Source organism: Cinclus cinclus, unplaced genomic scaffold (assembly GCF_963662255.1).
Source record: "Cinclus cinclus unplaced genomic scaffold, bCinCin1.1 SCAFFOLD_32, whole genome shotgun sequence".
Classification (NCBI taxonomy): Eukaryota; Metazoa; Chordata; class Aves; order Passeriformes; family Cinclidae; genus Cinclus; species Cinclus cinclus.
In genome coordinates this window covers 3,676,196-3,746,549 of record NW_026912098.1, presented here as the reverse complement: position 1 = coordinate 3,746,549, position 70,354 = coordinate 3,676,196, and the positions used below count along the sequence as shown (strand labels likewise).

Below are 70,354 nucleotides of genomic sequence, written 5' to 3'. Positions count from 1 at the left end.
TACGGCTTTGAGTTCAGCAAGTTGACTTGATCCACCTTCTCCTTCAGTAGCTTGTGCAACCTGTCGTGTGGGGCTCCATACGGCTGCTTTCCACTTGCGGTTCATCCCCACGATGCAACAGGAACCGTCAGTGAAAAGAGCGTAGCGAGTTTCATCTGCTGGCAGTTGGTTGTATGGCGGGGCTTCATCAGCCCGGGTCACTTGTTCTTGCTCCTCTTCATCGGCAAGACCAAAATTTTCACCTTCTGGCCAGTTTGTAATTATTTCCAAAATCCCAGGGCGATTTGGGTTTCCGATATGGGTGCGCTGTGTGATGAGGGCGATCCACTTGCTCCATGTGGCATCGGTGGTGTGGTGGGTAGAGGGGACCTTCCCTTTAAACATCCACCCCAGCACTGGTAGTCGGGGTGCCAGGAGGAGCTGTGCTTCTGTGCCAATCACCTCTGAGGCAGCTTGAACTCCTTCAGAAGCAGCCAAGATCTCCTTCTCTGTTGGGGTGTAGTTGGCCTCAGACCCTCTGGAACTTCGGCTCTGGAATCCCAGAGGGTGGCCTCGGGTCTCACCAGGTGGCTTCTGCCAAAGGCTCCAGGACAAGCCCTTGTTCCCGGCTGCAGAGTAGAGCACATTCTTCACCTCTGGTCCCGTCCTGACTGGGCCGAGGGCTACAGCATGAGCGATCTCCTGCTTGATCTGGGCAAAGGCTTGCTGCTGCTCAGGGCCCCAGTGGAATTCGTTCTTCTTCCAGGTGACCAGGTAGAGAGGGCTGACAATCTGGCTGTACTCAGGAATGTGCATTCTCCAAAAGCCTATGGCACCTAGGAAAGCTTGTGTTTCCTTCTTGTTGGTTGGTGGAGACATCGCGGTGATCTTATTGATGACCTCAGTGGGGATTTGGCACCGCCCGTCTTGCCACTTTACTCCCAGGAACTGGATCTCTCGGGCAGGACCTTTGACTTTGCTCCTCTTGATGGCAAAACCGGCTCCCAGCAGAATCTGGATGATCTTTTCTCCTTTCTCAAATACTTCCATTGCCATGTTCCCCCACAAAATGATGTCACCGATGTATTGCAGATGTTCTGCAGCTTCACCCTTTTCCAGTGCAGCCTGGATCAGTCCATGGCAGATGGTGGGGCTGTGTTTCCACCCCTGGGGCAGTCGGTTCCAGGTGTACTGCACGCCCCTCCAGGTGAAAGCAAACTGAGGCCTGCACTCTGCTGCCAGAGGAATGGAGAAAAATGCATTGGCAATGTCAATGGTGGCGTACCACTTTGCTGCCTTGGACTCCAGCTCGTACTGGAGTTCCAGCATGTCCAGCACGGCAGCGCTCAGCGGTGGAGTCACTTCATTCAATGCACGATAGTCCACAGTCAATCTCCATTCTCCATCAGACTTGCGCACAGGCCAGATGGGGCTGTTGAAGGGTGAGTGGGTTTTACTGACCACCCCTTGGCCCTCCAGCTCACGGATCATCTTGTGGAAGGGGATCATGGCATCTCCATTTGTCCTGTACTGCCGGTGGTGCACTGTGGAGGTGGCAATTGGCACTTGCTGCTCCTTCACCTTCAGGAGTCCCACTGCAGATGGGCTCTCTGACAGTCCAAGCAAGGTGTTCAATTGTTGAATGTTTTCTGCCTCTACAGCAGCTATTCCAAAAGCCCACCTGAGTCCCTTTTGGGTCTTTGTAATAGCCATTCCTGAGGAAGTCTATGCCTAGAATACACGGTGCCTCTGGGCCAGTCACAATTGGATGCTTCTGCCACTCCTTCCCAGTCAGGCTCACCTCAGCCTCCAGCAAAGTCAATTCCTGTGATCCCCCTGTCACCCCAGCAATAGAAACAGGCTCTTCTCCCACATGTTCTGATGGTATTAGGGTGCACTGTGAACCAGTGTCAGCTAATGCCCTATGTTTTTGTGGCTGTGATGTGCCAGGCCATCGGATCCACACCGTCCAAAAGACCTTTTTTTCCCGTGCCTCTCCCTGGCTAGAGGCAGGGCCCCTCTAGCACTGGTTATTATTTCCTTCCTGGGCATACATGTTGGAGGTTCCCTCAAGGGGATCGGACAAATCATCCTCCCTTTTGTAATACCCTGCATCTTGGTTATGGGAAGTTGAGGCTACCTTCACTTTAGTGGAGCTCCCTTGGTTAGTGTTTCCCTCCCTGAGTTGACGCACCCGCGCTGCCAGGGCAGAAGTGGGTTTCCCATCCCACCTCCTCATGTCTTCCCCATGGTCACGCAGAAAGAACCACAGGTCAGCTCGTGGGGTGTATCCTCTCTCCCTAGCTGGGGGACGTTGGGCTTTAACTCTGGGATCTGTGACTCGCACTGGTGCTGCATTGACCTTCCTCATCTCCCCCCTCACCCCTCTTATCTCCTCCTTGAACTCCTCTCTGAGTCCCCTAATCACGGCAGAGACCTGAGCCTGCATTGGGCCATTCATTATACTCTCAAAATTTCTGAGCTTATCGGCAACAGAACCCACTGTCTCGTGGTTGGTGTCAGCATTAATGGCTGCAATGAATGTGGTGTATTGAGATGGCCCCAGGTGTGCCAGATTCCACAACATCTGCCCTGTGCACCTGACCTTGTTGGGGTCATTGTCATGTTGTCCACCCCTCCCAAAGAGTACTTCCAGTATTGCTACTTCTCTCAGCTGTTGGATCCCCTCCTCAGCGGTCTTCCAGCGCATTCTATGGTGGTGCTCCTGCATTCTCTTTCTATGGACAAACCTCTCTCTTACACTCATTAAAAGCCGCTCCCAGAGGGAAAGGGGGCCTGGTTCCCTTACGAATACGTGATCCACACCTGAGTCCTGGGTCAGGGATCGCAAATTCCTTGCCTCAGTACCATCCAGCTGTACACCTGTACCCATAAGGTCCCAGACCCGCAGGAACCACGTTGTAAAAGCCTCACGGCCCCTTCGTACAACATCTTTATGCAGATTATGGAGACTCTCGTATGACAGGGACTCCATGACGATCTCAACCTCTGGCTCCCCTGCTGGTTGTGAGGGCCCTGCTTTCTGATCATTATTATCTAGGTGCTTTGTTTTCACCTTAGACTTTCTAGTTTATACGGGGGCAACTGCTGCTGGCTGTGAGTGCCCTTGCAGTTCAGCTGGAACCTGGTGAGATGTAACATCTGTGGGTTCCACTGCTGCACCATCAGGTTCTCCCTCTTTAAGGCAGAGGGAGAGTTTCTCAAGAGCTGGGGAAAGGTACTCCTTCAGCATTTGGCCCATCTCCTTCACTAGAAACCCTACCCACTCTGGATGGTTCCTTTCTGAGGTGAGCTCTGGGGCAGAGTCAGGCTCAGGGGCAACATCCTTAGTCTCTGGGGCAGGGGCAGGGTCAGGGTCAGGCTCTGGGGTAGAATCCCTATTTCTTGGGGGACGTATCAGGGTTGTCATCCAAGTCAATCTCCCCTCATCTCGGAATGTTAAATAGAACAGGTTTACAAGGCCTATTAGCAATGTCAGCCACTGTATGATATCATTACTGCTTAGAAGAGATTTGAACCCCTCAAAAGCTGGTGGAGCAGACACAAAAAACTGTGTAAGGGGTTGGGACAAAATTTTTCCTGCTGTCATATCCTCACAGTATGTGCCATTATTAAAGTAACCCCAAAAACATACAATTAGAGTGTGCTAGCCCTGAATCCATGTGCCCACCTTCCAGAGGAAGTTAAAAATCCATTAATTTCTCACGTTATCAGCCCACAAAAGGAACTGGATAATAGTTACAGCAGCCTGAGTTATAGGACCCATGTTCAGGTAAGGGATTGCAAATGGGAGAGATAAAGCTGTGGCCACATGAAGCCTAACCACAGTAAGCTGGACAACATGATGCCACCTAACACAAAACTGAGGTAACTCAAGAACTGTTATTCCTTTTTCACCCTTTCCTCTCAATGCCCTCGGGCCCCACGTTGGGTGGCCAAAATCTGTCCTGGTTTGAAAGACAGGTGTTTGCCAAGGAAAGCAGAAGCTTCCCTTTGGAATGAAAAAAAAAATGTGATCCTTCCTTCCTTGTGATTATTATAATTTTGGAATTAAGAGAGCTCTCAGGCAAAGATATGGGGGTAGGAATAACAGTTCTTTACTAGTATATTTAGCAAGACAAACAAGAACAACAACAGCTATGAAATTACCCACAAACAGAACAGTAACTCAGTCCCAGTGTTTTTTGGCTGCAGGCACCTTTTCCCTGAGCTGCAGTTCCCGGTGCTGGGGGCGGGCAGGTCCCGCAGAGCCGCAGGAGGGCTGGGGGTGATGGCAGCGCTGTCCCAGGGGGAGAGAGAGATGGAGAGAGCCCTCCGCTCATGGTGTGGGTCCTGGTGCTCAGCAGAGTGCTGGATGGTGGCAGGTTACAGCGAGAAGGCAGAAGGGCAGGGTCCGACAGCAGTGAGGATGGCTCCTGGCGCTGGGATGGCAGCAATGAGTCTGAGGTGGCGATCGTCCTTCTTGTTGGAACTCCACGGGGGAAATGGGCCGAGCCAGAGCCTTCTGTTTCCTCTTCTGGCTGTTTGAATATCGAGGGGTTTCCCTCTTCCCTCCCCATCCCCCCTTCCTCCTGTCATTAGGGTCTGGTCAACAGGTAACTTAGCATGACAATGGGGAAACTTCCACAGAGGGAAAAGGGAAAGAACCAACCCCCAACATGTATCTTTTTTCAGCATCTTTAAAGCCAAGGGAATACAAACTAACAGGCCTTGTAGGACCACCAGGGCCTCATTGCCAATGGATGTGTACTGACAGCCCCGAGATGGAGAACCCCCATTCTGCCTGAAAAGGATCTGTAGAGTAAATAGGGCCCAGAGCTTGATAAGCTGTTACTTCAGATATCAGCAATTGCAGTGCTTCCTCCTGAGAAAGAGCCCAATCCCATTTCACCCCTTCCCCTCAGCAAGTCATGAAGAGGCCTGGCAGTTACTGAAAAATCAGGAATGGGTTTTCTCCAGAACACTAATAATGTCCAAATTTTATGGCTGCTGGCAGGAAAATGTGACTGTGAACCTGGTGTCTGCTGAGAAGGGGTTGTATAGGGAGGAAAGGGAATGGGCCCAAGGTCAGTGGAACTGTGTTGGTCGCTTGGGTTCTCAAGAACTCTGTCTACTGTGTCTACAGGGGTTATAGCTGCAATGGTGTTTTGAAGGAGAATTGCTGTAGATTAATTGACTCTGGAAGACCACAAATCAAGGGGGTCATAATTTCAGGCATTACAGGTAATTGCATAGGTGATTCATAGACAACAGTTAATTTTCTTTCATGTATCATTTGCAAGCAGGCAGCTTTGTGAATGTCTGCTAAAAGTTGGTTGGGAGTTCCAGTTAAAGGACAGGATTTCCCCTTTCCAAGGGGTTAAATCCCCCTGCCCAACAGGATGCGTGCTGGGTTAGGGACCATGGGTTACATCTGTGTCCTGTTGTAAAGAAAACCCCATGTCCCCAGTAGCCACCAGCTTCTTGTTCTGATAATTTAATCTGATCTCCCCCAGTGAGTGACGCTCAGAATACATATTAAGTGTCAGATTGATGGGAGAACATATTCAATCAATCACATTTTCTAAATTATACCAATTATTTTGTTCCCCTTCTTCCTCTCCTTGAGGGGAGTCTGGCACTTTATATAGCTAATAAAGAAAAAAATGCAGCTTTATTTGTTGCACTGGAATTTTCAGTCATTTTTTCAAGGGGCAAGTAAAAACCATTACAGGGAGGTATATCACTTAAGTTACACTCACACACACACACAGAGCTTTTCTCTGTGTTCTCCTTCACTTCCCTGTGTGGGCGAGGAGACCAAAGCTGCTTGGGAGGCACTACCTTCAGTACAAATCTCTGGTGGTCTCTTCACTACACCAAGCAGTCAAAAACACAATAAAAACAACAGAACAGTCCTGTCTTTCCACCAAGAGATCTTCAGTGAAATTCTGCAGACAGAGCCCTCAAACGAGTGTGGGGGTGTTTTTCACCTAGGCGTGTGCAGTTTGTGGGAAATCTGAACTTGCCCCCCTTGCTTTCTAGACAAGCTCACCCCTTTGGAGGTGGCCAGCTAGGTATGGCTGGAGCAAGACGTCCTTCCCCTATTACAGACTGCACACAACCTGCCCCCCTTCTGTCTGTCAGAATCCTGTCCGTGATGCCAATTTAATATCGTGATCTGCCAGTACCGGTGGGGGATCGTGATGGCTCGTTTTGATCTCGAGGTATAAAAGACACAGCGGGGGGACAATAGTATGTTCCAATATAGCATTTTATTTGATGCTAACAATTCAGTTATCTGATAGAGGGGAGAGTTTAAGGAAACAAAGAGATAGAGAAAAGAGGGGAAATGAGAAGAAGGGAAATAGCTACCAACGATGGGACGGCGTCCTCGTGGTTTTCAGGCAATAGATGGGTCTTCCTTCCGTGGGGAGATCTCAAGAGGCTTCTCCAAAGAGTCACCTTTTTATAGTCTTTTCTCAAAGCGAGTGATGTCTGGCCAAGAGGGAGGCAGATTTATGGACCATTGTGTGCTCAGAGAAGCAGGTGCCGACATGTCTGGGCTATTGTCTGCTGGAGAGCGCTGTACCATGATGGATCAGCACAGCATGCACAGCACACCTGCAAACAGTTATTTGGTAAACATCTACCTTGGCCGGGCCAGAAGTCCTGTTCAAAGCCAACCAGGCCAGAAAACTCCTGTGTGGAGCGACTGGGGTTCACTGGGGTGTTCTTGTGACTGTCGTGAGGCAAATGAGGGAAAATTCGGACTGTCTCTTCCAGGAGTGTGTCTGTTTGCAGTGGGGAAAGTTAGGAGTTTTAGAGTACTTAAAAAAAAGGAAAAGGCAGACTGGAGCCTCCTCCAACTGACCGGTGGTTTCTGCTTTCTCTGTCCAGAGTGCCAAGATCTGATCAGATGGTGCTTATCCATGCTCCACATGGAAAGGCCCTCGTCAGAAGACCTGTTTTGTGCCCCTTGGATGCAGCAAATTCACCTGCCATAGAAGAAGGGAGAGAGCCACAGGCACACTTGGATGCAGGGCTCTGGTAAGTTCCAGTTGCACACAGGCCTTGGCAATCAGAAGCAAAGAAGCCCAGACTTTTTTGTCCTGCCTGTGTCACTGCACAGGGGTCATCAGGTGGGAACACACAGACCTTGAGCTGCTCTGCCCAGCACTGCTGGCCACCATCTGAGCTGCTTTGGCTTGTCCTGGTTCACTGACAGCTGGGCCCTGGGCAGAACACTGAGAGCCTGGTCTCACCCCAGGGAAGGAGAAGGAGCCCCTGGAGAAGCTGTAGCAGGTGGGGCTGCTGCTGCTGGAGACAGTGAGGATGACATCAAGGATGACAACCTCTTCCTCCACCTGGCCACTGGCAAGCTGAAGATGGACTTGGATTCTGGCACCTTCTTCAAAGCCAGGCTCCACGGCGAATTTACAGATGAGTCCAGACCCAGGGGGATGCTCCCAGATTTGGGCATTGCACAGCCTGGACAGGAAGCAAAGGTTCCCCCTTTGCTGGGGAGGATAAAACTGATTCTTCTGTCATCTGCCAAGCTGCTTTTTGGCAGGGCCAGGAGGATGGGCTGGGGTGGGTACGAAATGGGAGTCAGCTCCTGGCCCTGCCAACAGCCCCCAGCACCCACCGTGCCCCGGGCTGGGGCAGCCAGCACGACACAAACAAAGCCCCATGGTGGGAGTGAGGTGGGACTCCAGAACTGGGCATGGCTGCTTTCCTTGGCAGGCAAGGAAGGGCTTGTGCTGCTCCACTGCCCTTGCTTGCTTTGGGATCACCATGACTTTTGGGGCCAGTGCAGGGGAAAAGGGAGAAAGCATGGGCTTCTCTCACCCGTGGGTGGCTTTTTCCCTGGCATCTAGGGTTGGGCCTTCCTCAAGCCCCTGACAGAGATTAGATATTTTGAACATTTTTCTTTTCTCCCCTTCTGGACTGTAATCTATTTTCATTAATTTGTTGATTCTTTCTCTAAAGGAAGTGTTCCAGGTGGGCTCCAGTGTGGATCAGGAAGTGCTCGGGACCAGCTGTGGCGTGGATGGGCCGTGCCCTTGGAGAAGGCTGAGGACATCCCTTGGGACCAGCTTTTCTTCCAGCAGCGATGGCATGAGGTGGATTCCCATCTTCTTGTCACGGTGGGATGAGAGCTTTTGGGAGATGGCAGCGAGCACAGGAGCATCCTGCTGTGGCAGCTGCTGAGGAGGTGGATGTGCCATGGCTGGCTGCAGGCTGGGCACATGTCCTGCCCTCCTGCTCTGCTGCCCAAGGCAGCAGTGATGGGCACTGCTCTGGGCACGGCCAGCATGGCCTGGGCACCGTGGCAGCTGGGACAAGGGGCACAGGAGCCTTCAGCTGACGGGCAATTTCTGGTTTCCCTCCTTGCAGCCGGGCCCTGTGGATGCTGAGGCTGCTCTGGGCTCTGCCAGGGCTCTGCTGCAGCTCAGCACCAGGCTGAGCCAAAGGAGAAATGGAGTGACCTGCAGCAGAGACTTGCTTGAGAATTTCGGCAACGCAGCTCAAGTTTGCAGAGTGTACACCTCCAAGGGAAAACATGACATCCTCCAAAAAGCAAATTTGTTCAATACCTTCTGAAATGAAATCAATCTGGGATGACCCCAAATGATATTTTTCAGCCTGCTCAAGCTCTAGCTCAGTCCTTCTCTGAACAGTTCTCTCCCCCACCTGCCTTTTACTTCACAGTCTTGGGGCAGAGAGTGGAACCAGGGCTGAGGTGCATGGGGAGCACCCAGAGCTGTGGCTTGCACTCAGTGTTTGCAAGTGTTGTGTTCTCATCTCGTGCAGCCTGTGGGGAAAACAGCCTGTGCTGCCAGGCCAGCACTGCCCCTCTGGGCAGGGACAAGGCTGAAGGGCTTTCCCATTCCAGAGGAGCCAGCACTGAGCCTTGGCAGGGCCTGGCAGGGCTGGACACAGGTCTGGCTCCTGTCCAGGACTCACTGCCCACCCACCCCCATTGTGCTCCCAGGGACAGAAGGGTCTGTCTGTGCCAGGGGCTCTGGGTTGTCTCTGTGTCCATGCACAGAATGGTCTGACTGTGCCAGGTGCTCTGGGATGTCTCTGTATCCATGGACAGAAGGGTCTGTCTGTGCCATGGGCTCTGGGATGTCTCTGTATCCATGGACAGAAGGGTCTGACTGTGCCAGGGGCTCTTGGATGTCTCTGTATCCATGGACAGAAGTGTCTGTCTGTGCCATGGGCTCTGGGATGTCTCTGTATCCCTGGACAGAAGGGTTACTCTGTGCCTGGGGTTCTGGGATGTCTCTGTATCCATGGACAGAAGGGTCTGTCTGTGCCAGGGGCTCTGGGATGTCTCTGTATCCATGCACAGAAGGGTCTGTCTGTGCCAGGGGCTCTGGGATGTCTCTGTATCCATGGACAGAAGAGTCTGTCTGTGCCAGGGGCTCTGGGATGTCTCTGTATCTATGCACAGAAGGGTCTGACTGCGCCAGGTGCTCTGGGATGTCTCTGTATCAATGGACAGAAGGGTCTGTCTGTGCCAGGGGCTCTGGGATGTCTCTGTACCCATGGACAGAAGGGTCTGACTGTTGCAGGGTTTCCATAATGCCTTTTTACCCATGGGTATGGAGTAAACACGGAGAGGGAAAAAGTCAGTCACGTTGCTTGCACACCCCTTCCTTTCGATACCAGACACATCCATGCACACCCCCTTGTATGGATATATTTAAAGGATAGGGATGGACAGAGATTTCTCACAGAGCTCTTACTTTGGCACAGCTCACCTTGTAAATCAGTGGCCAGGGGATTTTTTTCCCAGCTCTGCTTTGGGGACACAAGGTCCAAGGATCTGCAGTGTCAGAGTGAGAGTGTGGCTGGTCACAGGTGAATTCCCGTTTCATGACATCCCAGAGTGGCACAGGACAAAGATAAAAGCACCCACAACCTCACTGATGAAGTCTTTCTGATGCTGCACATCCTATAGGAAAAGCTGCTGTCACCCAATCCATTTGGAGTTATAACTTTAATTTTCAATACTTTAGGGTGAAGTTTCAAACTGCAAGGTTTTTTTACCCTCAAAACTCAATCATACACTATCCAAATTTCAATTTCCTGTTTCTTCAACCACAATTTAAAATGACTTAATATTAGAATCAAACCCCAAAATCTTTTAAAAAAGGATGCTGAGCTCAGTAATATGGATCCATGTCATCAGAACTTTTACCAAGCAAATAATCTAGTTGTCTTTTTAAGAAAGATCAGACACTAATTGCTCCAAAGTTACAGAAGACTTCTTACTACACATTGTGGTTTATTTTTTCTCTTCATTTTCACTTTGCTTTTTGTTCTTTTTTCCGTTTTTTTCTTTTTTTTTTAAACAAAGAGAACACATCCTAAGAAAGGAATGTACAGCAAAATGAGATGCATTTCTGATAAACAATGAAAATGTAGGCTCCTCCTCTGTTTACTTTTGTCTGGATACTCTGAAAAAAAAATGTAGCAGAGAGCAGCAGCAGATGCAGAGTGGTTGCTTTGGACTAAACTGGAGTTTAGCACTGGTGACATCCTGATCCAGTCACGAGTTGCAGAATCCTTGTGCAGATCTCAAGCCCTGTGTTTGCAGGCACAGCACCTGCAGCTCTGACACAGCAGTGCATGAGAACAGCTCTGCTATTCCCCCAGAGAATCGGGGCTCTGCCCAAGAACGAGGTGCTACAGTCCTTTGCTCCTGGTTCCCGTGTGGAGCAGCTCCTTCCCGCTGGCTGAGCTGCTCAGGCAGAGCCCGGCAGCTCCTGGCCCTGCAGGGCTGAGGCTTTTCCCCCTTGCTGGGCACAGACTGATGGAGCAGCACTGCTGAGCACGGGGACACAGCGAGGGACCAGGAGCAGCTGCCTTTGTCCACCTGCAGCTCCAAGGCCCAAGCTCTGAGCAGACAGGGCTGGAAGGGACTCGCAGGCTCCCTGTTTGCTGGGCTGCCCCCCTTGTGCCCGGCCCAGCTCTGTGTGGGGCAGAGGGAGAACAAGGGGCAGCTCCCTCCCAGCTCCCAGCCCCAGCCCAGGGACCCCTCTGGCCCCAGGGCTTGGGGCACTGTCAGCACCCTCTGCTCCAGCCACCGCTTCTGCTGGCACTGACAGCAACACCCAAACTGTGGCTGATCCCGAGGGAGCAGCAGCAGTGCCTGCATCTGATCCCTGACTCTGGGGCACGGCTGGACAAACGACACCCACAGCAGCAGCAGCAGCAGCAGCAGCACATGGACCTGACTTTGAGCACAGCCCCTGGCACTGTTCCCTCCCGTGTGCAGTGGTGTCACAGCAGCCTGGGGCATCTGGGAGCCCTCTGTGCCAGCAGGGACTGGAGATGGCAGCCCTGGGCTCCTGGAGGTTGTGCAGGGAACAGAGGCGGGGACTGCCTCTCCATGTGGAGCTTCCAGATGGAAAAGGCTGCTGTGAGCAGGCAGCTGCAAGGGCAGAGAAAGGAGGGGCTGGAGCCCTTGATTTGTCCCAGTTCCACAGTCCTGGGGAGCAGCCACTGAGCACAGGGGGAACAGAGGGCACAGCAAGAGGGACAAAACCAGTCAAGGTCAGAGACAGGAAAGAGCCAGAGCTGGGAGCAGGAACAGCTGCTTCATTGCACCCTTGGACAAAGTGCTTGGCTGAGCTTCCCAAGTGCTGAAGGGCATGAAGGGCAGAGAGGTGACAGAAAACCATGCTCCTGTTTGCACAGCCTCCCCTCTCAGTGTCCCAGAAGGATTTGGATGAACTGTATTCTTCTCTCTGAGCTGTCACATTCAGCATGAGCAGCTTAGCACCAGGAGCTAAAGCAGCTGAAGCTTTAGACCACAAGGGCTGACCAAGAGGGAACTTTTGGACCCCCAGGTTTAGGATGGCCAGCATTTGGGATGTGTCCCAAGGAGGCTGTGCCAGCTTCTCTGGAAGGCCCCGTGCCCTTCCAGCTACGGCTGTGTCAGCAGCCCTGGGGGCTCCTTCTGCTGCCCTGAGCCCGCAGAGCAGGGCAGTGTTTGCTGGTGGTTAGAGCTGCTCATAAACATCCTGTCAGGCTGCCTTAAACACTTGGGGCGAGGGATTCCTTCCAACCTGGGCCACTTTGGGTGGGCTGAGGGTGTCCCCAGGGCAGGTGACAGTGTGTGCAAGGGCCTTTGTGACACAGAGCAGCACGGTCACCATGGCATGGAATGGGACACGGTGTCAAAGGACCCTTTGTGACCTGTGCTGACATAGGAGCTGGCAGTGACACAGCCACACCACAGCGCTCGGAGCAGGCGATGGGACAGGACGCGCCGGAGCGGTGCTGTGAGGAGCCCCCACACAGCGCACTCGTTCGTGTCTGACCCGGAGCTTTTCTGAGGCGTTATTCCTGCAGGTGACCTCGTGGCAAGGCCGTGGGACTTGGTGGCCCGCGGCCTTCCCGAGGCTTCTCTTTTGCAGGTGCACTCGCGGCCGCACCGCGGGACTTGGTGACCAGAATTGCTTACGAGGAGTCTCCTGTCCTTGTGGCAGGAGCCCTCAAGAGCAGAGTGCAGGACTTGCTGTCCTGCAGCCTTCCTGAGGCAACTCTGTCGTCGGTGTCTTCAAGGCACAACTGCACGACTTGTTGCCTCACAGCTTTCCCAAGGCATCTCTCTAGAAGGTGCCCTTGAGGCCAGACTCTGACATGGCAGGCAGATTTCTCAGCCTGTTCAATGTTTGCAGAGGGAAAAAAGAGGAAGGCCCTGGAGTAACCCCAGAACAACCACCTGAGGAGCTGGAGCAGTTCCAGCCAATGCAGGATGGTGAGTGGCACAGCTGGGCCACAGGGCTAATGGCTGCTGCCAGCTGGGCTCCATCCCATCCCATCCCATCCCATCCCATCCCATCCCATCCCATCCCATCCCATCCCATCCCATCCCATCCCATCCCATCCCATCCCATCCCATCCCATCCCATCCCATCCCATCCCATCCACTGTGGACATGGCCAGGGACAGGACAGAAGAGGGGCTGGGCAGACACCCCGCAGCAGCCGTGCTCCATCCCCTGGGGCATCCCGGGGCTGTCCCTGTCAGGGGAGCACAGGGCTGGGCTGTGTTCTCTGGCCTCTCCCACAGCCCCTCTGCTCTGGCTGCACTCGCTCTTACCCAGGTGCAGCCACGGACCGGACACAAGAGCAGGAACCCACCCACGGCCGCTTCCGCACAACACTGAAGGTACCTGCAGCCATCCCCACCTGGGCTGGGCCTGCTGTCACTGCTCAGCCCAGCACAGCGCTTGGAGCATTGCATGGAACTTGCCTCTCTTCCCTGTCCTTTGTTCTCCTGCAGAGGTTCCAGAAGTTCCTACGCATTCGACGTAGGAAGACCAGAACCACAGCTACAGAGGGCACAGCTGAGCCTGACTCCAGGCTGACCGAGCTCCAGGCAGAGCCAGATGTCAGCCCAAATTCACCTGAGTGCTCAGAGGGCTCTGACACTGCAATGAATGATGGCAGGGCAAAGGCTGACATGGCAGAGACTGAGGACATGGGCGGCACTGCAGAGACTGAGGGCATCACAAATACTGACACCACTGCCACTCTGAGTCAGGAACTCATTGGGGACTATTTCAAGGAGCCCTGTGTTTCTTCCCAGCCAAACGTAAGCAGCCTGAGGCCAGGGCTTGAGGCCTCACAGGAGTGCATGCCCACTCACGCCATGGTCACTGGGCCCCCTCAGTCTTTGAGGCCAGCACAGTGTGGCGGGGAGGGAAGCACTTCTTAGGGGAAGCTGGGGAGTGTCTCCCATGGACAGTGCTCCAAGTCTTCCCCACCTCCTCCAGGTGCCAGCCATGGTGAAAAGCATCCACCAGAGTCTCGTGTCCCATGCCACTGTGGGTGTCAGGCTGCGCACTGACATTTGGAGGCTGGCTGGAGAACACCCTGCTGACGTGGTGCTGACCCTCCTGCGCTGTGCCCCAACGTGTGACAGGTACGGGGTCCACGTGCCTTGAGAGCTCAGGGCTCAACAGCCTTTAGGGCCCATGGCCCTGTACAGCCTGTCCAATGGTGTCTGCCAGACAGGCACAGAGCTCCAGGACCCTCAGGCCCCTCTGTTTCCTCAGCCTGCTGCCATGCTCCCTCCCTCCCCCTCAGGGCATTGGGGCTCTGTCACCTGGGCCCCACAGCTGTACAGGGCATGGTCCTGTGACTGAGACCCCCTGACACAGAGCTGTGATCCCACAGAGCTGCTGCAAGGATGTGGAGAGCCATAGGCTCGTCAGGACCAACAGTGGAGAAGGTGCTGCCCACACTGCTCTGTGTGATGGAGGATTGGCCTCTGCACAGCATGAGCACCTCTGATGGAGACAACAAAGACGTGTTTGCCCTGGCTGTGAGTTTCTGGAACTGGCCTCTGCTCGCTCTCCACTCGCCTCTCCAGCAGCTCCCCATCCTCCCTGTGCCTCAGGCACTGGGCTGAAACCTGGGCTAGGGACAGGCTCAGGGGGCACTGGGCCCGCTGCTCCCCCTGCATCTCCCCTCGGGCCCTGCCCCATGGACAGCTCAGCCCTGAGCGCTGTCTCGGGCTGCTTCTTTTGCAGGCTACTCTGGTGATCTGGCTAATTGTGCCTCAGTGCCAGAAGGCAATGATCCTTTATTCCTCTCGCCTGTTTGTGGCTCTGCTCTTCCACGTTGTCATCACCACACAGCAGATGCCAGAGGAAGTTGATAACTTCTGGACAGCGTGCCGGGAGGAACATCGCCTTCCCAGCCAGCCCAACAGGTCCCAGTCCCCCTGTCCTTCCCATGCCCTTGTGGCCAGCACCAGTGCTCCCAGTGTGACCTGGACTTTGCTCTGCACACAGGTTTGCGGTGCAGGCCATGAAGGCTCTGCTCTTCTGTCTGCACTATGACCCTGAGGTGATGGCCATGGAGCGCAAGCGTGGCTGGAACGCGCTGCTCTGTGCTGACACCCAGCACTATGCCGTGGGTCTGCTGGCCAGGTGAGACCCCCATTTCCCCTCTGTCCCCGACATTTGTGCTCTGTGCCCGGGGTGCCCCACACAGTCCCTGTGCTCATGGGCCAGAGGGATTTGTCACCAAGGGACAGCCAAGCCGACTGGAAAAGGCTGGGAGAGGAGGTGCCCAGAAGGAGCAGCCTCCCAAAATGCCCACATCTGCTCCAGGGATGCTTGGCAAAGACTGGATCTCTGTGAGTCAGTCCTGAGAGAGGTTTGCCTGCCCACCTCAGTGTCTTGGTGCCTTTTCCCCCATCAGGCAGATGCGCCGTGCCTCCCTCTCCGTGTGTTCTGGGATTGCACGCCGCCTGCTTGGCTGGCTCAGCAGGGAAGAGCCACGCTGGGATCTGCCTTTCCTGGCATTCCTTGTGGAGGTGAGCCCGATGGCCAGCGCTGCCTCTCTGAGCTGCCTCCCAGCTCTCTGTGGTCATCGCCACAGCTGCCTGGGACGGTGCCCGTGCCCTGTGCTGCTGTCTGGGCCCAGCCCTGTGCGGATCTGGGCTCCTGCTGGCTGGGTCCCCTGTCACTGCCCTGTGCCTTCCAGGTCCTGGACTGCTTGGATTTGACTCACCGTGCTGACAACATCCTTGAGATCATGTCAAGGCATGTGCAGAGCAAGTGCAGGGAGAGGCGTCGCCTGGCGCTCCGAGGCCTTGTGGTGCTCAGCAAGGATCCCTCGATGGTGAGAAGGGGACAGCGGCTGAAGCTGCGCTGGGGAAAGCAGCCCCTTGGGCTGGCTGGGCTTCAGGAGCTGAGGCAGATGCTCCCAGCTCTCCTGCCTCACCTCCCTGAGTTCTTTAGGACAGGCCTTTGGCCTCTGGGCCCTGCAGTTGGGGTTGCAGTGCCAGGGCAGTGTTGGTGGTGCTGTCGTTCGTGGCTTCACAGCACAACCTTGTGTTCCACACAGGCCCTAAAAATGTGTAGCCTGTCTCAAAGCCTTTTGGAGCTGCTGGCTGATGCAGATGGAGAGGTGGTTGGCATGAGCCTCCACGTGTTCACCAATGTGCTCCAGGACAAAGACATCCTGATATCCAGCACCACCGCCCTGAAGCTGGCCCAGGCACTCCTGGCCCTCTTTGACAACGTAAGGCTCAGTGTCCTCAGCCACGGGCACTGGCTGCTGCCCAGAAACTTGGTGCCCTGTGGATTATTTGGGCTGTTGTTCAGGGGCTGCAGTAGTTGGTGCTGAGGTTTTTTCCTTTCCTCCAGGACAACAGCCACGTGCAGCTGCTCTCCCTTGACCTCTTCTGCAAGGTGATGGAATTGGTAGTAGACGAGGGAAAAAAGCCCCTTAAGTCAACTGTGTGCCAGAGCCTACTCCCACTTTTATTCCACTGTCATGATGAAAATCGGCGTGTGGCCGAGGTGAGGACTCGTGGGCTTCTGGTGCATCCCTGGGAGGGGGCTCGGCTGCCTCCTGCCCTGGCACCTCCCGGGCTGCAGCCTCCTCCAGGCCTTGGCACAGGGACACGGGTCCTGTGCCCTGAACTGCGCTGCCATCTCCACATCTCTGCTGCTCTCCAGGCCTCTCGGGCAACGCTGCATTGTGCAAACAAATTCCTGAAGAGGAGGAATCTGGATCAGCTGCTGAAGAAGGAGCAGCTGTGGAAGTTGGCCGAGTGCCTGGTAAGGACGGCCTGGAAGCCCCAGGCTCAGGCTGGAGAAGCCCCCTGAGCGCGGTGCTCGCTGTGTGGGGCTGGCAGCTGTGGCCGTGCCCAGTGCTGCACCCAGGGGCCGCACGGGCTCTGCTCCGGGCTCCCGTGGCCCCGAGCCGGGTGCCGACGGAGCCCCGGCCCAGCGGGGCCGCGGGGCGGGTCGGCACCGCGGCTCCCCGGGCAGCACCCGGCCCTCTGCCCCTGCAGAGCCCGGCGCCAGCGGCTGCCGGCCGCGCCTCAGGGCTGGGCGGGCAGGGGAGGCCGGGGCCGGGCGCCTCAGGGCAGCGCCTGCCAAAGGGGCAGAGCCCGCCCCGACCCTTCCCTGCCTGCCGCCGCTCTCCCCAGCTGGCAGAGGACAGGAGCCGAGCGGCCCAGCACCTGCGCCAGGCCCTGCCGTACCTGCAGAGCCCCCAGGAGCCCCTGCGAGAGGCGGCCATCAGGTTCATCGGTGAGCCCGGGGTCCCTCCCCACCCACCACGGCTCGGCCCCGGCCCCGGCTGCTGCCCCGGCAGCGCCATCCGGGCCCGGCACCGTGGAGCCCCGGCTGCCCTCGGGGCTGCTGCCGCCCTCTCCCAGCCGTGCCCTTCCTTGGGTGTCAGGAGGTGGCGAGGGCCCGGGCTGAGCCCTGCCGGGCCAGGAGGGCCAGTGGCCACAGGGCTGGCAGCACCGCTGGCAGGGAGCTGTGCCGCTGGGGCAGTGACAGGCTCTGTGTTCCCAGGGCTCGCCAGGCGGAGCTTGAGGGGGCAGAAGGAAGAGCCCCAGGTGCTCAGGGAGGGTGAGTGAGGGCAGCGGGCTGTCAGCGGGGCTGGTGGGGGGAGCTGCAATCCCTGGGCAGGGAGCTGCAATCCCTGGCCCGGCTGTGGAAAGTTTCACTCCCTGTGTGGATGAACGGTGGTGTGGATGGAGCACACAGAGATTTCAGGGACATGGGTGGGGGTATTTGTGGCCAACACCTTGCAGCTGATCCCCTTGGCCCCTCCTCTGTATTGGCCATGGAATAAGCTAGGTGGGATGGCCCTAGCAGGAAGGTCACCTTGGATTCCCACAGATCTGGGCTCTGACCATGGCTCCTTTCCTCTGTCTTCCAGTCTTTCAAGCCCTGATGACAGACGACAGCCCTTCCCAAACAAACGTAGGAATTCAAGATGCACTCAATTGAAGAGCTGCAGAACCATGCTCATCTGCTGGCTCAGAAGAACCAGCATCCCTTTAAGCTCTCCAGATGCCATGGTAGATGAAGCAACCTTGAGACCAGAAGAGACCACCTGGAGCTCCAGGCACAGCTGAGCCTGTTGAAGTTCATGTGGCTTCAGCCCTCTCCCTGCTTGTACATAGCTCTCTCCCTCCAGCCTTCAGACACTGCCCATCCTCTCATCTTCCCTCCACTATCTCTCCCTTTTCACTGCTCCCTCCCTCCAGCCCTCACACTGTGCCCATCCCTTTTTTCTCTTATGTCTCATTCCACCCTTTTCACTGCCCCCTCCCTCCAGCCCTCATACTGTACCCATCCCTTTTGTCCCCTCCAGCTCCTCCCGTTGCTTCCCCCTCCATCAATAAAGAGTTTGGCTTCTTCACTTTGCCTGCATCTCTGTGGAGCTCAAGCGCCGCAAATCCGGAGCCCTGGGACACATGGGCTCTTCCTGCCATTCTCTTCCACGCTGTGTTTTGTGCAGAGATGCAGAGGAACAAGGACAGATCAGGCTGGAAATATCTCTGTGTTAAAGGTCCAGTTCCACAACACTGTGGAGTTAAAGGTCTTGCTGAGCACTCTTGGAGGCCCTGGGTTTTAGAAGAGCCACTCCACCTGAGTATGCTCTGAACCCAACTGGGACGGATTCCATGGCAAGCATCCACAGAGGGCAAAGGAGACTGGAATGTTGCAAGGTTTCAACACCAGCTTCCTGAAAGCACAGCAATGCTCCATCCCTGCCCAGGTCAGGAAGAGGGCAGAACCAGAGACCATCAGGGCTTCTCAGGGAGCGTTGGGTGTGCCAAAGGACAAATGAAGCAGCAGCACAGTGCCCGAGACTCGGACGCGTGACCGTGCCAGTGTCCAGAGCACTGTCAGGCAGTGCTGGGATCCTGAGTGCGGTTCTGGTCCCCACAAATGAGGAATCACAGCCCCTGCCCCAGACCCAGTCAGAAAGCCAAGCAAGTGAGACCAGAGGGAGGGCACCCTTCCAGTCTCTCTTGGGCATGGCTGCAAAACAGCCCCTGCTTCTTCTTCCTCCACCTGTGATTGGGGTGTGCTGATGGCAGAGCCAGCCAGGTTGTGCTCTGTGTGCCAAAGCCTGTTGAGAGCGGGAAGGTAAAGTGCTGCGTGCGGAGCAGAATCCTGTAAAGTGCTGGCAAGAGCATCCTGCAGGAGCAGGGTTCTGGTCTCTGGCCAGGAACAGCCTGGTTTTGCTGCCATGAACGCAGGCAGGACTCCAGGCAGGTGAAGAGGCAGCGGGCAGCTTGTGTTTGTAGGGGGCCTGGGGCTGCATATGTGAACCTCCACCTGGAAACACACTTGGGGGAATATGACCTAGAGCTGGAGTGCCTGTTCTGCAGCCCTCAGGGCTCTTGGCCAGCCCAGGGCATGTGCCACCTGCCAGGGACAGCTCTCAGCCTGCCTGGCAGCTCCCCATGGACTGTGGGCAGAAGTTGGAGGTGGAAGGAGCCACCCCCATCAGGGCAGATTCCTCCTGCTCTGCAGATGCTGCTGCATGGCCAGGGCTGCTCTCAGCTCTCTCCTCAAGGCAAGGCAAAGGGGCTGTCAGGTGTGTCTGTGTCCCTGAGACTCCTGCACTGTCCCACGGGGCATCAGCAGATGTGCCTCAGATCTGCCTCACAAAGTGCCTCCTCCTCAGCCTGCTCTGCCTGCAGACAGCAGCAGCAGCACCTTGGCTTGCAGCATCTCAGTTTGTCTGAACTGCCCTTCAGGCCCTGCTGCCAGGGAGATGCCCCTGGGCAGTGCCCTGTGCTGGGAGGTGTCTGCAGGGCAGAGCTGAGCCCTCAGGGCTGGGCTGGGCTCTGGCAGCACTGGCAGGGACAAGTTTTGGATAGAGACAAACAGCTCCCAGTAGGAACAACTCCAGGCAGCAGAGAGCCAGACTAAAGCTGGATATCCCTCCATGTCCAGATGCACAAGGAAAGAGAGGATGTTTCAGAGAAAATGATTATTGAACTGGAGTCTTCAAAGAGTCCACTTTATTTCTAAAGAATGCTTATGTTCACGCTGAAATAGAGGAAGGTATAATCAGGAAATGGCACCTGTGTGGGACAGTTAGGTCTGACTGCACTGGGGTACAGGGAGCTCTGTTTTCCCTCTGGGCTCCCTAGTGTTCAGACTGAGAGTGATGCTGAAGATGATGCAGTAATCCAGCAGCAAAAACCTAAACTTAAAAATAAAAATGTGTAGTGAGGTTTCCCCATAGGAAGATAAGTAGTTTTGACTGGATTCCAGAAATTATTCCATAGGATTGAATGAGAGATATTGCTCCAAGCTTGTCAATAACTTCTTTGAACAGTCCACAATGCCCAGAGTGCAGAAATGTCCAACAGCAGCTCCATCAGGCACTTCCTCCTGCTGGCATTGGCAGACACGCGGCAGCTGCAGCTCCTGCACTTCTGCCTCTTCCTGGGCATCTCCCTGGCTGCCCTCCTGGCCAACGGCCTCATCATCAGCGCCGTAGCCTGCGGCCACCACCTGCACACCCCCATGTTCTTCTTCCTGCTCAACCTGGCCCTCACTGACCTGGGCTCCATCTGCACCACTGTCCCCAAAGCCATGCACAATTCCCTCTGGCACACCAACAACATCTCCTACTCTGCATGTGCTGCTCAGCTCTTTTTCTTTGTGTTCTTCATTTCAGCAGAGTATTCCCTCCTGACCATCATGTGCTACGACCGCTACGTGTCCATCTGCAAACCCCTGCACTACGGGACCCTCCTGGGCAGCAGAGCTTGTGCCCACATGGCAGCAGCTGCCTGGGCCAGTGCCTTTCTCAATGCTCTGCTGCACACAGCCAATACATTTTCCCTGCCCCTGTGCCAGGGCAATGCCCTGGGCCAGTTCTTCTGTGAAATCCCCCAGATCCTCAAACTCTCCTGCTCACACTCCGACCTCAGGGAACTTGTTCTTCTTGCTGTTGTTGTCTGTTTAGCATCTGGGTGTTTTCTGTGGTGTTTTCTCCTATGTGCGGATCTTCAGGTTTCATGCTGAGGATCCCCTCTGAGCAGGAACGGCACAAAGCCTTTTCCACCTGCCTCCCTCACCTGGCTGTGCTCTCCCTATTCCTCAGCACTGGGACATTTGCTCACCTAAAGACCCCTTCAATCTCATTCCCATCCCTGGATCTGTTCCTGTCAGATCTGTACTCAGTGGTGCCTCCAGCCCTGAACCCCCTCATCTACAGCCCGAGGAAACAGGAGCTCAAGGATGGTCTGAGAAAAATCATTGTTCATGCTTTCAGAAGCAAGAAACTCTCATTCTCCTTTCTAGCTCTTACAATGTTACTCATTAATGCCCACTCTGTGTCCTGTGTATTTTTTTTCTTCTGGCACATGTAATGTATTTTTGTGTATTTGTTAACAGGAAAACCTTTGTCTCTAACACTTTCATCTCAGTATTTGCATTTGTAGTGCAAATTTCAGACTATATAGTCCCAGAGCTGTATTGTATACGCGGTTACACAAAATAAAGAACTCTGTATTGCCATGTTTGCCGTGACATCTTTCCTCCATGACTTCTCTGGAGCTACAGGGTCGGGGCCTCAAGGCAGAGCTGGGGAGAAGAAGGAACCCCAGTGCTGTTCACTGCCAGGGAGCCCCAAGGCTTCAGCTCCACAACCTCCTCGCTATGCAGCACACAGAGGGGGCACAGGCTGCAGGAGAGATGGCCGAGGGCTGGGCAGGGCTGGCAGGGCCAGAGGCACCCAGCCCTTTGTCCCCTGGGCTCGGGCAGGGCCTCTGCAGGCCCCACAGAAGGAACTTTCCTGGCAGGGGCCGCACTTTGCTTCTGCCTCGGCCCTCCCTGAGGAGGCTGGCAGGGCTTGCAGGCTGATGCCATTTGTCCTTGCTGCCCCTGCCATCCCACTGCCCCAGCAACAGCCCCGAGCCACCCGTGAGGGACAGGCCCTGCTGTCCCAGGCCTGGGCTCAGCCTTGGCCTTTCTGCTTCCTCCAGCCAGCCCAGGCCTTGCTCAGCATTGCAGTTCCCTGCTCACAGCCTTTGGCTCCTGCCATCCTGCCCTCAAGGATCTGCTCTCCCCAGGCCCTGGGGAGCCTTGGGCACTCCCTGCCCTCACTCATGGGGGCCACTGATGCTCCAAGGCACTTGCAGTTTTGCTGCTGACTCCTGCAGCAGCTTCTTCAACCTTCTCTCAGTGCCTCAGGCTCCTGCCATCAGCCCCAAATCCCCAAATCTGGGCATCATTAAAATACACAAAGGCCTTGGGAGCTCTTTGTCTTCCTTCCATTGTCTTCAAGTCTCCAGGGCTTGTGCAGCTGCTTGCAGTCACTTTGGAGTTCTGTTAAGGGGGGAGATTTCAAAGTGCACCTCAGGATTTTTGATTTTACTCAAGGGCATATTATTTTTATTTTTCAGTTCACTACAGAGGTGACTGAAGCACTCCCCAGGTGATGTTGATGCTGAAAGTCTCCCTAGGAGTTCTGGGCACAGAGAAGAATGATCCCTGTTTGGACCACCTGCTCCTCACCCCAACCTCACCGTGTCTGACATTGCCCACCTGAGACTGACATCCTGAAAAATAAAAAAAAAAATCCCTATAAATGTATTCTTATAATTACAATTAAAGTAAGGAATAAAATTATAAATATATTTTCCTTATAAAAGGAAATATTAGCAGTTTTTAATTTAATAAATGAAAAATAATTAAATTTACTAAAGATATTTATTTTTGTACTTCTAAAAAGAAACATTATTTTTAATTATCTAATTTTAGTTTTTATATTAAAATCTATCAATTTTTTAGAAACCAGAGAAGTTACAAGTCATTGGATCGAAGCAACACAAATCCTTTAAATTATTGGCTGTTGATTTCTCCTTCTTTATGCTAGACTTTTTATCAGTCCTTTTGTAATCCTTTTTATGCCAGTTTGGGATCTATGGAAACTTTTTTGGGGCACATTAGGGGCAGATTTGGGTCTGTGGAGGGAATTTCGAGAGAACTTGAGGGTCTGGAGGATACTTCAGGGAGCCGGGTGGGCACTGGGCAGGGCACTGAGGGATTCTGACGGACACCTCGGCATATGGGGGAGCTCTTGGGGGTCCAGGGGGAAAACTTGGAGGTCAGGGAGGGGAATGTGGAGCCCTTCGGGGTCCGGGCGGGCACTTGGGGGGCTCGAACGGGGCTCTCTGGGGCGCGGGGCATGATGGGAGTTGTAGGCGCGGGTAGAACACTGTTCAATGGAGCCGCGGAGCATCACGGGAGTTGAAGGCGCAGCTGCAGTGTCTCTCTGTCGGGCGCGGTGCATGACGGGAGCTGTAGTCCCGGAAGTGTCTCGGACTGGGCATTTGGGGTCCGGCAAGGCACCTGGGGGACAATTTTGAGTCCGAGCTGTGACTTGAGGTGTTCAGGACGGAACGTGTAAGGTTCGGGAGCATTTGGGGGGAGCTTGGGGAGGTCTAACGGGGCCCTTTAGGGCGCGGAACACGGCGGGTGTTTTAAAGGTGAAACTGCGTTGTATGGGGCTATGGGGCCGCGGGAGGTGACAGGAGATTAATTCCCAGAAATGATTGTAACGGGAATCTGTGGCGCTGGGAGCAATCAGGGAATCCGGAGCCGCTTTTGGGGGCTTCTGAGAGGATGGTGAGGAGGCACTTCGGGATCCTGGAGAGTGTGGGGGACGCTTATGGGACATGGGGGGAGGGGGCAGATAGCGGAGTTCTGTGGAGCGCGGGGCATGATGGACGTTGTAGTCCCAGCTCCAATGGGGCTCTATGGGGCCGCGCTGCATGATGGGAGTTATAGGCAAAAAGGAAAAGATGGCGCCGTCACCAGGCCCCGCCCCCAGTCCCCGATCCCCGGCGCTGATTGGTTGGCGGCAGTGATGGGCGGGGGTGGGAGCAGCCCATTGCACCCCTCCAGTCCCTCCCAGTACAGCCCAGTTCATCCCCAGTATAGTTCAATACAACCCCAGCACCTCTCCAGGCCCTCCCAATACACCTGAGTTCATTTGTATTCTCTTCCAGTTCTCCCCAGTGTCATCCATAGTACACCCACGTCATCCCCACACTATTCAGAGTGTCCCCAGCTTGTCCCAGTATACCCCAGAATTGCTCAAAGTATTCAAAATTTGCTCCAGTATTGCCCAGTATCAGTCCCAGTATGTCCCAGTGTGTCTCTGTGTACGCCCACAGTCCATCCCAGTCCACCCAGATTCCCCCTCAGCATTCCCAGTGTTCCCCAGTGTGTTCCAGTCCTCCCCAGGGTTTCCAAGGTAAATTGAACTTCTCACGGTTTCCATGGCACCCAAACCCAGCAGTGGGGTCAGTGCAGTGTCCATGGCCACAGCCCCTGGCAGTGCCCAGTGCAGGTTGGGATGATGATCCACCCTCACAGCTGGCCCAGGGCAGCTCTGCAGTGGTTTTGGTGGCACCTTGGGCTGGCACACACCTGAGGAGTGTGTCTGTTTGCAGTGGGGGAAATTAGAAGATTGCTTCAAGAAAAAAGGAAAACCCCTTTGCCAGATCTCCTGAGGAGTGACCCTGGATCAGTATCGGTCACTGAATGCTGCAATCACCTCTGCTCTCTAGAGAACAGTAATAAAAAGGACACCATTTAAAATAGGAATGTGGTTACATTTCTTAGAAGTTCTTCTTGTAATATTTGTCCATAACTGAAGTTGAAACTTTCCTCATCAACTGCACCAGACCAGAGGGAAATTAAGGCAGAGCTGTGGTTTGTTAGGAAACCTCTCAAGAGCTCCAAGTCACAATCAAAGTCCAAAGTTTCTTTTACTTTTAATGGTTCCCACTGAGGGACACAACTGAGAAAGTGTGCCCAGGTTGCAGTCAGAGCAGGAAATTGGAGGCAGTGATGACAGGAGGGGACAAAGAGAAGCCAAGTCTTGGTGGCCTGGGGCACAGCAGGGTCTGTGCCAGCAAGGGCTGTGAGCAGACACCTTGTCCTGAGCCACTGGGGCCTCCTGGCACAGCCCCAGCAAGGCTGGGCACTGTCAGCCCTTGTCCTGCCCTCAGCATCCCCCCACATGCCAGTGGCCTCAGGGATCTGCTGGGACCAGTCCCTGGGGAGCCTTGGTCAGGGATGGCCCTGGGGGCTCCTTCATGCTCCCAGGGACTGCAGGTTTTTCCATGGACTTTGGGTTTTGCTTTTGCCTTGGAGTCTCTGAGAGCTTTGTGCAGTCATGGCCTCCAATTCTCTGCTTTAATTAATCTCTTGAGAGGCTTTCTCAGTAACAACACTCAGTGGGGCTCATGGGATCTTTAAGGTACTTCAATTTTTGAGGTGCTTTCCTTTGTCCTTTCATCTCTCAGTCTCTGAGATGTTTTTGGACATTCGTGGCCCCCAATTCTCTCCTCGAAGGAGTCAAAGAGAATCCTGTGCTGGGGATGGACCTCAGTGGAACTCATTAATGCTTTGAGACACTTTGGGTTTTTCTTCTGACTCTCACTCTTGGAAAGATAACTGCAATCTCCTGTCAGGCCCTGAGGTTCATGGGTTCAGCACCAAAAGCACCACGGAGCTCACTGGGATCAAGCAAGTCCTGACAAACCACGGCTCTGCCTTGATTTCCCTCTGGTCTGGTGCAGTTCATCAGGAAGGTTTTCAATTCCACTTAGGGAGAAATATTTCAAAGAGCTTTTAAGAAATATCCATTCCTATTTTGAATGAATGGTTTTTAGTACTGCTCTGTTTAGAGCAAAGTTGACTGCAGCTCTCTGTGACTGATGTTGATCCTGGGTCTCTCCTCAGGAGCTCTGGCCTGCTCAGAGGAGCTGTGACTTGAGGTCTAACCCAGTGTGGATAACCTTGCTCCATATTCCCCAACTCCATCCTGTCTGTCCTCCCTCATCTGCGACCTGCTTTGCTTGGAGAACTGGCTGCACTGAGACAGAGACAGAATTTTCCTTAAATTTTTTTAGAAGAATCTAGAATTCCTAACTTTCTCCATTAAAAACAGGGTCACTCTTCAGGTGTGTGCCAGCCCAAGGTGCCACCAAGGAGGTTCCCCCTTCCCCAAGGCAGAAACCTGGAAAGAATGTTTGAGACCTTTGAACTCCTTGGTTCCCTGAGGCCTTGCAGTGTCACAAAGGCCCCTTGGTTCCATGAGGTTCATTGGTGTCACCATGGTCTCTCTCCCTGGTTCCAGGAGGTTCAATGGTGTCACCATGGTCTCTCCTTGGTTCCATGAGGTTCATTGGTGTCACCATGGTCTCTCTCCTTGGTTCCAGGAGGTTCATTGGTGTCACCATGGTCTCTCTCCCTGGTTCCAGGAGGTTCATTGGTGGCACCATGGTCTCTCTCCTTGGTTCCAGGAGCCATCACAATGTCACAACAGCCCCCGGGTTCCCGGAGGTTCCTGCAGCAGGACTTCCCCTGTGGCACAGCAGAGCTCATCTGTTCTGTCCATCAGCTGGGCCATCACTCAGGGCATCTTCCCCCTCTCACCAATTGCTGACATAACCCAGGCTGGACATCTGTCCTGTGCTGAGTTATCTCTGGTGCCAGGGAGGTGGAATTCCCAGCTGACCATGAACATCCTGCCTTGAGAGCAGACTGAAGGGAGGGAGATAAGCCTTGAATTTCTGAGTCACACACACTTCACTTAACAAACTATTGAATCTACACAGAATTTTAGAAGGCAAAACTCTTCTGCATAGTCCCTGGAAACAGGTAGGGCTTCACTCCCAAGTCTGGATGAATCTTTATGGTTCCTTTTCTGGAAGCTGAGTGAAAGGGCTCCATGTGCACTCCCTCATCAGTTCAGTGGTAAGTTACATTGACTTCTGATCTCTGCAATTTCTTCACTGGCTGTAATATAGGTAACTTTATTGTGCACTGGGTTTGTATCTACCTGTACTTGTTTGGTTTATCCTGGGCAGTAAATAGTCCATTTAACGTCTCTTGTCTGTTATTCATGAGTACATTAAGTAAATAATTAAATTTATAATAGACCTAATTTTCCATTCTCAAGAACTTATGAGCAAGAGTAATTTGGGGTTCAGGTACCCTGAAACAGAGCTACTGTAACAAACCTGAGCATAATAGCTGGAATTGTCTAAGCTTTCACTGAATTAGTAACATATGTCATTTAAAAAGAATGTGCAATAAGATATTTTTTTCCTCTTCAGTCTTTTCCTGTTAATAGATTGGTATCATCCATCTCCAGCTGATATTGACCCCCAGCACCTCCTCATGCACTCTGAACAGATATGAAAATCAAGACCCTTTATGTCTGATAATCAATCACACTCTGTCCCTACCCCCACCCCACCATTTCCCTCATCCAAGCCCTGGCACTCAGAGCAGCCCAGTGCAAATCTGAGCTTCCTCCAGTCCAGGCTGTGCCTGCAGCTTTCAGCTCCTTGGCACCAAGTCCCAGCTGCTTTCCTTGGAGAAGGAGCTGCCCCAGACACAGAGGGATGTTCATTTGGGGTCAGCAAACAGAAGCCAAGGCAGGCCCAGCTCCATGGCAAACACAAGTGCAGCCCAAGGAGTGCTGGGCAATGGAGCCACATGCAGGGGTGTCCCCAGGGCTCAGGACTGGGGCCAGGGCAGTTCAAGGTGTTCCTTGCTGATGTGGACCAGGCCATGGAGGGCACCCTGAGTCAGTGTCCAGGGGAGCCCAAGCTGGCTGGGAGTGTGGCTGTGCTGCAGGGCAGCAAGCTCTGCACAGGGATCTGGCCAGGCTGGAGCCATGGGCCCAGGACAATTGGATGAGCTTCAGCAAGGCCAAGGGCCGGCTCCTGCCCTGGGCTCACAACCACCCCAAATCCCTGGCCGTGCCCTGCCCCTGATCCCCACAGCCTGTCCTGTTTCCTTCATCCCTGCATTGCCAGGGACTTTGTGGGACAAGGGAGCTCTGCTGTGCCTATGGAGGGAGGTGCAAGAGCCCCCAGTGCAGTGGGCACCACAGCTCATCAGGTTTGTGTCCTTTGGGGGTCAGGAACTGCTGAGACTCTGAGGCACAGAGGCAATGAGAAGGCCATAGAACCACCTGGTCTAGTGAAGAGACATCCTCAGACACGGCCATTTAAACAGGAGTGGTGGAAACACTCAAATGAAGAGGGACATGAAATAATAGACAGTATAGTGGTAACACAGGTAGAGGGGAAGGGCAGGATTTCTTCTCCTGCCATCAGTACATATCCAGGAAATTTCTGTTCTCTCCTGGTGGGAAAACTTGGACGTTTCTTCAAGTACTTAAATGCCCCAACTTATGACATGTGGTCATGAACCTCGTAAGCTGCAGGTCGCCAACATCCCCAGGACTGCTCCTGTCCCATAAAAATCTGCTCTGGCCCATTCCAAAATTGGGATTAACATGGAAAATATTTTATCAAGTCTGCAGAAATTGGGTCAGACCAAGTGTTTCAAGGTGAGATTTGGTCTGAAACTGGAAATCCCAAAAGACAGAGACAGAGCATCATTTCAGAACCTGTCTGAGCCCATGGGACCAAAGGTTTTCCACATGTCCTGTCAGATCTCCCCTCTGTCCCCCTTTCCACCCATTGTCTTTTGCCTCCCCCAGGCCCCCCAGTGAAGATCCTGGCTCTGTGTTCTCCATCAGCTCCTGGCTGGCACTGCCAGGCTGGGATGAGGAGCCCCTCAGCCTTCCCTGCTCCGGGCTGGACAAGCCCAGCTCCCTCAGCCTCTGCTCACAGCCAAAGGGCTCCAGCCCCACCTTGGAGGCCCTTCCCTTACCCTGCTCCAGCTGCCAGACATCTTTCCTGCCCTGGGCAACCCAAACCAGGCCCCAGTGCCCTGGATAATCCACGTCCTTGATGTCCTGGTCCCACAGCCCTGGGTGCTCCTGCCCTGCCTCGCTGCCAGGGCACACGGCTGCCTCCTGCCCAGCTCCTGCCCACCAGGAGTTTTCTGACAGGGCCTGGTGGATACAGGGAGGGCTGGGGATGTTGTCTACTGGAACTTTAGCCTTTGACACCCCATCCCACAGCATTCCCTGGAAAAGCTGAAGCCTGTGTCTTGGAGCGGTTCACCCCTCCCTGGGCTAAGAACTGGATGGACATCGGGGCCCAGAGAGTGGTGGGGAATGCTGCCACATGCAGCGTGTGTGCAGTGGTGTCCTGCAGGGATCAGTGTCGGCCCATTTCTTATTTCTTATATAATTTTTAGGATTTTTAAATTTTTTTTCTTTATTTTATTGGAAGGTTGTAGTTAGGCTTCATGTTTGAAGTTAGGTTTTATGTTTGTAGTTAGATTTTGGCTAATGTATATCTTGTTGGGGTTTTTCTGTTAATTAGGTTGGTGAATAAATATTGATTGCATTTTGTTTTATTATTTTTTATTTTGTTTATTGAACTGTTGTAATTTTTTGATGATCTAGAATTCGAGTTTTAGTTAAGATCGGGGGGTTTTTGTTGGTTTATATTTAGTTTGGATGAGTATTAAATGGGTAGTTTTTAGGTGGATTTTTATAATAGTAATTATTTTGTTAAGAATATATGGTTTAAATGATAATTTAAAATTAGTAATATTATTAGTTTGGTAAGAGATGATAAGAGGGTGAGGTATGGTTATGGGGAATGGTTAAACTATGATTTATATTAATTTTGTTGGGGTTTTTTGGGATTTGTTTTTTTGAATTTTTTTGTAGTTTTGTTATGGTAAATTGTGTAATTTTGGTATGATTTGTATATATATATAGGTTTTTTTTTTTAAGAATATTGTAAAGTTTTTTTTTTGTGGTAAAAATATTAATGGATGAGGAATGGTGTGGCCATCAGGAGCCGAGTTGCTGTGCCACCCCTGACCTGCCCCCACCTCTGCACACAGATATTGCTGCTGCAGCTCTAGAGAAGGGAGCAGAAGGAAGCTCCAAGGAAAGGACATCTGCAGTAAAAAAAAAAAAAAGATAGGGAGATCCTTTAGTTAATTTAAAGCTACAGAGAGCAGAGCCTGTCCTGGACAGAGTCTGGGGTGAGAGCAAAGCAGGAGAGACAAAAATATATCACAAATATGGGCATGATTTTGTGCACAAATTATTAGACTAAAAGGTAAAAACTTCTGGCAATGAAGGAAAAGAAAGAATTCTCAAAAATGATTTATATTACAAGTGACTAGGAGAAAATGGCAACTCACAGAAATTGGCAAAGTTCACAGTTTCTGAAACCTTCCAGTCATCAGTGTCCACAGTGCAGCCTTGAGCTCCTGGTTCCTCAGGCTGTAGATGAGGGGGTTCAGGGCTGGAGGCACCACTGAGTACAGAACTGACAGGGCCAGATCCAGGGATGGGGAGGAGATGGAGGGGGGCTTCAGGTAGGCCAAAAAACCAGTGCTGACAAACAAGCAGAGCACAGCCAGGTGAGGGAGGCAGGTGGAAAAGGCTTTGTGCCTTCCCTGCTCAGAGGGGATCCTCAGCACAGCCCTGAAGATCTGCACATAGGAGAAAACAATGAATACAAAACAGCCAAGTGCTAAACAGACACCAACAGCAATGAGCCCAAATTCCCTGAGGTAGGATTTGGAGCAGGAGAGTTTGAGGATCTGGGGGATTTCACAGAAGAACTGGCCCAGGGCATTGCCCTGGCACAGGGGCAGGGAAAATGTATTGGCTGTGTGCAGCAGAGCATTGAGAAAGGCACTGGCCCAGGCAGCTGCTGCCATGTGGGCACAAGCTCTGCTGCCCAGGAGGGTCCCGTAGTGCAGGGGTTTGCAGATGGACACGTAGCGGTCATAGCACATGATGGTCAGGAGGGAAAACTCTGTTCCAATGAAGAACAAAAAGAAAAACAGCTGAGCAGCACATGCAGAGTAGGAGATGTTGTTGGTGTGCCAGAGGGAATTGTGCATGGCTTTGGGGACAGTGGTGCAGATGGAGCCCAGGTCAGTGAGGGCCAGGTTGAGCAGGAAGAAGAACATGGGGGTGTGCAGGTGGTGGCCGCAGGCTACGGCGCTGATGATGAGGCCGTTGGCCAGGAGGGCAGCCAGGGAGATGCCCAGGAAGAGGCAGAAGTGCAGGAGCTGCAGCTGCCGCGTGTCTGCCAATGCCAGCAGGAGGAAGTGCCTGATGGAGCTGCTGTTGGACATTTGCTGTGTCTTGGCATGGGGATCTGTAAGAACAGTAATAATGGAATAGTTTGGTTTGGAGATGACTTGAAAAATCCCAGTCCAGCTTGGTGTCACTTTCCCCCCCCGCCTGCCCAGGGCTCTGCTGCCTGGAGCTCTCCCTGCCAGCTGCTGCTTCCCTGTGCCCAGGGCTGGGCCCTGCCAGTGCTGCCAGAGCCCAGCCCAGCCCTGGGGGCTCAGCTCTGCCCTGCAGACCCCTCCCAGCACAGGGCACTGCCAGGGCCAGCTCTGCCTCTGCAGGCTCTGATGGCAAAGTCAGAGTAGCCCTGAGGAAGCTGGAAAAGCGACACTGATGGTGCCTGTAAGGGGCCCTGTGATGATTTCTTTCTTTGCCTGGTTTATTCAGAAATGAGAGAAATTGTTTTTATTGTCCTCAACCAGAGCATAGATATGAATATCAATGTTCAATTTTGCATCCAGGCAAACCTGAGCAGTAGTTTATAAAATCAGGATTTTCCCTTTTATGCAGCCCCTGACTTGCTGTGCTCCCTTTATAATCTATTTGGAAATGTTCTGTAGTTAAATGTCGTGCTGGGATCAGTCCTGATCAATGCACCATCCTCACCACACAAGGAGAACACTTCCAAGTCTCACCAGCTGTCTCCCTCCACCCAGACCTTGTCCCCCAGTGCTGTCAGCAGCTCCCAGGGCTGGCTGAGAGCTGTCCCTGGCAGGCAGCAGAGTCCCTGCCCAGCACAGCACCCTGGGCTGCAGGACCCTGCTCTGCAGGACAGCCCTGGGCACCCCTGGCTGCTCTACAGGAGAGAGAATCAGAGAATGTACTCACAGAGTCTGTGGGCGTTGGGATGTTCCAGCTTTAGGAGATCCCTGCAGGAGCTGCAGCTGCATTGTCCTGCAGCCAGAGGCTTCCTGTGTCCAGGGCTGGGAGTGATTCTGCCCCAGGCACTTGTGAGCATCTTCCCAGCCCTGACTGATTGAAGCTCTCTGTGCCTCTGTGCTGTGCCTGGGGTGGCTGCAGGCAGTGCCCCAGCCCTGCTGTGCTGGGAGAAGAGCTGCTCATCAAGAGAAATGGGTTTTTAAAGCTCTTCCTGGTTGCCAGGATTGTCCTCTATGCCAGGATCCCAGTCCAGCTCAGCAGCACAGACACAGCACAAGGACTTTAATGAGCCTCTAGTGGATTTGGTGCTGTTTACATCAGACTCAATCCCTCAGAGTGTGTGTTCAAAAAACTTGTCAACAACTGAAAGTCAGATTGAAACTTCAAAATATCTTAAACTTTTAATAGGTCCCACTGAGGGAAAGGACTGAGAAAGTCTCCCCATGTTCCAGTTAGAGCAGAACAGTGGTGGCAGTGATGACAGGTGGGGACAAAAAAGGGGAAGGTGTCTGTGATGCTGAGCAAACCTGGATGTGTCTCAGCAATGCCAAGGGCCAAGGGCTGAGCCCCAGCCCCTGGCAAGGCAGATCCTGTCCCTCCCTCCTTGCTCAGGGCTCTTCCCGGGGCACTGGGCTCTGGGGATGTGCAATGCCAAGGGCAGCACCATGGGGCGGCCCCTGCCAGGCTGCTGAGCAGGGACAAGGAGGCAATGAGGCCCCAGCACAGCAAGGCTCACTTGTCCCCTGCTGGCCAAGGGCCCAGGGCCAGCAGCCATGGCCAAAGTGCTGCAGCACTTGGCTCTGGCAGGGCCTTTCAGCTGCTGCCCATCCCTGTGCCCTCTGCAGCCCAGGCTGTCCTACGGTGTCCATGCCCTGCCCCTCTGTCCCTGCAGGCTGTCCTCATCCCCCGGCTGCCCCACCTGGCTGGCCCCTTCCTTTGCTGACAGCTCTGCGTCCTGCCTGCCTCTGCCTGCCCACACAAAGCCTTGGGCTGCTCCAGACTCCTTCTGGGGGATGTGTTGCACCAATGACCTGCACTGGGAGAGAAATTTCTTGAAGATTTTGTCCAGTCTGAACCATCCCAGCTGCTCTTGGCATTAATTCTTTCTTTCTCAGCCTGTTTTCAGCTATGTCTAAAGGATCCTCCATCTATGAAACCTCCCTTGAATCACTCCCTGGGCTCTCTTCTTCTGTCCCCATTCTCCACTCCACTGAACACAGAGCTGTTTTGTCCTTATACACATGTCATGTTCTTGCTTCCTCCAAACCCAAACTTCTGAGATTCACAGAATTCACAGAATTCAGCGATTTCACAGATTGACTAGTTTGGAAGAGACCTTCAAGAACAGCAAATCCAACCCATGCCCTAACACTTCAACTTGACCCTGGCCCAAATTGCCACATCCAGTCTTGGTTTTAACACATCCATGGATGGTGACTCCAACACCTCACTGGGCAGATCACTCCAGTACTTTTATCATTCTTTCCATGAAAAACTTTTATCTTAATATCCAACCCAATCGTTCCCTTTAAACAATTTGACACTGTGTCCTCTCATTCCGTTTAGTGCTGCCTACTGATCTCTGGACCGTCTCCAAGGTGTTGGCAAATGAAAACATTCTGCTCAAAGTCTGAGGAAATCACCAGAAAACAAGGCAGCCAGGCCTGTCTGTCCTGGCTACTTTTGTCTGGGCCCAGTTCTTGGACAAATGCAATTTTGGAGGTGGAATCCCAGATTTGGGCATTGGCAGCTTGGTAAGGAGGGCAGTTCTTTCCCACTGGAAGGAAAGAACTGAGTCCCAGTGTGTGGTGGTAGATGAGAGGCAGCCCTCAGGAGGCCAGAGCTAGCCTGAGCTGTCTGTCCTGGCAGATTTTGGCTGGGAGTAGCCCTTGTCTATGGAGAACTTTTTATAATGGGTCCAATTCCAGCCTTGCGCACCTTGAAAGGTGGATGGCTCTTTTTCATCAAAAGGAAAGCCCAGAGCCCCAGTGTTCCAGGGGCTGATGAGAGGCAGCTCTCAACATGCCAGGATCAGCCATACCTGTCAGGTGGCCCCCAGGAGGCCAAGTCCAGCCAGAGCTGTTCCATGTCCCCTTGCTTCCATGTGTCACAATTGTCTCCATGATTCCATGGGGCCTTGCAATGCCACAATGTTCTCCATGGATCCACGGTGCCCTGCAGGATCACAGTGCCCCTTTGGCTGCACGAGGCCCTGTAATGCAACAATGGCCTCTTGGTTCCACACAGCCCTGCTGCTTCACACCGGCCCCTTGGCACCATGCAGCCCAGCAGAGCCACAGTGATGAACTTGGGGCCACGGGGTCCCAATGGTGTCACCACCATCTCCATAGGAAGGAAACAGCTGACCCTCCCGTGTTGCAGGGGCAGATGTGGGGCAGTCACCAGAGGCCAAGCACAGCCAGACCTGTTGCTATTTGCTGATTCTGTCTGGGAATAATCCTCAGTTATACGGAATTTTAGAGGTGGAATACCAATTTCAGACATGGAAATCTGGAGGACAAGGACAGTTCTTTTCTGTAGGAAGGAAAGCACAGAACACCAGTGTTTCAGGAGCAGATGAAAGGCGGCCACCAGAGACCAAGGGCAGCCAGAGCTCTCTGTTCTGGCAGCTTTCACTTGGGAGCAATCCTTGAATGTACGGAGTTTTGGAGCTGGAATCCCAATTTTGGCCATGGGCGAGTGGTCGAGATGGATGTTTTCTTCCATAGGAAAGAAAAGTGCAAAGCCCAGGTGCTTTGGAAGAAGATGAGAGGTGGCCACCCTTAGGCCAAGCCAGCCAGACCTGTCTCTCCTGGCACCTTTCATCTGGGGGAAATCCTTGGACACAGGGATTTTTGGAGGTAGAATCTAAATTTTGGTTGTACCTGAATGGAAGAAGAGTTCTTTTCATTAGGAATGAAAAAATGGAGGCCCAGTGTTTCAAAAGGCAGATGAGAGCCAGCCCTCAGGAACCCAAGGCCAGCCAGATCTTTCAGTCATGGCAGCTTTTGTCTGGGAGCTGTTCTTGGATATAGGGAATTCTGGAGGTAGATTCCCAAATTTTGGCCATGGGTGCCTGGAGGTGAAAGTTGCTTTTTTCCTGTGGGAAAGGAAGACACATGTAGCTACAAGGTCTTTCAGAGCTAAAGAGTCCAATAGAGAATTAACACCTGTATCATTGATGCTTTTAACCCAATATCTAAATTCCCATGTCCCTTAGGGTGACACTGCCTGACCAACCAGAAACTGCTACCTGAAACCCATGAAGAAGGAGGAAGAAGAAGGAAGGTGAAAACTGAAAGAGACAACACCAAAAATCCTCCATTTTGTCTCATACCTATTGCTGTATTATAAAACCCTCCAATTTAAAACCCATCACCATGGGAAAGCACACAGTTCTATTTCACTGCACACTCGTCATTTGAACTTCATCACTCCTATCTAGAAGCCATCTCCAAGGAAGGCCTCAGGTCAAAAGCAGTGCTCTCCAGTGGGTCAGTGCCTGCCAGCACAGAAACCTCAAAAACCCCAGGTTTCTGGGATCCAACAGTGCCTCTCTTTTTATTCTCTACAAACCAGGACTACGCAATTCACCTAACACATGTTCATTTCCTAACCCTGCTTGTCCCAGCTTTGTATTAAAATTAGCTCCACACCTCTTTGTGACTGAGCACTGCTCCTTGTTGGTCACTCTGGTGGTCGTCTGGGGGTCCTTGGGATGAAGTAAACAGTCTTCCTCTCCATTGAACTTTTCACCTTGTCTCCTTGTGCATGTTCTTTTTAGTCAATTGGTCATCTTCTGGACTTTGATACCAGTTTTCCTGCTTCAGGGCTCTGAAAAACCCCTTTGTCCTGTGATCCTTGCATCCTGTTTGTGCATTCTAGCTCTTTATCTCATCTTGTAACTTTGCTCTCCTCCTGTTCTTGTAAGCACAGTAAATGTTTAGGAACTCCATTTGCTTTTGTCAGCCCCCTTTTACTCAAAGCATTTCTTGATGCTCGATTCTTAATTCTCAATTCCTCGGACTCAGACCCCATATTCTAGAAAATTAATAAATTCTTTTACTTAATAATATTGATACCTTTTCCATTTTCCAGTTTACCTCCACAGCTCGCTCTTCTCAGCGTGTATCCCTCATTGCATCTCCATGTATTGCCTCTAAGGAAGTCAGTGCTGCTCTCCACTTTAACATCCTCCAATTCCAAACAAGTATTGCAATAGACAGCACCAGACTCACATCTGCTAATGTCAGTATGACAATGAGAGGGTGGTGAAGTGTGTTCAAAATCCCAGCTGTAGTTGGTGACCATCCAAAGAGTGCATTCCACTGTGATGATTTGTGTCCTGGTTCACTCTTTGTAACATTTTGCTTATCTCTTTTATATCATTCTAGACTGTAACTAGAATCCTTTGCCCATTTCCTGAATCTCTTCCAGGATTTTTGTCGAGTTCTGGCATTTCATTACTAATGAAATCAACCTTCCTAATGCAATGTTCACTCCAATGGGTCTAGGTGATAATTTATGATATATTGTCTAGTTAGATCTCATCAGCTGGTGGGATGTGACTGGTGCCAAGTATCAAAAGGCATACCTGACATTCCTGATAAAATTTCAAATATAAATATTAGAATGGTTCTTAGTAGGTAAGATTCCATTGTTATCACCAATTTCCACAGAAGCACAAGGGGTTTTTAAACATGCACAGCCTAGACCAATATATACAAGTACAGTCTTTTGACTAGATTTCTGCAAGTTAAATTACTGAATGTTCTCAACTGCAATGTACTCATTTTGCTTGAGTAAGTTTAAGTTTCAGTTCATTGTCACCTGCTATGACTTTCCATGGGGTTCTGTAGCCTTTTTCACTAGGGAATGGTGAATCCAGGCACTCTGTTCCTTGATCTTTACTGCAGGGAAGGCAGTAAGGAGCACCTGGAATGGACCCTCCCACTGTGGCTCCAGAGTTTTCTCTGTAAGAGAATTAACATACACATCATCTCCAGGCTGTGTGTCCTGCACTGCTCCGTCTGTCCCTCTGCTCTGAGTTCCAGCCACATGTTTCTCAATTTCTCTGAGTTTCTTACTTAAGGATACCATACAGGCAATCATCCTTTCTTCCCCCACTTCAGTGGACAATCCCTTTTGCACTCCATATGGTCTCCCATAAAGCATTTCAAAGGAACTTAGTTTTTCTTTGGCTCCTGGCTTGGTTCAGATCCCCATCAATGCCAGTGGGAGAGCTTGACGCCAGGGTAAATTAGCTTCTTGTCCTAGCCTCACAATTTGCTGCTTAATTTAATGATTCATTTTCTCTACTTGGCCACTTGACTGGGGACCATATGGGGTATGGATCTCCCAGTCTATGCCCAGGTGACGACTGATTAGGTGCACTATTTTTGAAATCAAATGTGGCCCTCTATCTGAAGATACTGTGGCTGGAACTCCAAAGTGTGCTATTATCTCTTGTAACAATACCCTGGTTACCTCCCAGGCTTTGGCAGTTCTGGTGGGTAAAGCCTCTGGGCACCCTGAAAAGGAATCCGTAAACACCAGCAAATATCCCTACCCCCCTTTTCTGGTGAGTTCTGGAAAGTCAATTTGCCACTGTTGTCCAGGCCCATGGCTGTGGAGACACTGAGAGGCATTCCTACTTAGGGGGACACCAAAAGCTTTTGTCACAGCAAATTCCAATGTACCCCTGTTCTGTTCCCTTGTTCTCCCCTGTCCCTTCCCTGTCCCTGAGTCTTTCAGTCACTCCCACCCTGTTTCCCCGTTGGCTCCCATGCCCTAACCCCACCTTTGTGCCCCCCTCCCCATGTCCCCTGGTAATTGGTCTCTGATGCTCCCCCCACCCCAAATACCCATGGACTTGAACCTGGACCCTCACCACAAGCTTTGCCTCTGCCTTTGCCTCTGACCCTGGACTATCCACGTGTGTGGCTGAAATAAACATCTCTGTGGAACCCATACAAAGGCCCTTCCTGCTTTTTCACCTGCAGTCATCGTAACAGCTCTCCAGGACACTCCAACACATGGCTTTTTCCAATTTGGCCAAGTTCTGGTTTGGGTGTATTCCTGGGTTTGGTCTGGAGGCAAATGCCACACTGCCAGGTTACCTGAATGACAGTGGAGTATAAATTTCTGGGAGTACTTTTTTCAATCAGATAGTTATACAGGGCATCTACTCCCCAGTGTGTTTTCTGGTGTTCCTCCCTTAATAATGACCAGAACAGATGAGAAGGGATGACCATCGTCCCTTCTGCAGTAACAGTGCATCCCTCTTGGTTACATGTTCCGCCTTGATCCCTAATTAGTTTTCTGTGCTTTCTGATAGATACTGGCTTACCTTCAAGGGAGACCTGTCCATCTGGAATTAAAGCTCCCTCAATGCTCATCCCACTTTTGCTGCTTCTTTTGCCTCTCTGTCCAGCAGCTCATTTCCTTCCTCCAGTTCTGACTCGCCTTCTGGTGTGCCTTAATGTGCATCATTGCTACCTGCTCAGGTAGCTGAACTGCTTCCAGTAGCAGAAAGAATTTCCTGCACATGTTAGATGTTTTTCCCTCTTGAATTCAACAGTCCCCTTTCTTTCCAGATGGCTCCATGTGCATGTACAACTCTAAATGCATACTCTGTGTCTGTATAAATGTTTGTTTTCTTTCCATTCATGATCTCCTGGGTGCGTGTTGGAATGATTATCTCAGCTTTTTGTGCAGAGGTATCTATTGGCAAGGGTCCACATTCTGTTACCTCTTTACAGGTGGTAAGTGCATACCCAGCAGCTGCTCCCATCAGAGAACCAGTTTTCTGCATCATCCCAAGGGGTGTCCTTCAGATCTGGGCAGCTGGAGGAGGAGGCTTCGATAGTCTCCAGGCAGTCGTGGTGTACTGGCTCCCCTTGATTTCCACTAAGGAAAGAAGCTGGGTTGGTAATGTTAGTCACAATTATCTCTGCATCATCTTGTTCTACCATGGTGACTTGGTGTTTCAGGAACCTTTGTGGGGAGAGCCAGTGCCTGCCCTTTACTTCCAGCACTGCACACACTGTGTGAGACACCAATGCAGTCATTTTCTGGCACAAGGTGACTTTGCATGCCTCTTGAATATTCAGCACCACTGCTGCAATGGCTCTGAGCCATCCTGGCATTCCCTTGGCTGCTGTGTGTAGTTGCTTGGAGAAGTGAGCAGCTGCTCTCCAGTACAGACCCAGGTCCTGGGCCAGTATCCCCAGGGCAATTCCCTGCTTCTCATGGAGAAACAAAAACAATGGTTCACTCACATCTGGGAATCCGAGAGCTGGAGCTGACATGAGAGCATTCTTCAGCTGGTGAAAGGCCAGGGTGGCCTCTTTTGTGCACTGGAGTTCTCTGTCCCCATTTGTAATGAGCGCATACAGAGCTTTCACAGGTACGCCGTAGTCATAAATCCATAATCAGCACCACCCTGTCATTCCTAACCATGTCCACACTTCCTTTACTGTCTGAGGTTTCAGGGTTTGGCAGATTGCTCCCTTGTGATCTTGCCCTAGAGTCCATTGTCCCACACTAATTTCATAACCCAGGTAAATTACCTTTTGCTTCCCTACCTGGGCCTTTTTCTTTGATACCCTGTATCCCTCAACTCCTAGAAAGTTTAGGACGCTCACCATCCAAGGAATACAAGCCTCTTTCATCCTTGTGGCTATGAGGAGTTCATCCATTTACTGCAGTGGTTTTCCTTTTACTGGGGGAGCCTCCCAGGATTCCAGATCTTTGGCAATTTTTTTCTCCAAACAATGGAGGAGAATTTTTAAATCCCTGAGTCAACACCATCCATGTTATCTGGGATTTGCACTCGCTTTTAGGGTTTTCCCATTCTAATACAAAGATTTCTGTCTGTGCTCATGGAGAGGGAGGCAAAGGAAGGCATCTTTAAAGTCTAAAATGGTAAAACAAAATCAGCTCTGGTGTTAAGCACATTAGGAAAGCCTGTGGGTTTGCTACCACAGGATAGAGATCTGCAGATATTTTGTTCACAGCTCTTAGATGCTGTACTGTCTGATATGGCCCATCAGGTTTTCGGACTGGTAAGATGGGAGTGTTGAACTCAGAGAGACGTTCTTTTGTAACAACCTTAATTGCAAAAAGTTTTCAACTATCGGGGTAATTCCTTTCCTGTCCTCTCTTTTCAAGGGGTACTCCTTAATTCTTGCTGGTTGTTTTCCTTCCTTAAGTTAAATTCCTATAGGAGTTGCATTTTTCACCCTCCCTGTTACCTTAGAAGCCCACACATCAGGGAACACTTGATTTATCATTTCTTCACTAATTTCTCCCTCCATTTGAATGGCTACTAAGATTAAACTTATTGCCTCTATGTACTGTTCACCATTTACCTCCAAAACAATCTCCTAATTTTTAAATTTAATGGTCACGTGTAATTGTTCTAACAAGTCTCTCCCCAGAAGATGTCCCAGGGAATTGGGCAGATATAGAAATTTATGAATGCCCCATTGCTTTCCTAGCCTATACTTTAATGATTTGCCAAAATATGCTTTTTCAGGTTGGCCAGTTGGTCCTATTACTGTAACATAATCCTTTCCCCACAGGTTCCAGAGTTTTATTCAGACCCTAATACGCTGCCTCCGTGTCAACCAGAAATTCCACCTCTTTCCCCTTTCCCCCCAGCTTCAATTTTATAACCAGTGGATCTCCTGGGTTTAGATCTACTGGTCCTCCTCAGTCTTCTTTCACATGTGCAATCACTTTTCCCTTTTCCTGGTTCTCCCTTTTCCTGAAAGCCACCCCAACTTCATTCTGGACATTGATATTCCCAGTGACCATATTTCTTGCAGATCACACACTGGTCCCAGCCCAGCCAGGACAGGCCTTGTCTAGGTGGTCCCTGTCTGTGTCTTCCTCTCTCCCTCTCACTTAGAGCAGCTACAAACTTGCTCATTGCTTCTTTATATCCTTCTGCCCACTTTCTGAAGACTCTCCACACCTCATGCACAGAGTCTCTAAGTTCCTCCCATCTCCTCCCCCAAAGCTTTTCAAGTTTATGTCTTATGTCACCCGTAGACTGCGCCAGGAATAAATTGACCAGCTGCTGTATCCCTGTGTCAGACCCAGGGTCCAGTGATGTGTGGTGGCACATTCCATCCCTTAATCGATCGAGGAATTTGGATGGTGACTCAGAGGCCCTCTCCTTAATTTCATAGAACTCTGACCAATTTATAGGTTTGGGAATGCCATTTCCATACCCTTTGGGATCCATTTCTGATAGCTTTCCAACTTTCTCAATTCTGCTGATTGGTTTGGGTCCCACTGTGGATTTTGGAGGGAGAAATAATCTTTCATATCTAATTGTTGTGTTTTATAATAATCTTCTGCCAAATCCCCTGCCATTTTTATAAATTATTGACTTTCAGTCTTGGTCAGTGCATCCAATAATAAGTGCATATCACTCCAGTATGCATTGTGTTCTTTTATTATATATCACAGACATTTAGACATCTTAACTGGATGGCTGCAGTAAGTTTTAGCAACCTTTTCTCATGCCTTCAGGTCGATGGTGGAGAAGGGAACTTTAAGCAATACCGTTCCTCCCTCTGGTCCCACTGCCTCTCACAGAGGTGCCTGTCATATGTGTGTCTGTTGTCTACTCTGGTGAGCGATTCGAGGGGATGAATGGGCTGGGGCTGATGGTACTTCTGAATCTGCATCCTCATCCTCATCCCTTTCCTGTCTTATGAGGGGAGTCATGAGAAAATCAACTGCCAGATCTTGTTCCTGGGCCACAGTCTGGAAAACCTCATCCAATTTTGTACATCTTTGCCCTGGACTGCAGGCTGAACAACACTGCTTTCCTCTCTTAGTCTTATTCTCCTTCTCTAGGACCAATACCAGAGGCTCAGATGGAGCCCTGAGCCCACACATCCCTCTGCCATTTGGGGTGACTTTGAAGGGACAAAAAATATCAGCACATGACACCTCTGTCCACTTCCCTTCCCTCCTAAGAAATAGCATGAGCTGTAATAGTGTGTTATAGTCCAAAGTTCCACTGGGTGGCCACTTCTCTCCATCATCTAATTTTTATCAAGGACACCAGTCCTTGCAGAATCTAATAAGGTCTCTCTTGTTTTCTGAGCCCCAATGTCCAGCAATGTCTTTCTAGTGTGCAATAATACACCCTGTGCAATAAGTCCACCCAGTGGACTGGCTTTAAGAATGTCTTTATTTTGTCCAGTTCCCATTATCTCCTCCTTCTTGTCCTGTCCAGTTTCCACCTAAATCTCTCTTCAGAATTTCTCACAGACCTTTCTCAATCTTCGTCCCATACCCATTCCCAAGTTGCAGGTATTAAATGTGATTTTCCAAAAATCAACATGAGAATCTTAGGTTCAAAACTAGCTCAGTTACGATGCCTTGATTTACACTGAGGGCATAGAGCTTGCTGTTTATCAGAGGAACAATACCAACATTTTTCCCAAGTCCTACACTGTAACAGTAACCACGCACTGTGCCAACCTCTAGAAGCCCAAAAGCTGCTTAACACCTGCCAGAACAATCTATTGCACTTCTTCTCTCTTCAATGTCCAGTTCCTAATGCAGACTGTTCCCAATACAAAGGTACCACTCTTCCTGCTCAAGTTCTACATATTCCTTCCAGATAAACTTGACTGTTTCCCCTTTCTATCCAATAATTCACGGGATTTATGAACTCCCACGGATCCAGCCCAAACCACTGAGGGAGAGGGATTCCTTCTGTTTGTCTAGGTCTAGCCATGGTTAAAACAGACACCAGCCACTCCACATCCAAGCACAACGCTCCTCCATCCACACTTGCACTCACCCCACACTGACCCCGGTCTCTTCCCTTTCCTTCGGCCGCCTCAGTCACCTGAGGTGGAAAACGCGGATAGAGCCGCACGCTCGCTCTGTACCAGAGGTACATCTCACCCACTCATTCACTCACTGACACACTCAACAACTCAACGTGTCCAGACTGAGCAGTCACACAAAATAGCAGCAAAAATCAAGGGTTCACTCGACTCACCCCAGAGTCACTAGTGGGCTGCTCTATCAGCTCAGTGAGACCCCTCTGTTGGCCGCGCTATCAGCTGGGGATAAACTCCTCTCCCTCTGTCTCTGGTCCCCTTGTTTGGCTGCTAGAAACCCACCATGACAGTGTTGTACTTCAGATGTCTCTGTACAACTTACCAGCAGCCCTGTTATTGATATTTAATACATGCCATTTTATCTGCAATGCCAGCAGATCATTGTCTGTCCCCACAGTGAGCGAGACAAGGTTCAGGTTCCCTCCAGGGAAGATCCTGGGATGCACCAGAGAATCTGTTCCTTCACTGGTTCTGGAGCCAGACACAGATCTCCTGGCTGGCTCGCCAACATGAAGCATGGAGAAACTCTCCACAAAAAATAAGTTATAAGAGCAGGCATGTATTTATTCAGTGCTGAGTTGCATGGTGGATAGCTCCTCCAAAAACACTCACACCTTCAGTGACCTGTACCTCTCTTTTTATTCTCCTGAAACTGTGATTGCACAATGCACCTAATACATATTTGTTTCCTAACCCCACTTGTCCCTGCTTAGTATTAAAATTAGCTCCATGTCTCTTTGTGATTGCACACTGCTCATTGCTGGTTGTTCTGGTGGTCATCTGAGGGTCTTTGTGATGATGTCTCCCTCTCAGTTGAGCTTTTCTCTGTGGAGAGCATAACAGAAGAATGGCTGCGTTGCAAAGGCCACGATACAATCAGGCCAGTCAAAGTGTAGCCGTGGCCTACGTGACTGCCTGCAGGGACACGGTATCCTTGAGCACAGATATTATACAAAAACAAGGTTGTTGAAAGCAGAAGGAGTGCAGAAAAGTATCTAAAATAGAGGAACTAGCAACTGCAAGGCTTACTGCGAAGGTCATATGCGTCATGAACTATATAACCAATGAAGAGCTATAAGTTTGCAATATGTATGAGCTAATTATTACATGTATAAAAGTAATTATCTAGCGCATAATAAACGAGGCTCGTTGATCATGATAGCTTGAGACTCGTCTCCCGTGTTCTCCTCCGACAAATGGTGACCACCGACATGATAAATGTGATACGCCACGGATTTCGGAGAACACGTTGGGTCCGGGTCCTGCAGCTAGAGGGACGAGTACAGAGCTAAAAAAGAAAGTGCTCCGTGTCCTGAGCGACCACAGCGGTGGGCTTGGCCGGTACGTGCTGCCGAAGCCTGGAGGGGCTGCAACAGCGCTGACGTGAGTATGGACAGGCAAGGGGCATATGATTTATTTACAGCCTTCTTAAGAAAGAGGCAGATTAAAGGAATAGATTTAGCAAAGGAACTCCCATCCCTTTTGCAGTATGCTTATTCGTATGGGTATTTTATAAACCCTCATACTGTGCACGAATTGTCAGAATGGAAACAGTTTGGAGATAAGTTGTGGGAATTAGTGCTAGAAGATGATAAACCAGCAAAAAAGATAAGCAAATTGTGGAAAGTAGTACACAATGAACTCTTGATGAGTCAGGCGGAAAAAAGAGCGGCACAGGAGGTAGCGACAGCCCAAGAGAGAAATAAAGTTTATGACCCTCAATGGAATGCTAGTGCTCCAAATCCTCCCACTTTCACCAGTGTTAATTTACCGGCTTCAGTGCCGCCAGCTCTGTCTGCACCTCCTGTTGAAGATTCAGCAGACCCAGGTCAGACACCGCAAGCCCCAATGAGCCCTGAGCCTGTCCCTGAGGCAAAATCTGACCTCGCGGAGGCCATGGCAAGGGAGAGGCGCGAGCTGTGGGCTGCGTTAGCTCGTCAGGGGGTGGAAAAGGGAGACTCTGACCTTGTCGAAGCTGCCACCGAGTCTCTTGCATTTCCAGTTGTTTTTACTCCCAGTCCTCAGGGAGGATTGCAGGCGACTATTACAACACTGGATTGGAAGCTTTTAGCACAATTGCGTGCCACAGTGGGAAGTTATGGAGTCACTAGTGAACCCGTTAGACAAATGCTGGACTATCTTTTTAACTCCTATATTATGTTACCTTCGGATATAAGGGGTCTGGCACAATTGATTTATACACCTCATCAGTTAATGCTGTTCAATGCACATTGGCAGCAAGAGGCCATGGCATCAGCCAGTGTACAGAGAGCCCCAGGAGACCCGTTGCATGGCCTAACAGTGGAAGAATTAATGGGGTTGGGGGCCTATTTGCGAGTTGAAGCACAGGTGCTAATAGGTCCAGATAAATGTCGGGAAGCTATGAATGTAGCAAGGAGGGCCATGAGCAAAATTAAAAGTCCAGGAGGAGTACCTATTTATATGGGCATAAAACAGGCAAGGGAAGAACCACTGGGAGCTTTTGTGGATAAAGTCATAGAGGCAATAGAAAAGGCCGGAGTACAAGAATATATGCAGGGAGCCCTATTGAAACAGTGTGTAATGCAAAATTGCAATACAGCTACTAGAAATCTTATAAGTTCTATGCCAGGAGATTGGCAAATAGCAGATTTACTAGAGAGGGCTGCCTCCCTCCCCTCAGGCTCGCAAGTCTTTTTAGTTAATGCCCTACAAAAGATAGGAGAGGGGTTGCAGGAACAGGCAAAAGCGCTACAAGAGCAGGCAAAATCTTCACAGACTCAAGTCATGGCAGCTCTTGCACCCCTCCAAGCGGCAGTGGTCAACTCTCGCCCCCGCTCTAATGGTAACAGCAAGATAAAATGTTTTTGCTGCGGCAGTAGTGGACATATTCGACAAGAGTGTGCTGCGACGAGAGTCTGGTGTGGGAAGTGCCAGTCCAACACGCACAACACCAGTGCTTGTCGCCGAAAGTCGGGAAACTCGAGACACAGCGCGAGCAGCGGCCGCGCGGGGACACAAGTTGCAGCTGCGATGCCGTCAGGACCAACCAACAACTGCAGCCAGCCACCAGCGGGAGCCTCGGCATGGACGTGGCAGCCTCAGTAGACATCACAATCCTAACCACAATGCCACACAAAATTCCCACAGGACTCCTTGGACCTATCTTAATAAACGGACAACCGGTGGGAGGACTACTTTTGGGTCGCTCATCTGCGTCAATGTTGGGACTTTTTGTTTTACCTGGCGTTATAGACTTGGACTATGAAGGAGAAATCATGATCATGGTCCATACCCCCTATCCCCCAATAAAAATCACCAAAGGGCAAAGGTTGGCTCAATTGGTACCGCTCCCACAATTAACCAGAGAAATAACTCCTTTACAACAAAAGCCCAGGGCACAAGGAGGTTTTGGCTCCACCGGAGGACTGACATTGCTCACATTAGACCTGTCAACACGCCCTAAGCGACCTTGTCAGTTACATTTCCAGGGCCAAAGCATTAAATTAATTGGACTGTTAGATACAGGCGCAGACTCCTGTATTATTTCCCCAGGAGAATGGTCTTCCAACTGGCCGGTACAAGCTGCAACAACCACCGTAACCGGCATCGGAGGAATGACACTGGCTAACCGCACTCCCGTCCTCACCGTAGAAATAGAAGGTAAACAAGCAATGGCATCTTTTTCAATAGCCACGCTTCCTCCCACAGTACGATGTTTAATTGGGCGTGATGTATTGTCACAATTAGGACTTGTTCTCACTAATGAACACCCTTTAGGGTAGCTGCCATTGCTTGGACTTTCCTGCTCCCACTCACCTGGACCACTAACGAACCTGTGATGGTAAAGCAATGGCCTTTAAAAAGGGAAAGTCTAAAACATGCACATCAGCTGGTACAAAAACAATTTCAACAAGGACATTTAAAATTGTCTACCAGCCCATGGAACACACCTATTTTTGTAATAAAAAGAAATCTGGGAAATATCGATTGCTCCACGACCTAAGAGCTGTAAATGACCAGATGGAGCCAATGGGGGCCCTTCAACCGGGTCTCCCTAATCCGACCATACTGCCTGAAAATTGGCCCATTCTCATCATTGACTTAAAAGACTGTTTTTTCACGATTCCACTACACTCGAGCGACACCAAGCGTTTTGCATTTACACTACCAGCAATTAACAGAGGAGAGCCAGATAAGAGGTTTGAATGGACTGTTTTACCACAAGGCATGCGAAACTCGCCCACCATATGTCAGCTTTATGTTGATGCTGGACTGCAACCTTTAAGACGACAACCGCCTGACACAATTATTTATCATTATATGGATGATATTTTGTTTTCACAACCCGAGGACTTTACAAAAGAGCAAATAGAAAAAATCAGAAAAACATTAGCAGATTCCTCCTTAATCATAGCTCCAGAAAAAGTTCAAAAAACCCCACCGGGGAAGTACTTAGGCTGGACTATAACTAAACAAATAATCAAACCACAAAAGTTGTCAGTTGCCACTACAATAGCAACTTTACACGATGCTCAAAGACTTTTGGGAGACTTACAATGGCTAAAACCAGTTACAGGCATTCCAAATAATTTACTGGAAAAGCTACAACCATTGCTAAAGGGAACTGATCCCTGTACGCCTGTGAGCCTCACGTTAGAACAACAAAAAGCATTACAACATATTGGCACTTGCATTTCAGAAGGTTTTGTGTCACACTTAGATCCGGAGCTACCCCTATGCCTTACCATTTGGCATAATGCACCCCACTTACTTGGAGCTATTACGCAACGTAAAAAGAAAACGGGGGAGAGGGTGCTAGAGTGGATTTCGCCACCACTGCAGAAGCGAAAAACATTAACCACAAAAATTGAAAACCTGGCCATATTAATAAAAAGAGGTCGCATGCGAATCCTGGAGATTACTGGCTTAGAACCAGCAGTGATTAATCTGCCCATCGAAAAACCTACATTGGATTGGTACCTGCTGAACTCTACTGACCTTGTAGAAGCACTGCTGGGAGCAGGAGCACGAATAGAGACAGGGACTCTGGCACCTAGAGCACTGCGATGGATAGGAGAATGGAGTTGGATCGGCAGGCCACTAAGAGAAGAAAAGCCCATCCCTAATGCTGTTACGGCCTTCACCGACGCGGGAAAAAGGACGCGCAGAGCAGCGATTGTCTGGGAAAAGGGAGAGAAATGGCACCAGCAACTCCTGGAAGCAATGCCCGAGGATAGTTTGCAGACATTGGAGCTTTTGGCTGTCGTATGGGCAGTGACTCACATCACTGAACCTTTGAATGTGGTGTCCGATTCACTTTATGTAGTGGGAGTTGCTGCCAGAATCGAGGATGCTGATATTAAGAACGTGCAGAACAAAAGGCTGTATGAGCTGTTTTTACAGCTCAAGCGTGCTCTGAGAAACAGAACAGAGGCCTATTCAGTGTTGCATATTAGGAGTCATAAATGGAATGTAGGCCTAGGAGAAGGAAACAAAAAAGCTGACGACTTGGTATCTGCGGCCATTACAGTACCTCTGCCTCAATTTACATTAGCCAGAGAAGCTCACTCAATATTTCATCAAAATGCAAAAGGCTTGCAAAGACAGTTTCGCATCTCGCAAGCCAAGGCTGCAGCAATTGTTAGGAGCTGCCCTGTTTGTGCCAATCACAATAATGGAGTGGGCTTGGGAATGGGGGTCAACCCAAGGGGGACCGTAATTAATGAAATCTGGCAGGCAGATGTCACCCATGTAGCTAGTTTTGGTCGGCTGAAATACCTACATGTTACTATTGATACATATAGTCATTTTATTTGGGCTACAGCACAGCCGGGTGAAAAGGGGCTTCACGTAGTCAGACACCTGACTAGCTGTTCCGCAGTCATGGGAGTTTGCCAGCAGTTAAAGACGGACAACGGGCCCGCCTATGTCAGCCGCAGGGTTCAAAGCTTCCTGAGTCAATGGGGAGTCAAACATCTCACGGGTATACCGCACAATCCTCGGGGGCAAGCAATAGTAAAAAGGGCCCATAACACATTGAAAAGATATTTAGACAAATTTAAGGACACCCTAGACATACAAGAAAGACTTCAAAAGACATTATTCGTGTTAAACCATTTGTGTGTATTTGGGCAGGAAGAGGTTCCGGCTGCTGTCATGCATAAAATACGTGAGCCAGACGATGACAGGAGGAAATCAACGGGGGTGTGGGTCAAGTACAAATATCTCCAAACAGGACTCTGGCAAGGTCCAGCTGAAGTTCTCTTTTGGGGAAGGGGTTATCTTTGTGTTTCCACCCCCACAGGGCCCGAGTGGATCCCTGCGCGCTGGACTAGGCCAGCGAACCGACCACAAGGTGGAGACCGTCAGGAACCTACCCCTGCAGTTGGAGCTGCTGGTTCGACCACATCGGCCCTTTTTGTGGACAATACTTAGCCCAGCTATCACAGAGCCTAGAACAGCAGATCAATTAGCATATTTGCTTGCCTGCTTAGCCAATTATTGTGCCGAGGAGTTAAGGCTTTATGGATGCTTAAACTGTGGGGACCAATATCGTCATGCCTGGGCGCTGATACATTGTGGGGGTTGTGGTCGAGACACTTGGGTACATCAACAGGCAACAGGTGGGAGATTGTGGTGTTTTTCGTGTCGGGGAGCCTGGAGAAATAAGACTCATCGACAGGCACTTGAGGAAAGCACAGGATTACCCTTCCACCAAGCGGTTCCCTTATATGAGAGCCCTGAGCAAAAAGCTCTGGCATATGCCCGTTGGGAGCTTCAACGCTCAGTAGAGAGGGCTAGAGCAATACGTAACTCTCACATAGTACAGAAGCAGTGTGACGTGTATTACAGAATCCCTCGACAGTGGGTAGTCCACCCCCAAGAGTGGGAAGCACTCTGTAACAGATATCAGCGGTTGAGAGTTAAAAAGCAAGCACAAAAGAATAGAAAGAAAGATCAGCAAAGAGAGAAAGCGAGTTAAAGCTAGTGTGAACTACTGTAACATCATTTTACCTATATGCTTCCACTGCTATTTGGGTCCCTCCACAGCCAAAAGAGAACATATGGGTGACGTTAGCTAACAAGACAGGGCAAGAAGCTATATGCCTGGCACTGTCGTCACCAGAAAATCCCTTTTCAACGTGCCTGGTAGGAGTGCCACTGAATTCGTGGCCATGCCCAAAAGGAGTATCCTCCTGTAATGCCAGCAGTCCTGGTAACAATGTGGACAGCTGGGACAAAATTATATCCCATTTTCCACAGGCTCCACTAGAACCTCAAGAACTTGAAATATTAGGATCAATTAAAGCAGATGCATGTGTCCAATTTAATTGGACAAGTGTGTATTGCGCAGGCCCTGGTAAGCAGGGTGCTAATCTCTTATTTCCTATGGTTGTTAACGCTACCCAGCCGGTATACCGCAACGTCTCTAGGTGGTGCAATTATACAACTAGCAATTTGTCGCTGTCCTCTAACTCGCCAGTTAGTTTGCCTCCAGGAGTATTCCTTATATGCAGAGATCGTGCCTGGGCAGGAATCCCCTCCAAATTAGTAGGAGGACCCTGTACACTTGGGCAACTAACATTGCTTACACCAAATACGTCCATGATTTTACAACGACATAAAAGCTATTTTAAAAGCAAAAGGATGGCGCATGCTTTCACATCCGAATGTGATGATAAAGCCACCGTCTGGTCCCGTGGAAAGATTTTTGGGGCATCATTGGTCCCAAATATAGGTACCGCGCAAGCCTTAACCACCTTAAGAAAACTAGGATGCTGGCTTGCAAAACAAACTAATGCCACATCGATTGCACTGTCACAATTGTTAACAGACGTTGATTCAGTGAGACACGCTACCTTACAGAATCGAGCCGCCATCGACTTTTTGTTATTAGCCCAAGGCCACGGGTGTGAAGACTTTGAAGGTATGTGTGTTGCATGAATTTATCAGACCATTCTGTTTCCATACACGCACAATTGCAGCAATTGCATACGCTAACCACACACTTACAACAAAACTCTGGGTTTGGGCTTGAAGACTGGATAAAAAGTCTTAGTTAAAGTCCCTGGCTGTCGTCCGTATTGCAACATTTAATTACAATTGGAATTGTAATTTTTAGTGTGCTTATTATAGTGCCATGCCTTTTTAAATGCTTGCAAAGCGCAGTAATGTGAGCTATAAATCAAAAAGGGAATACATCCCTATTAGCACAAAAAGAAAACGGGGGAAGTGTGGAGAGCATAACAGAAGAATGGCTGCATTGCAAAGGCCACGATACAATCAGGCCAGTCAAAGTGTAGCCGTGGCCTACGTGACTGCCTGCAGGGACACGGTATCCTTGAGCACAGATATTATACAAAAACAAGGTTGTTGAAAGCAGAAGGAGTGCAGAAAAGTATCTAAAATAGAGGAACTAGCAACTGCAAGGCTTACTGCGAAGGTCATATGCATCATGAACTATATAACCAATGAAGAGCTATAAGTTTGCAATATGTATGAGCTAATTATTGCATGTATAAAAGTAATTATCTAGCGCATAATAAACGAGGCTTGTTGATCATGATAGCATGAGACTCGTCTCCCGTGTTTCTTCCGACAGGGCACGGCCAGGGATTTGGGGTGGTTGTGAGCCCAGGGCAGGAGCCGGCCCTTGGCCTTGCTGAAGCTCATCCAATTGTCCTGGGCCCATGGCTCCAGCCTGGCCAGATCCCTGTGCAGAGCTTGCTGCCCTGCAGCACAGCCACACTCCCAGCCAGCTTGGGCTCCCCTGGACACTGACTCAGGGTGCCCTCCATGGCCTGGTCCACATCAGCAAGGAACACATTGAACTGCCCTGGCCCCAGTCCTGAGCCCTGGGGACACCCCTGCATGTGGCTCCATTGCCCAGCACTCCTTGGGCTGCACTTGTGTTTGCCATGGAGCTGGGCCTGCCTTGGCTTCTGTTTGCTGACCCCAAATGAACATCCCTCTGTGTCTGGGGCAGCTCCTTCTCCAAGGAAAGCAGCTGGGACTTGGTGCCAAGGAGCTGAAAGCTGCAGGCACAGCCTGGACTGGAGGAAGCTCAGATTTGCACTGGGCTGCTCTGAGTGCCAGGGCTTGGATGAGGGAAATGGTGGGGTGGGGGTAGGGACAGAGTGTGATTGATTGTCAGCCATAAAGGGTCTTGATGTTCATATCTGTTCAGAGTGCATGAGGAAGTTCAATATCAATTGGACATTGCTCATATCCATCCACATACAGGAAAAAGATAAACAGGGCCCAATACAGAAACCTTTTCTCCTCATACTGTTAACATAGTGTATCCAATTTGAACAGACTTTTCAAACTGATCAAATTAATGACAGAAGAGTAGAGCACATAACTTTTTCTCACCGTCATGGCTTGTTAAGGTTTTCTGAATGCTCATGAGCTCTGGGGCACTGAATTCCTGAACTGAAGAGCTGAAGGCTGAACAAGCCTCTGGACCAGTAAAACTCAGCAGCAGCCTCCAGGTTGCTGAGGATGTCAGCAGCCCCCAACTGAGGCCATCCCTGCCCTGAGACCAAGGGGGAATGGGCAGACAAGGAGAGCATCCCCGGGGCTGGGGAAGCAGAACTCAGAGGCACCAGCGGGTCCAGGTGGAAATGGAGTGTGGAATTTGGCTGTGAAAGCCCTGCCTGGTCTGTGCCAGGCAGGACAGACAAGCCCTGAGCCCATCCCCTGGGAATGGGGAGCAGTGGCCTCACAGGATGCTCGTGGCTGTCCTGAGCAGTGGGATGTGGGGTGGGAATGGTGAGGGCAGGAGAGCAGCAGGAGCCCTCCAAAGCTCTCTGGGGTTGGGGAGGAGGCCACGAGCCCTGGGGCTGGGAGGAACTGGTGTCGTCTCATGGGCGCCATTGGGAGGGACAGCAGGCACAGCCAGGGCACACAAATCTCATTGCTGCTGCCAGGGGTGGTCCCAGCCCCCCAAGGATTTGGTCACCCCCACTGCAGCTCTCCTACCCTAACACAGACCTGTGCTGGTTCCCTGGCAGACTTTTCCAACGCCCCATTTCCCCAGCTCCCTCTGACCCTGGGAGCTCCCAGAGCTTTACTGATGTCCCTCTGGCCTCCCTCTCTGTCACTTCAAACCTCCACCTCTGCTCACAAGAACTGCCCCTGCAGAGACCAAGAACGGCTCAGGAAGCATCCTGAACATACAAGTCAGGGAAGTAACTTATATACATTGAAATGCCAAGGGAACAAACTTTCTGAAAGTCTTTTTATTTCAAAAGAAAGGGAGATATTAATGCATTTATGCTAAGAGAAATAATACAGGATTTTACAAATGACACTGCAATAGTAGAAAAAGAATCAGAAAACAGACCAACAAAAATTTGGGAAAATGCTTTTAAAAGGCTAAGCTTGTAATGCTCAGCAGTAAAAGAGAGATAGTTTATTATTTCTGAATTGATCCAATCATCAGTTTCCTCAGGGCATCCTTGAGCTCCTGGTTCCTCAGGCTGTAGATGAGGGGGTTCAGGGCTGGAGGCACCACTGAGTACAGAACTGACAGGGCCAGATCCAGGGATGGGGAGGAGATGGAGGGGGGCTTCAGGTAGGTAAATGTGCCAGTGGTGATAAACAGAGACACCACAGCCAGGTGAGGGAGACAGGTGGAAAAGGCTTTGTGCCTTCCCTGCTCAGAGGGGATCCTCAGCACAGCCCTGAAGATCTGCACATAGGAGAAAACAATGAACACAAAACAGCCAGAAGCTAAACAGACACTAACAGCAATGAGCCCAAATTCCCTGAGGTAGGAGTGTGAGCAGGAGAGTTTGAGGATCTGTGGGATTTCACAGAAGAACTGGTCCAGGGCATTGCCATGGCACAGGGGCAGGGAAAATGTATTGGCTGTGTGCAGCAGAGCATTGAGAAAGGCACTGGCCCAGGCAGCTGCTGCCATGTGGGCACAAGCTCTGCTGCCCAGGAGGGTCCCGTAGTGCAGGGGTTTGCAGATGGACACGTAGCGGTCGTAGCACATGATGGTCAGGAGGGACAGCTCTGCTGAGATGAAGAACGCAAAGAAAAACAGCTGAGCAGCACATGCAGAGTAGGAGATGTTGTTGGTGTGCCAGAGGGAATTGTGCATGGCTTTGGGGACAGTGGTGCAGATGGAGCCCAGGTCAGTGAGGGCCAGGTTGAGCAGGAAGAAGAACATGGGGGTGTGCAGGTGGTGGCCGCAGGCTACGGCGCTGATGATGAGGCCGTTGGCCAGGAGGGCAGCCAGGGAGATGCCCAGGAAGAGGCAGAAGTGCAGGAGCTGCAGCTGCCGCGTGTCTGCCAATGCCAGCAGGAGGAAGTGCCTGATGGAGCTGCTGTTGGACATTTGCTGTGTCTTGGCATGGGGACCTGTAAAATAAAAAGAAATCAAGGAATAGTTCAATTTTGGGAGGACTTGAAATATCCCAGCCCAGCTTGGTGTCACTTTCCCCCCACTGCCTGCCCAGGGCTCTGCTGCCTGGAGCTCTCCCTGCCAGCTGCTGCTTCCCTGTGCCCAGGGCTGGGCCCTGCCAGTGCTGCCAGAGCCCAGCCCAGCCCTGGGGGCTCAGCTCTGCCCTGCAGACCCCTCCCAGCACAGGCCACTGCCAGGGCCAGCTCTGCCTCTGCAGGCTCTGATGGCAAAGTCAGAGCAACCCTGAGGAGGTTGGAAAAGCAACACTGATGGTGCCTGTAAGGGACCTTGTGATGATTTCTTTCTTTGCCTGGTTTATTCAGACCTGAGAGAAATTGTTTTTATTGTTCTCAACCTGAATAGACATATGAATATCAAGGTTCAATTTTTCCATCTAGGTGACCCTGAGCAGTAGATTATAAAATCAGGATTTTCCCTTTTATGCAGCCCCTGACTTGCTGTGCTCCCTTTATAATCTATTTGGAAATGTTCTGTCGTTAAATGTCGTGCTGGGAGCAGTCCTGATCAATGCACCATCCTCACCACACAAGGAGAACACTTCCAAGTCTCACCAGCTGTCTCCCTCCACCCAGACCTTGTCCCCCAGTGCTGGCAGCAGCTCCCAGGGCTGGCTGAGAGCTGTCCCTGGCAGGCAGCAGAGTCCCTGCCCAGCACAGCACCCTGGGCTGCAGGACCCTGCTCTGCAGGACAGCCCTGGGCACCCCTGGCTGCTCTACAGGAGAGAGAATCAGAGAATGTACTCACAGAGTCTGTGGGCATTGGGATGTTCCAGCTTTAGGAGATCACTGCAGGAGCTGCAGCTGCATTGTCCTGCAGCCAGAGGCTTCCTGTGCCCAGGGCTGGGAGTGATTCTGCCCCAGGCACTTGTGAGCATCTTCCCAGCCCTGACTGATTGAAGCTCTCTGTGCCTCTGTGCTGTGCCTGGGGTGGCTGCAGGCAGTGCCCTCAGCCCTGCTGTGCTGAGAGAAGAGCTGCTCAGCAAGAGAAATGGGTTTTTAAAGCTCTTCCTGGTTACCAGGATTGTCCTCTATGCCAGGATCCCAGTCCAGCTCAGCAGCACAGACACAGCACAAGGACTTTAATGACCGTCTCTGGGATTTGGTGCTGTTTACATCAGACTCAGTCCCTCAGAGAGTGTGTTCAAAAAACTTGTCAACAACTGAAAGTCAGATTGAAACTTCAAAATATCTTAAACTTTTAATAGATCCCACTGAGGGAAAGGACTGAGAAAGTGTCTCCACGTTCCAGTTAGAGCAGAACACTGGAGGCAGTGATGACAGGAGGGGACAAACACGGGAAAGGTGTCTGTGATGCCGAGCAAACCTGGATGTGTCTCAGCAATGCCAAGGGCCAAGGGCTGAGCCCCAGCCCCTGGCAAGGCAGATCCTGTCCCTCCCTCCTTGCTCAGGGCTCTTCCCGGGGCACTGGGCTCTGGGGATGTGCAATGCCAAGGGCAGCACCATGGGGCGGCCCCTGCCAGGCTGCTGAGCAGGGACAAGGAGGCAATGAGGCCCCAGCACAGCAAGGCTCACTTGTCCCCTGCTGGCCAAGGGCCCAGGGCCAGCAGCCATGGCCAAAGTGCTGCAGCACTTGGCTCTGGCAGGGCCTTTCAGCTGCTGCCCATCCCTGTGCCCTCTGCAGCCCAGGCTGTCCTACGGTGTCCATGCCCTGCCCCTCTGTCCCTGCAGGCTGTCCTCATCCCCCGGCTGCCCCACCTGGCTGGCCCCTTCCTTTGCTGACAGCTCTGCGTCCTGCCTGCCTCTGCCTGCACACACAAAGCCTTGGGCTGCTCCTGACTCCTTCTGGGGGATGTGCTGCACCACAGCCCTGCCCTGGGAGAGAAATTTCTTTAACCTTGGGTCCATTCTGAACCATCCTATCTGCTCTTGGCATTAATTCTTTCTTTCTCAGCCTGTTTTTAGCTATGTCTAAAGGATCCTCCATCTATGAAACTTCCCTTGAATCCCTCCCTGGGCTCTCTTCTTCTGTCCCCAGTCTCCACTCCACTGAACACAGAGCTGTTTTGTCCTTATACAGAGGTCATGTTATTGCTGCCTCCAAACCCAAAATTTTGAGATTCACAGAATTCACAGAATTTAGAGATTTCACAGATTGAGTAAGTTGGAAGAGACCTTCAAGAACATCAAATCCAACCCATGACCTAACACTTCAACTTGACCCTGGCCCAAAGTGCCACATCCAGTCTTTTTTTTAGCACATCCATGGATGGTGACTCCACCACCTCACCGGGCTGATCATTCCAGTACTTTTATCACTCTTTCCGTCAAAATCTTTTTTCCTAATATCCAGCCAAATTTTCCCTCATCCCCCGGATTTCAAAAATAGTGCACCTAATCAGTCGTCACCTGGGCATAGACTGGGAGATCCATACCCCATATGGTCCCCAGTCAAGTGGCCAAGTAGAGAAAATGAATCATTAAATTAAGCAGCAAATTGTGAGGCTGGGACAAGAAGCTAATTTACCCTGGCCTCAAGCTCTCCCACTGGCATTGATGGGGATCTGAACCAAGCCAGGAGCCAAAGAAAAACTAAGTTCCTTTGAAATGCTTTATGGGAGACCATATGGAGTGCAAAAGGGATTGTCCACTGAAGTGGGGGAAGAAAGGATGATTGCCTGTATGGTAGCCTTAAGTGAGAAACTCAGAGAAATGGAGAAACATGTGGCTGGAACTCAGAGCAGAGGGACAGACGGAGCAGTGCAGGACACACAGCCTGGAGATGATGTGTATGTTAATTCTCTTACAGAGAAAACTCTGGAGCCACAGTGGGAGGGTCCATTCCAGGTGCTCCTTACTGCCTTCCCTGCAGTAAAGATCAAGGAACAGAGTGCCTGGATTCACCATTCCCTAGTGAAAAAGGCTACAGAAGCCCCTTGGAAAGTCATACCAGGCGACAATGAACTGAAACTTAAACTTACTCAAGCAAAATGAGTACATTGCAGTTGAGAACATTCAGTAATTTAACTTGCAGAAATCTAGTCAAAAGACTGTACTTGTATATATTGGTCTAGGCTGTGTATGTTTAAAAACCGCTTGTGCTTCTGTACAAATTGATGATAACAATGGAATCTTACCTACTAAGAACCATTCTAATATTTATATTTGAAATTTTATCAGGAATGTCAGGTATGCCTTTTGATACTTGGCACCAGTCACATCCCACCAGCTGATGAGATCTAACTAGACAATATATCATAAATTATCACCTAGACCCATTGGAATGAACATTGCATTAGGAAGGTTCATTTCATTAGTAATGAAACACCAAGACTTGACAAAAATGCTGACAGAGATTCAGAAAATGGGCAAAGGTTTCTAGTTACAGTCTAGAATGATATAAAAGAGATAAGCAAAGTGTTACAAAGAGTAAACCAGGACACAAATCATCACAGTGCAATGCACTCTTTGGATGGTCACCAACTACAGCTGGGAATTTGAACACACTTCACCACCCTCTCATTGTCATACTGACATTAGCAGATGTGAGTCTGGTGCTGTCTATTGCAATACTTGTTTGGAATTGGAGGATGTTAAAGTGGAGAGCAGCACTGACTTCCTTAGGGGCAATACATGGAGATGCAATGAGGGATACACGCCGAGAAGAGCGAGCTGTGGAGGTAAACTGGAAAAAGGAAAAGGTATCAATATGATTAACTAAAGGAATTTACTAATTTTCTAGAAAAGAGGGGACTGAGACAGAGAAATTGAGAATTAAGAATCGAGCATCAAGAAATGCTTTGAGTAAAAGGGGGCTGATAAAACCATATGGAATTCCTAAACATTTACTGTGCTTACAAGAACAGGAGGAGAGCAAAGTTACAAGATGAGATAAAGAGCTAGAATGCACAAACAGGATGCAAGGACCACAGCATAAAGGGGTTTTTCAGAGCCCTGAAGCAGGAAAACTGTTATCAAAGTCCAGAAGATGACCAAAGGACTAAAAAGAGCATGCACAAGCAGACAAGGCGAAAAGTTCAATGGAGAGGAAGACTGTTTACTTCATCCCAAGGACCCCCAGAAAACCACCAGAGTGACCAACAAGGAGCAGTGCTCAGTCCCACAGAGGTGTGGAGCTAATTTTAATACAAAGCTGGGACAAGCAGGGTTAGGAAATGAACATGTATTAGGTGAATGGTGTAGTCCTGGTTTGTAGAGAATAAAAAGAGAGGCACTGTTGGATCCCAGAAACCTGGGGTTTTGAGGTTTCTGTGCTGGCAGGCACTGACCCACTGGAGAGCACTGCTTTTGACCTGAGGCCTTCCTTGGAGACGGCTTCTAGATAGGAGTGATGAAGTTCAAATGACGAGTGTGTAGTGAAATAGAAGTGTGTGCTTTCCAATGGTGATGGGTTTTAAATTGGAGGGTTTTATAATACAGCAATAGGTATGAGACAAAATGGAGGATTTTTGGTGTTGCCTCTTTCAGTTTTCACCTTCCTTCTTCCTCCTCCTTCTTCATGGGTTTCAGGTAGCAGTTTCTGGTTGGTCAGTCAGTGTCACCCTAAGGGACATGGGAATTCAGTTATTGGGTTAAAAGCATCAATGATACAGGTGTTAATTCTCTATTGGACTCTTTAGCTCTAAAAGACCTTGTAGCTACATGTGTCTTCCTTTCCTACAGGAAAAAAGCAACTTTCACCTCCAGGCACCCATGGCCAAAATTTGGGAATCTACCTCCAGAATTCCCTATATCCAAGAACAGCTCCCAGACAAAAGCTGCCATGACTGACAAGTCTGGCTGGCCTTGGCTTCCTGAGGGCTGGCTCTCATCTGCCTTTTGAAACACTGGGCCTCCATTTTTTCTTTCCTAATGAAAAGAACTCTTCTTCCATTCAGGTACAACCAAAATTGTGATTCTATCGCCAAAAATCCCTGTGGCCAAGGATTTCCCCCGGATGAAAGGTGCCAGGAGAGACAGGTCTGGCTGGCTTGGCCTAAGGGTGGCCACCTCTCATCTTCTTCCAAAGCACTTGGGCTTCGCACTTTTCTTTCCTATGGAAGAAAACATCCATCTCGACCACACGCCCATGGCCACAATTGGGATTCCAGCTCCAAAACTCCATACATTCAAGGATTGCTCCCAAGTGAAAGCTGCCAGAACAGAGAGCTCTGGCTGCCCTTGGTCTCTGGTGGCCGCCTTTCATCTGCTCCTGAAACACTGGTGTTCTGTGCTTTCCATCCTACAGAAAAGAACTGTCCTTGTCCTCCAGATTTCCATGTCTGAAATTGGTATTCCACCTCTAAGATTCTGTATATCTGGGGATTACTCCCAGACAGAATCTGCAAATAGCAACAGGTCTGGCTGTCCTTGGCCTCTGGTGACTGCCCCACATCTTCCCCTGAAACACGGGGGGTCAGCTGTTTCCTTCCTATGGAGATGGTGGTGACACCTTTGGGACCCCGTGGCCGCAAGGACATCACTGTGGCACTGCTGGGCTGCATGGTGCCAAGGGGCCGGTGTGAAGCAGCAGGGCTGTGTGGAACCAAGAGGCCATTGTTGCATTACAGGGCCTCGTGCAGCCAAAGGGGCACTGTGATCCTGCAGGGCACCGTGGATCCATGGAGAACATTATGGCATTGCAAGGCCCCATGGAATCTTGGAGACCATTGTGACTCTGTGGGGTCCCATAGAACCAAGGGGACATGGAACAGCTCTGGCTGGGCCTCCTGGGGAGCACCTGACAGGTCTGGCTGATATTGAGAGCTGCCTCTCATCAGCCCCTGGAATACTGGGACTCTGGGCTTTCCTTTTGAAGAAAAAGAGCCATCCACATCTCCAGGAGCGCAAGGCTGGAATTGGACCGCATAGTAAAAAGTTCTCCATAGAAAAGGGTTGCTCCCAGCCAAAATCTGCCAGGACAGACAGCTCAGGCTGGCCTTGGCCTCCTGAGGGTGTCTCTCATCTACCACCACACACTGGGACTCAGTGCTTTCCTTCCAGTGGAAAAGAACTGCCCTCCTTACCAAGCTGCCAATGCCCAAATCTGGGATTCCACCTCCAAAATTGCATTTGTCCAAGAACTGGGCCCAGACAAAAGTAGCCAGGACAGACAGGTCTGGCTGCCTTGTTTTCTGGTGATTTCCTCAGACTTTGAGCAGAATGTTTTCATTTGCCAACACCTTGGAGACAGTCCAGAGATCAGTAGGCAGCACTAAACGGAATGAGAGGACACAGTGTCAAATTGTTTAAAGGGAACAATTGGGTTGGATATTAAGAAAAAAGTTTTTCATGGAAAGAATGATAAAAGTACTGGAATGATCTGCCCAGTGAGGTGGTGGAGTCACCATCCATGGATGTGCTAAAACAAAGACTGGATGTGGCAATTTGGGCCATGGTCAAGTTGAGGTGTTAGGGCATGGGTTGGATTCGATGTTCTTGAAGGTCTCTTCCAACTTTCTCAATTTGTGAAATCTCTAAATTCTGTGAATTCTGTGAATCTCAGAAGTTTGGGTTTGGAGGCAGCAAGAACATGACCTCTGTATCAGGACAAAACAGCTCTGTGTTCAGTGGAGTGGAGATTGGGGACAGAAGAAGAGAGTGGTTCAAGGGAGGTTTCATAGATGGAGGATCCTTTAGACATAGCTGAAAACAGGCTGAGAAAGAAAGAATTAATGCCAAGAGCAGCTGGGATGGTCCAGACTGGACCCAAGGTTAAAGAAATTTCTCTCCCAGTGAAGGTCATTGGTGCAACACATCCCCCAGAAGGAGTCTGGAGCAGCCCAAGGCTTTGTGTGGGCAGGCAGAGGCAGGCAGGACGCAGAGCTGTCAGCAAAGGAAGGGGCCAGCCAGGTGGGGCAGCCGGGGGATGAGAACAGCCTGCAGGGACAGAGGGGCAGGGCATGGACACCGTAGGACAGCCTGGGCTGCAGAGGGCACAGGGATGGGCAGCAGCTGAAAGGCCCTGCCAGAGCCAAGTGCTGCAGCACTTTGGCCATGGCTGCTGGCCCTGGGCCCTTGGCCAGCAGGGGACAAGTGAGCCTTGCTGTGCTGGGGCCTCATTGCCTCCTTGTCCCTGCTCAGCAGCCTGGCAGGGGCCGCCCCATGGTGCTGCCCTTGGCATTGCACATCCCCAGAGCCCAGTGCCCCGGGAAGAGCCCTGAGCAAGGAGGGAGGGACAGGATCTGCCTTGCCAGGGGCTGGGGCTCAGCCCTTGGCCCTTGGCATTGCTGAGACACATCCAGGTTTGCTCAGCATCAGAGACACCTTTCCCTTGTTTGTCCCCACCTGTCATCAGTGCCTTCATTGTTCTGCTCTAACTGGAATGTGGGGAGACTTTCTCAGTCCTTTCCCTCAGTGGGACCTATTAAAAGTTTAAGATATTTTGAAGTTTCAATGTGAGATTGAGTTCTTGACAAGTTTTTTGAACACACTCTCTGAGGGACTAAGTCTGATGTAAACAGCACCAAATCCACTAAAGGCTCATTAAAGTCCTTGTGCTGTGTCTGTGCTGCTGAGCTGGGCTGGGATCCTGGCATAGAGGACAATCCTGGCAACAAGGAAGAGCTTTAAAAACCCATTTCTCTTGATGAGCAGCTCTTCTCCCAGCACAGCAGGGCTGAGGGCACTGCCTGCAGCCACCCCAGGCACAGCACAGAGGCACAGAGAGCTTCAATCAGTCAGGGCTGGGAAGATGCTCACAAGTGCCTGGGGCAGAATCACTCCCAGCCCTGGACACAGGAAGCCTCTGGCTGCAGGACAATGCAGCTGCAGCTCCTGCAGTGATCTCCAAAAGCTGGAACATCCCAATGCCCACAGACTCTGTGAGTACATTCTCTGATTCTCTCTCCTGTAGAGCAGCCAGGGGTGCCCAGGGCTGTCCTGCAGAGCAGGGTCCTGCAGCCCAGGGTGCTGTGCTGGGCAGGGACTCTGCTGCCTGCCAGGGACAGCTCTCAGCCAGCCCTGGGAGCTGCTGACAGCACTGGGGGACAAGGTCTGGGTGGAGGGAGACAGCTGGTGAGACTTGGAAGTGTTCTCCTTGTGTGGTGAGGATGGTGCATTGATCAGGACTGCTCCCAGCACGACATTTAACGACAGAACATTTCCAAATAGATTATAAAGGGAGCACAGCAAGTCAGGGGCTGCATAAAAGGGAAAATCCTGATTTTATAATCTACTGCTCAGGGTCACCTAGATGGAAAAATTGAACCTTGATATTCATATGTCTATTCAGGTTGAGAACAATAAAAACAATTTCTCTCAGGTCTGAATAAACCAGGCAAAGAAAGAAATCATCACAGGGTCCCTTACAGGCACCATCAGTGTTGCTTTTCCAACCTCCTCAGGGTTGCTCTGACTTTGCCATCAGAGCCTGCAGAGGCAGAGCTGGCCCTGGCAGTGGCCTGTGCTGGGAGGGGTCTGCAGGGCAGAGCTGAGCCCCCAGGGCTGGGCTGGGCTCTGGCAGCACTGGCAGGGCCCAGCCCTGGGCACAGGGAAGCAGCAGCTGGCAGGGAGAGCTCCAGGCAGCAGAGCCCTGGGCAGGCAGTGGGGGGAAAGTGACACCAAGCTGGGCTGGGATATTTCACGTCATCTCCAAACCAAACTATTCCATGATTACTGTTCTTACAGATCCCCATGTCAAGACACCAAAAATGTCCAACAGCAGCTCCATCAGGCACTTCCTCCTGCTGGCATTGGCAGACACGCGGCAGCTGCAGCTCCTGCACTTCTGCCTCTTCCTGGGCATCTCCCTGGCTGCCCTCCTGGCCAACGGCCTCATCATCAGCGCCGTAGCCTGCGGCCACCACCTGCACACCCCCATGTTCTTCTTCCTGCTCAACCTGGCCCTCACTGACCTGGGCTCCATCTGCACCACTGTCCCCAAAGCCATGCACAATTCCCTCTGGCACACCAACAACATCTCCTACTCTGCATGTGCTGCTCAGGTCTTTTTCTTCGTGTTCTTCCTCTCAGCTGAATACTCAATCCTGACCATCATGTGCTACGACCGCTACGTGTCCATCTGCAAACCCCTGCACTACGGGACCCTCCTGGGCAGCAGAGCTTGTGCCCACATGGCAGCAGCTGCCTGGGCCAGTGCCTTTCTCAATGCTCTGCTGCACACAGCCAATACATTTTCCCTGCCCCTGTGCCAGGGCAATGCCCTGGGCCAGTTCTTCTGTGAAATCCCACAGATCCTCAAACTCTCCTGCTCACACTCCTACCTCAGGGAACTTGGGCTCATTGCTGTTGGTGTCTGTTTAGCACTTGGCTGTTTTGTGTTCATTGTTTTCTCCTATGTGCAGATCTTCAGGGCTGTGCTGAGGATCCCCTCTGAGCAGGGACGGCACAAAGCCTTTTCCACCTGCCTCCCTCACCTGGCCGTGGTCTCTCTGTTCCTCTGCACTGGGGTTTTTGCCTACCTGAAGCCCCCCTCCATCTCCTCCCCATCCCTGGATCTGGCCCTGTCAGTTCTGTACTCAGTGGTGCCTCCAGCCCTGAACCCCCTCATCTACAGCCTGAGGAACCAGGAGCTCAAGGCTGCACTGTGGACACTGATGACTGGATGGTTTCAGAAACAGTAAACCTTTCCAATTTGTGCAAGTTGCCAATTTCTCCTAGTCACTTGTAATATGAGTCATTTTTGAGAATTCTTTTTTTTCCTTCATTGCCGGAAGATTTTACATTTGTTTTAGTCTAATAATTTGTGCACAAAATCATGCCCATATTTGTGATATTATTTTGTCTCTCCTCCTTTGCTCTGGCCCCTGACTCTGTCCAGGACGGGCTCTGTTCTCTGTAGCTTTAAATGAACTAAAGGATCTCCCAAAACTGTTTTTACTGGAGTTCTCCTTTCTTTGGAGCTTCCTTCTGCTCCCTTCTCTAGAGCTGCAGCAGCAATATCTGTGTGCAGAGGTGGTGGCAGGTCAGGGGTGGCACAGCAGCTCGGCTCCTGATGGTCACACCATTCCTCATCCATTAATATTTTCACAACAACAAAAAAAACCCTTTACAATACTCTTAAAAAAATCCTATATATATACAAATCATACCAAAATTACACAAAATACCATAACAAAACTACAATAAAAAATTAAAAAAAAACAAAACACAAAAAACCCCAACAAAATTAATATAAATCATAGTTTAACCATTCCCCATAACTTACCACCCTCTTATCATCTCTTACCAAACGAATAATAGTACTAATTTTAAATTATCATTTAAACCATATATTCTTAAAAAAATAATTACTATTATAAAAATCCACCTAAAAACTACCCATTTAATACTCACCCAAATTAAATATAAACCAACAAAAAACCCCCAATCTTAACTAAAACTCGAATTCTAGATCATCAAAAATTAAAACAGTTCAATAAACAAAATAAATATAATAAAACAAAATACAATCTATATTAATTCACCAAACCTAATTAACAACAACAAAAAAGCCCAAAATATACATTTCCCAAAATTTAACTACAAATATAAAACCTAACTACAAACATGAAATCTAACTACAACCATCCAATATAATAAAAAAATTAAAAATCCTAAAAATTATATAAGAAATATATAAAAATTCATCAAAACACCAAAATAATGAAAAACCTTCATCTTCACAACGACTAGAAAACAAAAAAAACCCCTAACAACACACCACATATACACAAAACATAAGAAAAAAGATACATGACACAAAAAATTAAAAAGTATATAAATCAAAACTATCAAATAAAAAATCATGAACCATTAATAAAACAAAAGTTCCCCAATCACCCAACACTATTTTACTTACTATCACTTACTCAATAAATTATACTAAATCTAATCAAATTTATTTCTATCAATTCCAATAACTCACTTAGAACACAGGCCAGGTGCCATTGCCCACCTGGGCACACTGCTGGCTCATGTCCACCCTGCTGTCCATCACTGCCCCCAGGTCCCTTTCTGCCTGGCCCCTCTCCAGCCACTCTGTCCCCAGCCTGGAGCACTGCAGGGGTTGTTGTGGTCAAGGTGCAGGACCCAGCTCTTGGTCTTGTTAAACCTCACCCTGTTGGATTTGTGCCCTGGATCCAGCCTGTCCAGGTCCCTCTGCAGAGCTCTCCTACCCTCCAGCACATCCACACTCACACCCAGCTTGGTGCCATCTGCACATTTGCTGATGGTGCACTGTGCTCCCTTCTCCACATCATCAATAAAGATGTTAAACAGGACTGGGCCCACACTGATCCCTGCAGGACACCACTGCACACACGCTGCATGTGGCACCATTCCCCACCACTCTCTGGGCCCCGATGTCCATCCAGTTCTTAGCCCAGGGAGGGGTGAACCGCTCCAAGCCACAGGCTTCAGCTTTTCCAGGGAATGCTGTGGGATGGGGTGTCAAAGGCTAAAGTTCAAGTAGACAACATCCCCAGCCCTCCCTGTATCCACCAGGCCCTGTCAGAAAACTCCTGGTGGGCAGGAGCTGGGCAGGAGGCAGCCGTGTGCCCTGGCAGCGAGGCAGGGCAGGAGCACCCAGGGCTGTGGGACCAGGACATCAAGGACGTGGATTATCCAGGGCACTGGGGCCTGGTTTGGGTTGCCCAGGGCAGGAAAGATGTCTGGCAGCTGGAGCAGGGTGAGGGAAGGGCCTCCAAGGTGGGGCTGGAGCCCTTTGGCTGTGAGCAGAGGCTGAGGGAGCTGGGCTTGTCCAGCCCGGAGCAGGGAAGGCTGAGGGGCTCCTCATCCCAGCCTGGCAGTGCCAGCCAGGAGCTGATGGAGAACACAGAGCCAGGATCTTCACCGGGGGGCCTAGGGGGAGACAAAAGACAATGGGTGGAAAGGGGGAAAGAGGGGAGATCAGACAGGACATGTGGAAAACTCTTGTTCCCATGGGCTCAGACAGGTTCTGAAATGATGCTCTGTCTCTGTCTTTTGGGATTTCCAGATTCAGACCAAATCCAGCCTTGAACCACTTGGTCTGACCCAGTTTCTGCAGACTCGACAAAATATTCTCCAAGATAATCCAAATTTTGGAATGGGCCAGAGCAGATGTTTATGGGACAGGAACCCTCTGGGGATGTTGGGGACCTGCATCTTGCGAGGTGTGTGAGCACATGTCATTAGGAAGTGTATTTGAGTACTTGAAGAAATGTGAGAATTTTCCCACCAGGAGAGAACAGAAATTTCCTGGATGTGTACTGATGGCAAGAACAGAAATCCTGCTCTTCCCCTCTACCTGTGTTACCACTGTACTGTCTATTATTTCATGTCCCTCTTCATTTGGGTGTTTCCACCACTCCTGTTTAAATGGCCGTGTCTAAGGATGACTCTTCACTAGACCAGCTGGTTCTGTGGCCTTCCCATTGCTCCCAGATTTCCTTCTCCAGTTGTTCTCTGGTCATTCCACATCAGTCAACATCTTAATTGTGTTTACATCTGTCACAGAATCAGCTTTTTCTAATGTCTTTGTCTAAAATTGTTCCTGCATGGAAATCCCTTGTGCATGGAAGAAATATTAGGCACGGCTTTGATATTGCAGAGATGAGGGAAGAATTTTGATCTTTATTAAATTTTATAGTTGCTACATTATTTTACGTTGGCCATGAAGAGAAACCTTTCTGTGCCTCTGAGTCTCAGCAGTTCCTGACCCCCAAAGGACACAAACCTGATGAGCTGTGGTGCCCACTGCACTGGGGGCTCTTGCACCTCCCTCCACAGCCACAGCAGAGCTCCCTTGTCCCACAAAGTCCCTGGCAATGCAGGGATGAAGGAAACAGGACAGGCTGTGAGGATCAGGGGCAGGGCACGGCCAGGGATTTGGGGTGGTTGTGAGCCCAGGGCAGGAGCCGGCCCTTGGCCTTGCTGAAGCTCATCCAATTGTCCTGGGCCCATGGCTCCAGCCTGGCCAGATCCCTGTGCAGAGCTTGCTGCCCTGCAGCACAGCCACACTCCCAGCCAGCTTGGGCTCCCCTGGACACTGACTCAGGGTGCCCTCCATGGCCTGGTGCAGATCAGCAAGGAACACATTGAACTGCCCTGGCCCCAGTCCTGAGCCCTGGGGACACCCCTGCATGTGGCTCCATTGCCCAGCACTCCTTGGGCTGCACTTGTGTTTGCCATGGAGCTGGGCCTGCCTTGGCTTCTGTTTGCTGACCCCAAATGAACATCCCTCTGTGTCTGGGGCAGCTCCTTCTCCAAGGAAAGCAGCTGGGACTTGGTGCCAAGGAGCTGAAAGCTGCAGGCACAGCCTGGACTGGAGGAAGCTCAGATTTGCACTGGGCTGCTCTGAGTGCCAGGGCTTGGATGAGGGAAATGGTGGGGTGGGGGTAGGGACAGAGTGTGATTGATTGTCAGCCATAAAGGGTCTTGATGTTCATATCTGTTCAGAGTGCATGAGGAAGTTCAATATCAATTGGACATTGCTCATATCCATCCACATACAGGAAAAAGATAAACAGGGCCCAATACAGAAATCTTTTCACATGTACTGTTAACATAGTGTATCCAATTTGAACAGACTTCTCAAACTGATCAAATTAATGACAGAAGAGTAGACCACATAACTTTTTCTCAGAGTCATGGCTTTTTAAGGTTTTCTGAATGCTCATGAGCTCTGGGGCACTGAATTCCTGAACTGAAGAGCTGAAGGCTGAACAAGCCTCTGGACCAGCAAAATTCAGCAGCAGCCTCCAGGTTGCTGAGGATGTCAGCAGCCCCCAACTGAGGCCATCCCTACCCAGAGACCAAGGGGGAATGGGCAGACAAGGAGAGCATCCCTGGGGCTGGGGAAGCAGAACTCAGAGGCACCAGTGGGTCCGGGTGGAAATGGAGTGTGGAATTTGGCTGTGAAAGCCCTGCCTGGTCTGTGCCAGGCAGGACAGACAAGCCCTGAGCCCATCCCCTGGGAATGGGGAGCAGTGGCCTCACAGGATGCTCGTGGCTGTCCTGAGCAGTGGGATGTGGGGTGGGAATGGTGAGGGCAGGAGAGCAGCAGGAGCCCTCCAAAGCTCTCTGGGGTTGGGGAGGAGGCCACGAGCCCTGGGGCTGGGAGGAACTGGTGTCTTCTCATGGGCCTCATTGGGAGGGACAGCAGGCACAGCCAGGGCACACAAATCTCATTGCTGCTGCCAGGGGTGGTCCCAGCCCCCCAAGGATTTGGTCACCCCCACTGCAGCTCTCCTACCCTAACACAGACCTGTGCTGGTTCCCTGGCAGACTTTTCCAACGCCCCATTTCCCCAGCTCCCTCTGACCCTGGGAGCTCCCAGAGCTTTACTGATGTCCCTCTGGCCTCCCTCTCTGTCACTTCAAACCTCCACCTCTGCTCACAAGAACTGCCCCTGCAGAGGCCAAGAATGGCTCAGGAAGCATCCTGAACATAAAAGTCAGGGAAATAACTTATATACATTTAAATGCCAAGGGAACAAACTTTCTGAAAGTCTTTTTATTTCAAAAGAAAGGGAGATATTAATGCATTTATGCTAAGAGAAATAATACAGGATTTTACAAATGACACTGCAATAGTAGAAAAATAATCAGAAAACAGACCAACAAAAATTTGGGAAAATGCTTTTAAAAGGCTAAGCTTGTAATGCTCAGCAGTACAAGAGAGATAGTTTATTATTTCTGAATTGATCCAATCATCAGTTTCCTCAGGGCATCCTTGAGCTCCTGGTTCCTCAGGCTGTAGATGATGGGGTTCAGAGTTGGAGGCATCACTGAGTACAGAACTGACAGGGACAGATCCAGGGATGGGGAGGAGATGGAGGGGGGCTTCAGGTAGGCAAATGTGGCAGTGGTGATAAACAGAGACACCACAGCCAGGTGAGGGAGGCAGGTGGAAAAGGCTTTGTGCCGTCCCTGCTCAGAGGGGATCCTCAGCACAGCCCTGAAGATCTGCACATAGGAGAAAACAATAAACACAAAACAGCCAAATACCAAACAGACACTAACTGCAATAAGCCCAAGTTCCCTGAGGTAGGAGTGTGAGCAGGAGAGTTTGAGGATCTGGGGGATTTCACAGAAGAACTGGCCCAGGGCATTGCCATGGCACAGGGGCAGGGAAAATGTATTGGCTGTGTGCAGCAGAGCATTGAGAAAGGCACTGGCCCAGGCAGCTGCTGCCATGTGGGCACAAGCTCTGCTGCCCAGGAGGGTCCCGTAGTGCAGGGGTTTGCAGATGGACACGTAGCGGTCGTAGCTCATGAGGGTCAGGAGGGAAAACTCTGCTGAGAGGAAGAACACGAAGAAAAAGACCTGAGCAGCACATGCAGAGTAGGAGATGTTGTTGGTGTGCCAGAGGGAATTGTGCATGGCTTTGGGGACAGTGGTGCAGATGGAGCCCAGGTCAGTGAGGGCCAGGTTGAGCAGGAAGAAGAACATGGGGGTGTGCAGGTGGTGGCCGCAGGCTACGGCGCTGATGATGAGGCCGTTGGCCAGGAGGGCAGCCAGGGAGATGCCCAGGAAGAGGCAGAAGTGCAGGAGCTGCAGCTGCCGCGTGTCTGCCAATGCCAGCAGGAGGAAGTGCCTGATGGAGCTGCTGTTGGACATTTGCTGTGTCTTGGCATGAGGATCTGTAAGAACAGTAATCATGGAATAGTTTGGTTTGGAGATGACTTGAAAAATCCCAGCCCAGCTTGGTGTCACTTTCCCCCCACTGCCTGCCCAGGGCTCTGCTGCCTGGAGCTCTCCCTGCCAGCTGCTGCTTCCCTGTGCCCAGGGCTGGGCCCTGCCAGTGCTGCCAGAGCCCAGCCCAGCCCTGGGGGCTCAGCTCTGCCCTGCAGACCCCTCCCAGCACAGGCCACTGCCAGGGCCAGCTCTGCCTCTGCAGGCTCTGATGGCAAAGTCAGAGCAACCCTGAGGAGGCTGGAAAAGCAACACTGATGCTGCCTGTAAGGGACCCTGTGCTGATTTCTTTCTTTGCCTGGTTTATTCAGACATGAGAGAAATTGTTTTTATTGTTCTCAACCTGAATAGAGATATGAATATCAATGTTCAATTTTTTATCTAGGTGACCCTGAGCGGTAGATTATAAAATCAGGATTTTCCCTTTTATGCAGCCCCTGACTTGCTGTGCTCCCTTTATAATCTATTTGGAAATGTTGTGTACATAAATGTCACGCTGGGATCAGTCCTGATCAATGCACCATCCTCACCGCACAAGGAGAACACTTCCAAGTCTCACCAGCTGTCTCCCTCCACCCAGACCTTGTCCCCCCGTGCTGGCAGCAGCTCCCAGGGCTGGCTGAGAGCTGTCCCTGGCAGGCAGCAGAGTCCCTGCCCAGCACAGCACCCTGGGCTGCAGGACCCTGCTCTGCAGGACAGCCCTGGGCACCCCTGGCTGCTCTACAGGAGAGAGAATCAGAGAATGTACTCACAGAGT

At 50.8% G+C, this 70,354-nt stretch overlaps 4 protein-coding genes across 4 annotated transcripts; 1 reads left to right on the top strand and 3 right to left on the bottom strand.

The window, feature by feature from the left end:
• Nucleotides 1-28,340: 28,340 nt before the first annotated feature.
• Nucleotides 28,341-30,874, bottom strand: LOC134057342 (olfactory receptor 14A16-like). The gene has a single exon (XM_062514331.1). It carries the CDS (start codon nucleotides 30,848-30,850, stop codon nucleotides 29,918-29,920), a length of 933 nt encoding a protein of 310 aa, XP_062370315.1. The 5' UTR covers nucleotides 30,851-30,874; the 3' UTR covers nucleotides 28,341-29,917.
• Nucleotides 30,875-53,075: 22,201 nt separating this feature from the next.
• On the bottom strand, nucleotides 53,076-53,561 carry LOC134057373 (olfactory receptor 14J1-like; the record flags this gene model as incomplete). Its single annotated transcript, XM_062514362.1, has 1 exon — nucleotides 53,076-53,561. A coding segment is annotated over one exon (486 nt), but the record flags the coding sequence as incomplete, so codon positions are not given.
• A 9,070-nt stretch (nucleotides 53,562-62,631) lies between these two features.
• LOC134057405 (olfactory receptor 14A16-like) lies at nucleotides 62,632-63,564 on the top strand. Its single transcript, XM_062514393.1, has one exon. The coding sequence runs from the start codon at nucleotides 62,632-62,634 to the stop codon at nucleotides 63,562-63,564; it is 933 nt and encodes a 310-aa protein (XP_062370377.1).
• A 5,028-nt stretch (nucleotides 63,565-68,592) lies between these two features.
• LOC134057404 (olfactory receptor 14J1-like) lies at nucleotides 68,593-69,546 on the bottom strand. The gene has a single exon (XM_062514392.1). The coding sequence runs from the start codon at nucleotides 69,520-69,522 to the stop codon at nucleotides 68,593-68,595; it is 930 nt and encodes a 309-aa protein (XP_062370376.1). The 5' UTR covers nucleotides 69,523-69,546.
• Nucleotides 69,547-70,354: the final 808 nt, after the last annotated feature.

Coding starts and splice junctions, on each gene's coding strand:
- LOC134057342 (XM_062514331.1), bottom strand. CDS start 30,850: ATGTCCAACAGCAGCTCCATCAGGCACTTCCTCCTGCTGGCATTGGCA.
- LOC134057405 (XM_062514393.1), top strand. CDS start 62,632: ATGTCCAACAGCAGCTCCATCAGGCACTTCCTCCTGCTGGCATTGGCA.
- LOC134057404 (XM_062514392.1), bottom strand. CDS start 69,522: ATGTCCAACAGCAGCTCCATCAGGCACTTCCTCCTGCTGGCATTGGCA.